The 72,089-nt window shown below is 33.5% G+C and overlaps 3 protein-coding genes across 4 annotated transcripts; 2 read left to right on the forward strand and 1 right to left on the reverse strand.

Annotated features, from left to right (window-relative positions):
• Positions 1 to 5,931: 5,931 nt before the first annotated feature.
• On the forward strand, positions 5,932 to 7,338 carry LOC108473182 (probable carboxylesterase 17). Its single transcript, XM_017774720.2, has one exon. The coding sequence runs from the start codon at positions 6,204 to 6,206 to the stop codon at positions 7,227 to 7,229; it is 1,026 nt and encodes a 341-aa protein (XP_017630209.1). The 5' UTR covers positions 5,932 to 6,203; the 3' UTR covers positions 7,230 to 7,338.
• Positions 7,339 to 53,215: 45,877 nt separating this feature from the next.
• On the forward strand, positions 53,216 to 54,697 carry LOC108470983 (30S ribosomal protein 3, chloroplastic-like). Of its 2 annotated transcripts, XM_053022225.1 has the most exons (3): positions 53,216 to 53,493; positions 53,749 to 54,016; positions 54,446 to 54,697. In XM_053022225.1, exons 1-3 carry the CDS (start codon positions 53,266 to 53,268, stop codon positions 54,451 to 54,453), a joined length of 504 nt encoding a protein of 167 aa, XP_052878185.1. In that variant the 5' UTR covers positions 53,216 to 53,265; the 3' UTR covers positions 54,454 to 54,697. The 2 variants fall into 2 exon arrangements, with proteins under 2 accessions (XP_052878185.1, XP_017628021.2); XM_017772532.2 differs by lacking the exon at positions 54,446 to 54,697 and having other exon boundaries at positions 53,749 to 54,171.
• LOC108471729 (receptor kinase-like protein Xa21) lies at positions 54,188 to 59,330 on the reverse strand. Its single transcript, XM_017773304.2, has 5 exons — positions 58,789 to 59,330; positions 57,354 to 57,716; positions 56,970 to 57,113; positions 54,800 to 56,641; positions 54,188 to 54,715 (listed from the first exon to the last, which is right to left on the reverse strand). Exons 1-5 carry the CDS (start codon positions 59,249 to 59,251, stop codon positions 54,360 to 54,362), a joined length of 3,168 nt encoding a protein of 1,055 aa, XP_017628793.1. The 5' UTR covers positions 59,252 to 59,330; the 3' UTR covers positions 54,188 to 54,359.
• Between the last annotated feature and the right edge of the window lie 12,759 nt (positions 59,331 to 72,089).

The following is a 72,089-nucleotide window of genomic DNA, read 5'->3' on the forward strand; positions in this document are numbered from 1 at the left end:
AAAAATACAATTAATTATGAGTTTATTAAAATCTATATGTATAAGAATATCATAGCTTTGATAATGGATGTAAATTACATATAAGTACTAAATATATGTTTAATCATATTTTAAATAATACATAAAATATGTGGGATTTTTCCTTTAAATAATAAAAATATATAATAAAATATATGAATAGATCTAAAAGAAATTATACGTATCAAATAACATACTACTAATAATATACAGAATAAAATCAACTTCATCATAAATTATATATATATAATAACGCATAAAATATTATGCAAAATGTTAAAATGATATAATATAAAAGGAATTTTAAAAAATAATTTTGAAAAGAAAAAAACCTATCAAGACAATTCAAAATGTACTTATAAAAAAATAAGATTAAAAGATGAATGTTAAAGTGAATTTTAAAAAATTAGTAATGAAACATACAAATTGAAATAAAACTTAATTGAGATAAAATCAAATTGAAAGGGGGCAATTAATAAATAAAATAGATCATTAAAACACAAAAATAAGGGTCAAAATGCAATGCGTGTAAACGTACGATGATTGAAAATGTAAATAATCTGAATATCAAAATGCAATGCTTAAGCGCGGATCCAATTGAATTGGCGCACAAATTCTTGGGGCAAAATTAAAAAACAAAGAAATCTGAAGTAGGCTTGATCGCGCGCTAACGCGAAAGGAGGGGACCAATCGAGCAAATTGACCATCTACAACAAATAACCAAACATTTCCCCATTGAAATGGTGTTGTTTCTTCCCTTTTATAAAACCAAATATTTCCTCTAAAAAAACAAAGAAAACAATCAGCCCCTTTTAAAATAACCCTAGCCCCTTTTTATTTCCCCATAAATTTCTCCTCTCTTGACCGATTCTCATCCCCCCAAACCACAAGCTACACATTCAAGCCTGGGGAATGATTTTTCAGCCTTGAAATCCTCTCTTGGCTTTGATTCAAACAAAGCAAGAAAGAAAGCTATGGCATATTTGTCAGGTAAGACTTCGCTCTCTCCTTTTTTATTTTCGAAATCAATGATGAAAGACCAAAGGAAATGAATTGCAAGAAAATTAAAAGGTATGGAGAAACTCGTATTGGAAATCACCTTTTTAATTTTTTATTGCTTTCTTTTTCAATATGCGTGTGTATTGCTGGGAAAAAGGATCCCATTTACATCGTTTACATTCGGTTTTATAGCCGAAAAATAAGTAAATAAAAATAAATAAAAATACAAAAAATTCTTGCTGTAATCTGTTATTGTTTGCTGTCATTTGCTGTTTTGGTTTTCGTTTGTTGCAGGTGTGCATGGCGTGGAGGAGTTATTTGCAGAGCATGGCACGAGTGGAAGAATCGGCTAAAGGCTGTGGTGGCTGAAGTTTCTAGGGTTTTTGTCGAAAATTCCCTAGGTGTTTTGGGCTTGGGGTATTTTGGGTTATTTAGGCTATTTGGGTTAAGTTTAATAATTTGAGCCCGTTTATTTTGGTTGCTGGGCTATGTAAGAAATGGACATTGGATTATTATTGTTGTTTTATTTTATTTTTGGTTTTAGTTTTGGTGTAGGCCCGGGCACAAATTGGGTCTTACACAGTTTAAAGAACCCACACGTGATTGGAGAGGGTAATTGGAGAGGGAGTGGTAGAGGTGATGGTAAAAAGAAGAAGGGAAAAAAAAAACAGGGCTAGTTCAAGTTTGACGGTAGTGATAAAAAACCTAGATAAATACAAAGAATTTTAGTGGTTGTAATTGGCAATGAATGGTCGTGCAACACGAAAAAGAAAAAGAAGATAAAAATGTTAGAGGTGAGGGGCACAAACTATCAAATTACGAGTTTGAATTTTCTATCCCAAATGAGGTAGAATGTATGAGTGATGTAAGTGGGGTTTCTTTTGCCGTTATACATCTTCAAGGATGGATTTTGTTTACCCTTGAATCACTTCTTTGTGAGCTACTAAAAGAATATGATATAAGTCTTGGTCAATTGGAGGGCTTCGTATGGTAGATATTGGTCTCTTTCTTTCTTTATAAACTATTGTAAAAAAGGCTAACCCTTGATGTTGAATGCTTTTAGAAATTTCTACAAATTTACTATATCCAAAACTGAGTGTTTGTAAGGTATGGTGTATTTCAAACTTTCCTCAGGCAAGCAACAAATAATAAAGAACGTGATCAGAAATCGTCACCTAGATAAACATAAATATTGACTCATCAAGAAGAAGGATAATGAGTTGTTTGATTTTCCTAATTAGTGGTTTACCCCAAGTAGTGAACATTCTATGGAGATTCCCAACTTGGAGAGAAACTTGAAAAGTCCAATATATTCGCTATAGATAGGCCCACCCTTTAAAGATTGAAGAATTAGTGACTATAGAGAAAATTTGAAAGTATTGCTTAAAAGAAAAGAGTCCTAATGATTTCAAAGCAGATGACCATAGGTGATGAATAAATGTTGATGGATTATTATCATGCGAGGAGGCTTTGCTGTGAGATATGGAGGATAAACTAAGTTTGATAATGTTAGGAAAATATAAATGAGGATAAGGATTTTCTTTATAATTATTATAAGTGTTGAAAACATAACTAGCATTATTGAATTTTTGTTAGCAAAGATGCTTTGGCAAGTTGTGATGGTCCTAATAAATGTTTTGACATTGGTGTTGTTCTAATGTAAGCTTTATTAAAGCTCGCAACAATGTGGTCGAAATTGTTGAAGGTGAGGTTTCTTTTTTTCTTTTCTTTTTTTTTAAACTATAACAAGCCATTAGAACATTCTTGTGATAGACTTAACTTACTCAAATAGTTATGCTTTGTTCATAATTCTTTTGAATACTCATTTTAATAAAATTAGGATATATCATGTTGTTTACATAGATAGTCTAGTGTGTGTCATAATTTAATAGCTTGTAGCTTTTGTCTTATACTAAGCTTATATATATTTTTTTGTAACTTACATGAAGTTCTTTAGTAAGAGATCCTCTCCGAAAGATTTAATGGATATATAATGAGTGTTAAATCCAACTATAACACCCTTAACTCGTATCTGTCGCTGGATTAGGGTTATGAAGTATTACTAAACAATCAGAACCATTTAAACATATTATCATTCAATACCATAATCACATCATAAAATATTCATACACATGCATATTGTCACTAAATCGAGCTTTCAAGGCCCTAAAAATAACTTAGAAACAATTTGGGACCAATTTGAAACCATTTTGAAAGTTTAGGAAAAAGATGAAAAATTTGCAAAATAGGGGTCACACTGCCGTGTGCCTCACACAACTGAGACACACGCCTGTGTCTCAGGCCGTGTAACAATTGAACTACGGACACACTGCCATGTTCGAACCTGTGTCCTTACCTGTGTAACTCTCTGAGTAGGGTCACACGCCCATATGCTAGGTCTTGCAACTCATTAACTTGCACCCCAAAGAACTCATCAGGTGACACAAGGCTGAGTCACATGCCCCTGTTTCAGGCCGTGTGGACCCAAAATGAATCTTAAAAACAAGTTTACCATTTCAAGCTTACTTGGACTCTAAGAAATCCATTTAGTAGCCAAAAGACATATTCAAAGTGACATTAAACAAGTAAAAAAAAAAACAGCCAAATCAACATCCTAAGTGTCTAACCAATGTATCCTCATTGATACAACAAGTATATACAATTATACATAAAAATGAATCATTCATCACAACTAACCAATTTACAAAATTTAACATCTAACCAATATACCTATCCTAGGCACCTCAAACACAACATTGCATTAACACATATCATTCATATTTGCATTAAAACTTCTTAAACTCATTCTCATATATACCAAAACAATAGTAATGTATAATCCGAATTGAACGTTCCAAAAACTATCGGAATTTATGGATAGTGTGACTTGAGTGCCGATCCGACCGTCCAACCTTCCAAGTATTTACAGAAACAATAAATAACAAAAATAAGCTCAATGAAACTTAGTAAGTTCGACGTATTAAAACGATAAATCTTACCGAAGTAAGTACAACAAATCAAATAATAATACAACCATAATTTAAAAAAAAAATTGAGTCCTAGGACACTAATTAAAGTTTACATAAAAAAATTTAAAAATTTACTTTAAAAAATAAATAAATTGGTTAAAGTTTAAAATATAATATAATTTTAAAAAATAGAATTTAATTAAAAAAGAATAATTGAAGAAATAAATTAATTAAAGTTTAAAATAGAAATAAAGATATAATTAAAATAGAAATAAATTTTTTAATCAGATATAGGGGTGTCGGCCATCGGTGTGCCAGCACTCTAAATTTTTTTTAAATACTAGTATAAATGTATACCAATATGATACAGTTTGAAAAACAAATATAAGGATATCGGCCATCTAGTGTTCAAAACCTCAAAAATTAACTTTTTAAGATGATTGTGTCAGAAAAAAAAAGTAGTGCTAGCTATCTACTTCCCGTAATCTAATAATTTTATTGATCATTTCAGGTAATTTAGGTGATTAATTTTGAATCAAAATCATTTACATAAATAATTAATTTTTTTAGATCATTTGAGTTAAATAGCCAACTATATAAGGTTATAAAAATCATATAAATATAAATAATATAAATATACTATAACCCAATAAAATACACAAACAAAACTTAAATACTGAAATTACCATATCTAGAAAGGACAAATTAGACACATACGGATTGATTGACGTAAATTGTAAATGATTGTGGAAAAAACCTTTTTGTACCATTTGGCTTAGTTGACAAGGTTTGAATGATAATAATAATTTTGAGAATCAGTTCTTGAACTTTCTTCTCATGTTTATCTACTCACCACACCTTACAGGACATCAATTGTCTCGTACGTATATGAGTATTTCTCTATTATAAGTAACTTTGGATTAGGATTCATATCTGCATATAAATTTTGAACAAAAATACGGATGTTTGATTAAAATTGAATTAATTGATCGAATCGATTTAATTCAGTTAATTGGTTGGTGGTTGAATTTAGTTTGATCGGAGATATATTAATGTTTTCTTAAAATTTCAGTTATCGGTTAATTTGATTCGAAGTCAAATAATTAACCGAATTATCCGAAATAAATAATATATATTATATATAATATATATTTTTATATTAACAATGTATTTTTGAACTATTATTTTATATTAATTGAAATAAATAATATATCTTTTAAACTATTAAAAATAATTAACATTAGTAATGTATTTTTATATGTTTTATACTTATTTTAACTAAAAGACAAAAATATATAAATTTCGGTTAATTGAAATATTTCAGTTCCATTAATGTATGTAAAAAAATTTATATTCGGTTAACCATTAAAGAGTTTTACATTTTGGATAATTCGACTAATAGTAATTTAGTTTGGTTCGACTGTTTTGAACACCCCTAAACACAAATACGAACATACATGATTTATTGGATAAAAAAATATATATATTCAATATGTTTAGAAAATTATTTTAAGTTATATATCAATGCCTACAATACATCTTAATTTGTTTAGATACGGGTACAACACGGACATTTGCAGAAGGAAAAGAAAATACGAAGAATAAAGCCACATCGATGGGTCAAAAAGCTAAGGATTGGGTAAATATTTGAAGAATAAAGTTGATGAGGCCATTTGCGCATGAACCTTACGTTATATAATGTGTGACATTAAGTTAAAGAAATAAGAACTTCTTGGGAAAAAAAGATTGAGAATCTCTTTGTGATGGTATACTATTAGTTCAATCCCCACTTGTCTTACTCTCATCGAAATGGGAAGGAAGCTTCCTTTACAACTTGAAAAGTTGGCTGTTTCTCGGAATTAGTGTAAGTGTGAAATATGAGGATGTATTTGATATAATTATATTTTAATTTTTAAATATTTTTAAATATTTAGAGAATTTTTTTAAAATTATATTTTGATATTCAATATTGTCTTGTTTAAAATCTTCAAGTTTTTCTATATACTTAGAAAAATATTTGAAAGATTATATTCTCGTGTCTGTGTCTAAGAACGTGTTAAAAATAAATGTATTGAAGATGAATATTTGAAGAAAAATGAAAATCTGGAAATTCTATCCTTTGCATTCTCTATATAAGGGTCCATCAATGTATTCACAAATCCAACCATTACCTCATAAGTCAAATTCTACTTTTTATCTTGCGTGAGAACAAAAAGAATGGAAGCTATTTCCTTTAATCCAAGGATCAATGTTCAGGTAAACCAGAAGAGCCATGGTGTTCTAGTTGAAGAGATTGAAGGGCTCATCCGAGTTCACAAAAACGGATACGTCGAGAGACCCCCAATCATCCCTATTGTCCCCTGCACAGCCACCGGTGGTGTTACAGCTAAGGACATCGTCATCGATAAATTCACCGGCTTATGGACTCGTATCTATGTCCCAAACTACTCTAACAAGATGCCTTTGCTTATTTACTTCCATGGTGGCGGATTCTGTGTTGGATCAGCTGCTTGGAGCTGCTACCATGAGTTCTTATCCGGTCTTGCTTCAAAAGCAGGGTGCATTATCTTCTCTGTAAACTACCGGTTAGCTCCTGAAAACAGGCTTCCAGCAGCTTACGACGACGGTATCGAAACCCTTATGTGGGTTAAGCAACAAGCTCTAAGTGGATCTAATGAACACAAATGGTGGTTAAGTCAATGTGATTTGTCTAGTTTGTTCCTAGCAGGTGATAGTGCTGGTGCTAATATAGCTTACATTGTGACCACCAGATTAGGCTCCCCCGGCGGCACATCACCCAGCTCCGGAATGAAGCCATTGGTTGTCAAGGGCTCGATCTTGATTCAACCCTTTTTCGGAGGTGAGTCAAGGACCGCAACCGAACTGCACGCCACTCCACAAGTTAACTCGGCACTCACTTTACCCGCATCAGATGCATATTGGAGACTATCATTGCCTTTCGGTTCGAACCGTGACCATCCCTGGTGCAACCCTTTAGCCAATAGTACACCCAAGTTAAGGGAACTGAGACTTGCACCCACGATGGTGTGTACATCGGAGATGGATATATTGAAAGATAGGAACATGGGGTTCTGCAATGCATTGAGCAGTGCCGGTAAAAGGGTTGAAACAAAGATTTACAAAGGAGTTGGGCATGCATTTCAAATTCTTCATAGTTCTCCATCTTCCCACATTCGAACTCAAGAAATGATTTCAGATATTAAGACGTTCATCAACCAGTAACTGATTATTATGATATATGTATATGTATCATGTAAATTTTAGATGTCAAAGCCTATTTAATTGGAACATATTTTAATTGATAAATTGAATTAATTCATATAGTTTTAAATCTCTTTTGCTCGGCAGTTTTAGATGCATATATGATTATGATGCTTAGGTAGGAAAAACAGAATACACTCAATCAATGATACCATATTAAACATCTAAACTAAAACCAATTTCCCTTTGGATTCTAACCCACCCCCAGTTATGAGTTTTTTGTTTTCATTTCCCTCCAAACTCACTACTGGCAGAATTCCAGTGAGCTACGTTTATTTCAATCAACACTCGTTTTCAACTGATGCTTAAGTGGTGCAGTGAATATTCATGGGACCTCTCCTTCACTTTTTTAAACAATTTATATTTTTAATAAAAAAAACCGAAATCAATATCACTGTCTTATAATTTGTTTTTAGCATAAATATATTTTTAGTCTTTTTACTATTATTTTATTATTTAATACAAATACGTTTTATCTTTCATTTTATATACACTCATCTTAATTTAATTTCTCTCATTTTCTACTTTTATTTCATTGTTATCCCATCACTATAATAACATGTTTTCAATGAGATTGTAAGTGGTAATCTTTAGGCAGGAAAATGAAGCTTATCTACAGACTTTTCCAAAGAAAATTTGGAGGAGAAATACCACCATATTGACTCTTTAAAAGGGAAGGGAACATACTCCAGTACTACTACATTTTAAAGGAAGATTTTGGGTACTTGAATGTGCTTCTTGATAAATGTCAAAACATCACTTTTCGCTAATTATAATAATTAAAATACACAAATTGATGCATATTAATTTTTTTGGTTTTGACTAAAATTATGACTTTTCACTAATCTGAATTCCAATTCACATGGTCCATGAATTATAGAGGGATCTTAGACCAACCCAAAGTTCTCCCCAAAAATAAAAGAGTCTTTGTTCCAACAGTAGTTGACAAAACGTTCACGGCTTTCTCCAAGTAAATATGCTCTTTTTCTGGTAGTCTTTACGAGACAACTATAAACCACTAAATCTAGAATATTACAGGCACCAACTAGACATGGATGATTTAGTAAGTTGGGATATTTGTATGATTTGATGCATGTAAATTAGGATAGTGCAAATTTTGGTTATGTTTTAATCAATGCTATTGGATTGAGATAGTTGGTTTTGATTAAAATGGTATATTTTAATAAAATAAGTCGGTTGATTATCGGTAGGTGAAATTCCAATGAATATATTATATTTTTAATATTATCAAATATTTATTTTATATTATATTTTAATTTAAGACGCGATTTAACGGGTAAATTACCAATAAAAGTTCTTTTTTTTTAAAATTTACCGAAATGGGCCAGGTCAGAAATTATTTACCGGAATGGGCCAGTTTTTACAAAACGCGTCCACGTCAGCGCGTTGTCAGGGGAAAAAGCAGGAAAACGCTTCCTCAAGGAAGCGCCTTGCCTACATGGACAGAAAACACTTCCTTGAGGGCACGCTTTCTGTCCACGTAGGCAAAGTGCTTCCTTGAGGAAGCGTTTTCCCCATGTTTTTATTAGGGTTTTCTGTAATTAGAGTTAGGGTTTTGAGAATTTTGGATTTTTAAATTTTAGGGTTTTAAGGAAAAAATTAAGGTTTAGTGTTTGTTAATTAAATTAATTACTAATTTTAAAAATTAGATTATGGTTTAGTGTTTATGGTTTTTAAGGAAAAAATCAAATAAATTAGGGTTTAAGGTTACGTGAGTAAATTAATTATAAATTTTAAAAAAATTAGATTAGGATTTTAGGGTTTAGGGTTTTAGGGTATTTAAAAAAAATCAAATAAATTAGGGTTTAAGGTTTAGGGTAACTCAATTAAATTATTTGTTAATCTAAAAAAGCTTCTACGTGGACGCTCTTTTGCTACAATAGTCTCTGAAAAAATAAATTTGAGAAGACGTGTCTGTGCAAATAGTGTTAAAAACGCTTCAAGCATGATGCATTGTCAGCAAAAGTACTGAAAGAAGCTCCCACGTGGATGCTCTTTTGCTACAGTAGTATCTGAAAAAATAATTTTGAGAAGACGTGTCTGTGCAAATAGTGTAAAAAACGCTTCAAGCAGGATGCATTGTCAGCAAAAGTACTGAAAGAAGCTTCCAAGTGGACCCTCTTTTGCTACAGTAGTCTTTGAAAAAATAATTTTGAGAAGACGAGTCTGTACAAATAGTGGTAAAAACACTTCAAGCAGGATGCATTTTCAGCAAAATTACTGGAAGAGGCTCCCACGTGGATGCTCTTTTGCTACAGTGGTCTCTGAAAAAATAATTTTGAGAAGACGTGTTTGCATAAATAGTGTCAAAAACACTTCAAGCAGGATGCATTTTCAGCAAAAGTACTGAAAGAAGCTCCCACATGGACGCTATTTTGCTACAATGGTTTCTGAACTAACTTGGGCTATAAATGAGCCAAATTTTGTTCTCAGGTTGCATAACTTACAGCAAAAAAAAAAAAAATAGAGAGGCTAAGAAGGATAAAAATTAAAGATGAGTGAACGCATTAGTACTGTTATTTACTATGATGGTGAGGTTTGTCACACTGAGAACGGTGTTGTTTTTTTTCGGAAAATACAATACGACTGGTTTTTAACCAGAATATAGATTTGACAGAACTTCGTAAAAGGATTAGGCGTAAAATATTCGGAACGACGCCAATGAAAGTGTTGTCTATTAGGTATCGATTTTGCGCTTCTATTGATCCAGTAACATATGACTCGTTTGATATCAAAGGTGCTCGTAGCTTGGAGGCAATGGTGCAGACTCATCTTGCTAGTGGAGCACCATATATTGAGTTATATGTACAATTTGCATCGCCAATACATTTGCAGCTGCTGTTCGAGAGGAATACACGACCCCTGCCCGACACTCCGTTACATAACACGGAATCGCCGGTTTTTGGTAGCGGTATGGAATACATAACCTCTGCACGACACGCTGTTAGCGGATGGGACATGCACCTAGGTGGGTCGATGTTTGATGCTGGAAATATGTACTGGGGAACGACATCAACTTATAGTGCTTGGCAATCTACATCCAATTGGGGACGAAATGAAATGCCCAGAAGAAGGGATGATGTACTCCCCATGACGTCCACCGGTGAGGGGACCTCATACGTCGCAGATGATGGTGGGTTAGATGATGAGTCCGATGTGGATCCACCTCGAGAGCCCGGCCGCGATGGTACATAAGTTGGATTATTTTCTGAACCGGATCCTATTCCAACTGAACCTGAAGATGTTGAAGGGGATTCAGATGAAGAAGAAGATCCACGATTCAGGGTATACATGCTTCCAGCCCACATGCATAATGTTGATCTATCTGCAGATGATGCATTAGAGTTTCCAGATCTACCACACAGAACGCGTAATCATACAAGTTCGTTATTGGATTCGAGTGAATTTGAAGTTGGTATGGAATTTTCTAATAAGGATAGTTTTCTTGGTGCATTGAAACAACATAGCATCAATAACGGTGTTAACTACCACGTGGTTAAATCTAAATCCGATAAGTTTGAGGCGAAGTGTGCAGTGTAAGATGGAAGTTGTTCATGGAAAATCTACGCCTTGTTGAGGAAAAGGACAGGGTTGTGGGAGATAAAAAAGTATAAAGGTCCACATACATGTGCTGCAGGTACAATATTTAAGGTTTTTGAATAATACTGTTATTATGTAATGTTACATTATTTAACGTACTTCGTTGACAGGTATTTCACAAGATCATCCCAAGATGGATTTAGCTATGTTAGCTAGCTTAATACTACCTACGGTGAAGGCAGATCTTAGGACTTGAGTGCTAGTCTTAACTGCCAATATTCGTAACCAAATGGGGTACACGCCCTCTTATCGTAAGGCTTGAATAGCTAAGCAGAAGGCTTTGGAGAAGATGCATAGTGGGTGGGACACTTCATATAATAAAATATGGCAGTGGTGTCAAATGCTAGAGAGATACGTCCCAGGTTGCATAACAGACCTTCAAATAGAACCTGCATACTACAACGACTGATTGCTCCGTGGATGCCAAGTATTTAAGCGTCTCTTCTGGAGCTTTAAGCAATGCTGAGACGCATTTGCATATTGTAAGCCATTGGTACAAATTGACGGTACCTTTATGTACGGTAGATATACACATTGGCTATTGCTAGCAGTCGCACAGGATGGTAGTGGAAGAATCCTTCCAATTGCGTTTGCAATAACACCGGGGGAGTCAATTGATGACTGGGATTTCTTTCTTTCTAGGTTAAGGATGCATGTTTGCCCCCAACCTGATATATGCGTTATATTGGATCGAGGCACCGGGATACTAGCTGCAAAGTAAGCCTATGGCATCGTATACACCATCGGTATTGCCTAAGGCACATTGCTTCCAACTACTACAGGTAATATCCATCTAAAAGTGAACGACGGCAAGTGGCCAACATGGGTATTTAACTTTATCTCTATTAATATAATTTCGTTTGGAATATTGAATTTATTTTAAATGGAAAAGTGGTATGTAATTTTCGCTATCAACTTATATTGGCAAGGTATGAGATAAGTAATGACCGTTTTCATGAGATGTTGGCAGTTTTTCATTCAGTTAACGAAGAGGGCCATGACTACCTATGTAATATACCTTTCGAACAATGGACACAAGCATACGACGGCGGCTTACGATATGGTCACATGACCTCAAACCTGGCCGAATGTATAAATTCTATTCTGAAAGGAACACGTCATTTACTGATAACATCAGTTGTGCGAGAGACATATTTTCGTTTAACGGCACTATTTCTGAAATGAGCAGCGAGTTATGCAGGCCAAATGCAGGGAGGCCATGTATGGTACGCAAAGGTATTGCAAGAAATTAACAAGGCGAAGGCACGGGCGAACACTATGCATACAGTGTGTCACGATCGAGACAACTTATGGTTTCGTGTGACAGAGTTTAACAAACCGCACCAAGGTATTACTGGCGGGCAATATCGTGTGCACTTAAGAAATAGGACTTGCGATTGTGGGAGGTTTGACGCACTTCGTTATCCATGCGCTCATGTAATTGCAGCTTGTCAAAATCTTCATCTGGATCCCATGAGCTATGTCGACGACTGTACAAATTGGAATACATGTACAACGTGTGGAGACACATATTCCCACCGATCCCAAATGAGCGTAAGTGGCCCTCTGTATCGCTTGCTCTGTTTAAGCTGTTACCGGATAGAGAGTTGCGGTGTAAACCAAAGGGTCGACCTTGCTCGACTAGAATACGCAACAATATAGATATCCGAGAAACAACCAATCAACAGAAGTTATGTGGATGGTGTAGGAACCCAGGCCATACAAGTAGATAGTTGATAGTTGATAGTTGTTGTAATTGTCAATATGTTGTATTATTTATATTTTATTACATGAAATAATATAAAATATTCAAAATATTGCTTTATTTAAAATAATTTTCATTTTATTAAAAATATAAAAGTAAATTATAATTACTTTATTTAAAACAACCTTTTATATTATCACATGAAATAATATAAATATATTCAAAATGTTGCCTTATTTAAAATAATTTTCATTTTATTAAAAATATAAAAGTAAATTACAATTACTTTATTTAAAATAACCTTTTATCTAATTACATGAAATAATATAGAAATATTCAAAATGTTGCCTTTTTAAAATAATTTCCATTTTATTAAAAATATAAAAGTAAATTACAATTACTTTATTTAAAACAACCTTTTATCTAATTACATGAAATAATATAAAAAGATTCAAAATGTTTGTACAAATATATTAAAATAAAAATCAATGTCCGTGCCGGTTGGATTCAGTGCCACATGGAGGTCGTCGATGGTTACGCGTTGGATTCCTCCTTTGTCTAGCTTCCGGCGAGGGTTGTGCTTGCTCCGGCGAGGATTCTGGTTGTGGGTGTTGGGAGGATGACCCGCCTTGATAGAATAGTGACTGTGGAGGTGTTTGCATCATTAATAGCGGAGGTGTTTGAAACCCAAAAGGTGATGGGGATTGGTAAAAAGAAGAGCTCCCCGACGGCCCCTCCTGCGATCCCTCGTGCGACGGCTGCCTATAGATCAGTGGTCCACTTAGAGTAATCAAAAATGAAGATGAACCGAGCCATGCATTCCAACCTGCCATAGGACTAGAAAAAGGAAACATATAAGGGCTAGGATACATAAAAGGGTTAAGATACGTACTTGGCATCATCTGAAGAGGCTGTGCTGTGGGTGTCGACGGTTGAACTATTGGGCCCGGTGACTGTGTAGGTCCTGTTGCTGGGCCGGGTGATTGTGTGGGCCTTGTTGATGGGCCTGCGTCGTCGTCCCTTCTTCTAGGATTTAAAGGGCCACGTTGTTCCCTTTGGAAACGCAATTGCCGCTGTCTCTCCTTTTCTGACAGTAAATATGGCTTGCCATGGATCCTAAACCATGGCATGTATTCCGGCACGCACGCCAACTCTAGAACGATGATCGGTTCTCGAGTAGGTATATAATCATACCGATCTTCCTACATTTGGATATAGTGTGACCAGAATCTCGGCCAATCAGTATGCAATTGCCGTAAGTCAATTTTGTGATGATCATCCAACACCTCAGGTGCCATAGGAATCGGTTGTCGGAATCCAAATTTCCGTAATACTTTGTCTGATTGGTGCATCTCCACAATAGCAAAGTTGACCAATAGGACCTTCACGTGCCAAGCGTTCAGATTTTACAAGTATTCATCCTAATTCTCGCCCAATTGCGGATCCTCGTATGGTGTCCATTGAAACTATATAAAACTGATGGAAATATTAGTTAAATAAAAAATACTAAATACAAATCCACTATTTTATTATGTATGTATATATATATTTTTAATACTTACTTGTGCTTTCGACCGTTGCTCTAATAGAAGCCGTATATCTTCAAGACAGGTAGGTAATCGAGCATAACTTGCCGAATGGTTCCACCTAATTAAATAAATTTTTAGCATACGATTATATTTTAAATCTATGTAATAATTGTAAAATCTAATATAAAATTTACCTCGTTATGAGTGGGAATGTATATGGGTGGTCCACTCGAGGACGTAAAAATAGAAAGCGAAACCGTGCCCATAATTGCAGTAGTGATAGGCAACCTCCGATTTTCACTTTATTCGGTCGCGTAGCCCCGCACATCTCCCGGTACAGTGTTGCCAACACGGCATACCCCTAACCAAATTCACCAGCTGCTCTAAAATCAACTAGTTTCAACAGCCATCTCAGATGTACAAGGTTTCGTGACAAGTCCGGCATCAGATAACCTCTAATTATCTAAAGAATGTATGCTCGAGCATATCAAATTTTTTCTAGTTCGGTAGAATCATCATCCGGCTCTGGAAATGTGTCTCGTAACCAACCCATCTCGATCCGACCTCCGTTAATATTATCCGGATTAGCACCCAAAAGCTCGTAGCATCTCGCTCCCCAATCGCCAGAATGAAACGGACCCGATGTTGCGTCCCGCCCACGGCAATCCTAATTGCAAATGCACGTCTTCCAAAGTGATAGTGCACTCTCCACATGGAAGATGAAATGTGTGCGTCTCGAGTCTCCACCTTTCTGTCAACGCATTAATAAGTTTCGGGTCCAACTTGCACCCTCGGCCTATAATCGCCACATGCCAAAAACCCGCTTCCTGTAGGTAATCCTCTATCAACGGTGATGGAGAACCAGTCATGTTACGGATATAGCATTGCAATATCCGATCTATAGACTTTTATAAGAAATAATAAAATAAAATAATTTAGATTTGCATAAATGACAGAAATCTTAAATAATATTTAAATATTAAATTTAACACTTACCATTTGCATTTGTTCGATGAATATGTGTTTATCATCGAAGTGAATTAATTCTCCGGCCATCGCTAACACGATCAAATTTTTTTATTTTAAAAAATAAATTTAGAAAAAATAAAATTAGAGCTTTTTTAAAAAAATTAACAAGAGTTTTGAAAGGAATTTGAGAGAAATTTGAGAAATTTGAGAGAAATTTGAGAGAATATTGAAAGATTGAAGATTGAAAGGATTTAAGTGTGAAAAAAATGAAAGGGGTGGGGGGTTTTATAGTTTTTTTTGGACCGTTGGGGGGTTACCAACGGTCAAAAAAGTAGCCGTTGCTACTGTTCAAACACGGGGAAAACACTTCCTCAAGGAAGCGCTTTGCCTACATGGACAGAAAGCGTGCCCTCAAGGAAGCGTTTTCTGTCCACGTAGGCAAAGCGCTTCCTTGAGGAAGAGTTTTCCTGCTTTTTCCCCTGACAACGCGCTGAGGTGGACGCGTTTTGTAAAAACTGGCCCATTCCGATAAATAATTTCTGACCTGGCCCATTTCGGTAAATTTAAAAAAAAAGGGCTTTTATTGGTAATTTGCCCCGATTCAACTCTACTATTTTTTTAAGTAGAATATTTTATAAAATGTTTGTGATTAAAAAGAACTTTTTCACCTAAAAGAAACTGAGAGATGAAAAACTATGAACTCAAAAGAAGAAAACCCTAGGGATACCTCGACCCTATCCCTGGAATAAGAAGCTAAACTGAAACAGAGCAAGAAAAATGTGAAACACGGTTTGAACCAGGAAGATTGTGTCGTATAAGGACATGCTTGTTGGTGGAGATTTTGGTAACTATGAACAGTGGCTGAATGAAGAGGAAACAGCTTCTAAAGAAATGGATCCTGAAGGGATGGAAACAGAATCGTGGGGAGAACATCAACTCAAACGGGGATATCTCAGTCTTCCTTACTCAAAAGGAACGTATGAAAATCCATAGGAGATGGGAAACGTCACTAATTTTTCCAAGTGCTTGGGAGGACGATTGGCTTCCAACTTTGGAAACCATCTGGGTCAATAGAAATTTTGGACCTAGGCCTCGAATATTTCCTTGTGAAATTTCTATGCAATGAAGACTATGATACTGCTATGAAAGGAGGTCCCTGGTTTATCAATGGGAATTTCCTCAACATGAGAAAATGGCAAGCGAACTTCAGGGCTTTATAACTAAATTTTAACTCTGTAGCAGTTTGGATTAGGCTTCCTGAACTACAAATTGAATAGTATGAACCAGTTAATCTAGCAAGAACTGATACAAGTCTAGAAAGGTTGTTACTAATTGATAATGCCACGAGCAGTGAAAGAAGAGGAAAGTTTGCGAGACTGTGTTCAAATCAATATCGAGGAACCCCTTAAACAGTTTATCTCGGTTGAAGGGAAAAGACAACAAATCCTTTATGAAGGAATAAAGAAACTTTGCTTTCAATGTGGGAGAATGGGACATCAAATGGATGTTTGCCCTGAGGTAATCATAAGTAACATTTATGAGATCGTTTCCAAATAATTCAAGAATAGAGAAACAAAGAAGCAGAGAAAAGACAAGAAAATTTCACTGAATATTCAATAACAAAAAGCATGCCTTCTTTCTTCCCTCTATTATGTTATAACGAAGAAGTAGGATTGCCACGTGGACCTTAAAACAAAAACGATTACCAATGAAACAAAACACAGCATTTAAGATGAATCAAAATGATTCGTTTCACTAAAACTCTTTTTCTCAAAATGCTGTGTTTAAACATGAAAACATAAAAACAGAATAACATAATTTTAAATCTTTATTGGCACTCTTAACAATACTCCCCCCATAAAAAATCCTTGTCCTCAAGGATCAAAAGAAGGATAGAGCTGCTAGAAGCCAGAGAAGGCCTCCCATGTTTCATCCTTCGAGAAAGAATTAGCCCAAAACCTCCCATGTTTCATCCTCTGAGAAAGAATTAGCCCACTCCACGCGAACCTCAGTGACTGCATTATGACATCTCTTGTAAATATGTTTATCTAAAACCTCCCATGTTTCATCCTCTGGGAAAGAATTAGCCCACTCCACGTAAACTTCAGTCACTGCATGATGACCTCTCTTTAAATACGCTTATCTAAAATTCGAGCTGGATCTTTCAATAACATCTCTTTAGGACCAGTAAGTGGCAAAGTGGAAGCACTAGGTTGACTACCTACATGGTATTTGAGTTGGGAAACATGAAAAGTAAGGTGGATCTTGGAGCCCTCAGGTAGTTGTAAGGTGTATGCAATGGTTTCTGTTTTGGCTATGATAAAAAATGGGCTAAAAAACCGAGGAGAAAGCTTCTGATTTTTTCTTTCTCAATGAGTGTTTCTAGTAGGACTGAAGTTTTAAATATGCCCAGTCACCCACTGAAAAACTTCTGTCACTTCATTTCTTATTTGCATAGTGCTTCATGCGATCTTGGGTACCCTTAAGATGGTACTTGAGTAGTTGTCGCACTACTTCACGATGTTGCAAACTCTTATCCATACTGTCAACTTTCGAAGAACCAACAAAGTAGAGAAGGTGTTGAGGAGGTGGTTGATCATACAAGGCTTCATAAGGAGTAGCTTGAACGGGAAAGTGAAAGGTCAAATTATACCACTATTCTGCTAACGAGAGCCAAAGAACTCAATCTCATGTTTTTTCTCTATTCATACAACATAGGTATCCTTCTAGACAATGATTAAGCACTTCTGATTGACCGTCACTCTCAGGATGGTAAGTAGTTGGCAACTTGATTTTGGTTCCCAGCCTTAGAAACATTCTTGCCAGAAAGAGCTAGTAAAAACTTGATCTCTGTCAGATATGATGGCATCAAGTAAACCATGCAGCTTATAAACATTGTCCAAAAATGTTGTAGCCACTAAAGCAGTTGTATGAGGGTGAGCTAGTGCGAGAAAATGGATGATCGACATCCACCGGAATAGTATATTTTCCCTTCGAAGAAGGAAGACCTTCTAAAAAATTCATGGTGATTTTAAACCAAGCCCTCGAGAGAAGAGGCGATGGTTGAAGAAGCTTAAGATGAGCTGCAGTATCATATTTACATCATTGACATACCATGCATTCCCACATCCATTGTTTAATATCCACCATCATACCCTTCTAATATAGTACACTAGCCATGCAATGCTTAGTGGCATTAGTGCCCGAGTGACCACCAGCAACCCCTTCATGAAAATAAGTAAATAACTCCCTTCTTAATGCTAAATCAGAACCAACAACGAGTTTCCCTTTTCATTTGAAGAACTAACCATCCCATGTATATTTAAGGTGAGAAGAAGCTTGAAATTGCAGGGATTCACAAAGCTTTTTTTAGCTTCAAATCCTGTTGCCAAGATGTTGTACTCGACTCAAAAAATTAAAAATAATAGAGGTACTTCCCAACTGCCAACATTGTCCCTCATCAACAAGTTGTTGTCTTGACAAACCATCAACCACCTATTGGTGCTGCCCCTCCTATAAAGTACCTAAAAATCATAGTCCATCGAGTCGGTCTTTTTCCCTCTACTCCAGTCGATTTGAAGAAGAGCTGGCTTCTGACTGTAAGCTATCAACATATCTGGGAATAACCTTTATCGAGTCGCATCGAGAAAGAGTTAAAAGATCTCTCGTCGTTACGCCCTTTGATTCTCTTGTTTGGTGTGGGATCTTTACAATCTAGCCATTGAAAGCAGTCTAGTTAAGCCTTTGAAACCAAGGAAAGCATTCCAATCACATCTGATGAAACAATAGGCAGATTAAAAAAAAAGAAAAAGATCAAGGCTAAGAGCAAGTGCCACAGATGAGAGTTCATGCGTGAAGTTTCTTTGTTGAATGAAGGTGAGTTCAAGGGCTTCTTTGATTGGGAAATGCACGCACTTCTTTGGTTGTCGTTAAGGTCCCTTCCCCCTAAGTTCAAGATGTCCCTTTCCGCTTCTCTTTCAGCTACTTCCCTCATTGGGATTGGTCAAGCTCCTTCACTTATTGCTCGATTCGGAACCATCTCGGTTTAAGAATTCACCCAATTGGGACATCCATTCAAAACTTGAAACCATTGCCAACAAAAAAAGAAGGTGTTAGAAAGGGACTTCGAAAGAACTCTTACACCATTGCTGGAAATGAATGATGGCTTTCTGATCTGAAAGGAATTTCAGACTCTAGTGGTCCATTCGGATGCAAAAGTGGTGTCCCACCAAGTACGGGTGCCATTTTTTTACAACTAATAAGGCAGCTGGCATTTCTTTTTCATATATCGAAAGGAACTAATGTTTGATGCCCAATACCTTACTAAAATAAGTTGTAAAATGGCCCCTAACACTAGTACTACTAGAATTTGTGTCGATGCAAAAGACCTCATCGAAATCTGGCAAGGCAAGGATAGGTGCTGAAGTAAGGGCAGTTTTTAATGCTAAAAAAGCCTAGTCAGCTTAAGAAGACCAATGTCAATTCCCCTTTTTTAATAGCTCAGTCAAAGGTTGAGCTATTAAACCATACCCTTTGATAAATCACTTATTGTATCCAGATAAACCCAAAAATCCTCACAATTCCTTCAAGGAGTGAGGGACCTTCCAAATCAAAATATTGTCAATCTTAGATTTATCCATACTGGCTTTCCCATGTGAAATGACATGGCCCAAATAATCAATTTGTGTAGCCCCGAAATGACATTTTCTTTTTTTATCATACAATTGTTGGAGCTTGCAAAAATGGTGAACACCTTTTTCAAATGATCAAGATGGTCTTGCCAAGACATCGAATAAACAGGGATGTCATAAAAAAAACTAACACAAAATTCCTTAACAAGGGCCTAAAATGGAGTTCATAAGTGCTTGAAAAGTGGAATGAAAATTAGTGAGCTTGAAAGGTATTACTAAGAATCCATAGTGCACTTTATGTGTCCAAAAAGGTGTCTTATGAATATCAAGTTCCCATATCCTGACATGTGGTAACTTGACTATAGATCCAATTTAGAAAACACCACAAATTTTCCCAATTCTTCGAGCAACTCCTCAATGATTGGAATCAAGAATCTATCCTTGATAGTCATATGGTTCAAATGTCTATAATCTACACAAAACCTCCATGTACCATCTTTCTTCTTCACCATAACTATGGGAGAAGAAAAATAGCTATTAATGTCCCGAATGACCCCAACTTGCAACATTTCATCCACCATTCATTCCATCTTTGTCTTTTGAATGGTAGGATATTAGTATGATCTCAATTTTAGCACAACAGCTTCATCTTTTAAAGGAATTTTATTATATTGTAATCTATGTTGAGACCATTTTTAAATCGGGTTTTGGAAAATGGGAATCGACTTTAAAAAAATGAAAACGGGAGTCGCCACCAATCTTTTTAGGTGTGATAGGATCACCTTATAAAATGTCTTGTTTTAAAACATTAATTTTGGTCTACGAAAATCAAGAAAACGGATTCGGGAGTCGGTTACATACGAGGAAGTGTTAGCACCCTCGTAACGCCCAAAATTGATACCTAATTGATTATCAAATGTCTTTAATGTCAGAAATTTAAAAATTTTAAGATGCAATCCTCTTTTAATATTTTTGATTTTGAAAATTAGGGTTCACTTGTATCAAATAAATCAAAATATTACATCCAATAAGTTAGTACATAATATTTTTAAGATATCTGACACTAAGTTAGCCTTGTTGGAAATCCCTATCTTGAAACAACGAAATGCCATATCCAGTAAGTTAGGACACAACGTCTTGAAGTTCCGAGACAGTTGCTTGCACTTAGAAAACCTTAAAAACGTAGAAGGGTGCTTGACTATTCAAACTCAACGAGAAAAGTTGCAACCTAATAAGTTAGGGCACTACTTTTCTCGAAATTTCCAAACACCAAGTATTGCCTTTATTTTTGAAAACATTAAAGTCTCGTTTTTTAGATTGATGCATGAAGGAGCATATTAACATAACATACGGGATAACATGTTATAGTAATAGGTAAATAAAAGCACGATAGCATAAATATCATACATTAACTAACATGTACATATAAGAAACATGGCAAATTTTAAATAAGTAAAATATACATAAAACACGATATATATTTAAGAAGGATAGGTAAAAACACATAAACATGTAATTCATCGTATATTTAAATATATTGATAATAAAATGATGCATGATATACAATTTGACACATATATATATAAAAAACAATAAAAATAATAATATGTCAAGCACTCAACATTTAATAAAATTATGAAACCAACATCTAATGTATTGACATAATATAAAGAAAGGTTCAATATATATATATATATTAAAATATAAAATAAAATGAGCAATTATTAATAAAAATACCTAAAATATAAATTAAATTTTTTTAAAATAAGTTATATATAATAATATAATATGAATAAAATATAAGGAAATATAATATAAAATAATAAAAATATAATAAGTAATTTGCATATAAAATAAAGTAAAATAAATAGTATAAAAAACAAATTAAATAATATATAAAAATATAAGAAAGATAGATATTATAAGGAATATTAAATAATAAAATATAGTATGTAATAAAAAATCATAAATAATTATAATGAAATATAATATGGTATACGTATATTATAAAATAAATAGGATATAAGTAATTTTCATAAGAATTTTATAAAATAAATAATATACATATATAAAATATATAAATAAAGAAAATGTGTAATATATATAAATGGAATATGAATACTATTATAAATAAGGATAATATATACTATTATTTATTGATAATTTTTTTAAAATTTATTTGGTATTTACAAATTTAGTAAATAGTAATACAATTTTATAAAAATATATAAAGAAATATATAAACTAAAATATATAATATAATATAATTTATAGATAAAATATATGATAAAATAATGTATTGGATAATAACAATAATATATAACTAATATTTATAAAAATATATAAAGTATTTAAAGTAAATTAAAATATAAAAAGGATTAAATTTGAATTTAATTAGATAATCTAAGGTTAATCTGCAAAATAGTAAAAATTTTGGGCCTGGTTCCAAATGCGCATTAAATTCAGAGGACTCACTGGGCAATTAGCCCTAATCCAAAAAACGACGTCGTTTCCCAGAATAAATTCTACTGGCCATTGGGACTAAATTGAATTAAATGTAAGAAGTTAGGGCCAAATTGAATAAACATAAAATGAAATTGTAAATATTAAAAAGGAGGAAGGATCAATTGGGCAATTTACCCAATTCACAAAAACACGCGGATCCTCCCCTAGTAATCAAGTCAACACGCGAATCCTCTCTGTTGAAACGATGCTGTTTTAGTGCTTATCAAGCTAAGCCAAAACGACACCGTTTTCATAGAACTATAAATGTTAAAACCTTAACCCAAAATTCATTTTAGTACCCCACTTTTAAAAAAAAAAACTTGAAAATTCTTTGAAAAGGAGAGAAGGGGTAGTCCGGCCTTCGGTCTTCGACTACGATCTGATTTTCACACAGCGCCTCGTGCCGTCAGCGTCGTCTGTGATGGTCTGAGGGTTTAAAAACCTTCGTCCTTCCACAGGTAACTCCTTTTCTTTTGAATGTTACTATTTAAAAAAAAAAACAGTTTGTATATTCGTCTAAGAAAAGAGAAAAGAAACGAAATATGAGATAAAAAAATCACCTTCGTTTCTTATGAAATATCTCTGATATATTATTGCAAAATATTTGATATACAATATCTTTGTGGTATTTTTCTCTCTGTATGTGTGTATCGTAAGTACCTTTTTACAAATTTGAAGAAAGGCTTTATAGTCTTAGACTATTATGGTTTAGGAAAGAAATCAAAGATTTCTTTCCATGTTTTCCTTGGTTTTCTGTCGTTGTTTCCTCTTTTGTTCGTAGGTAATCCACGAGAATCTCACTTGATCACTGATGTCTGCGCGCTGATGGAGCCAACGTCGGATTCTGGCGTGACTTGCGCGTCGATGGTGGCACAACATCTGATCACGACGCGCTTGGTGGCGACGATTGGGCCATTGAATTTGCGCGAGATAAAAGGTCGCGTCGCTTAGAGTGCCCGAAGCTTCCAGAATTTCATTGCGGCGTTGAGTTCTCAAGAAACCCTAGAGTTTCCTTGCCTGTTCTTTTGCAGCTTTGAGCCTTTTGGGCCCCGTGTAAACCTGGTTCCAGGTGTTGGGTTATTTTTAAGGTATAAATGGGTCTAGTAAACTTAAGTGGTTTGGATTTAGGCTTTAGCACTGTAAACGAATTGTTTATAAAATAACTGACTTTGTTATTTTTTATTTTTTATTTTAGTTTAAGGCCCCGACGAATTTGGGCTATTACAACTGCCCCTCTTTGCTCATTGCTGTGTAACAGGAATCGAGCAAAGACTCATAGAAAGGCCAAATTTGCCTGGCCTTATCGGTTCATGGTCCTCAAGACTGTCATGTTGATATCTTCAATCTGCTCTTCGTCAAACAAAAATGCCAAATCAGCTTCTTCGATTTGTTTTCTGACAATACAGAAATGCCAAATCATCTTAGGTCTGCTTCAGCCAAATCAGCTATGTCTTCGATTTGTTCCTTGTAAGCACAATGATGCCAAACCATCTTGGATCTTGCTTCAGTATAAACATATGAAGGCCAGATCTGCTATGTGTCTGCTCTCCGTCGAATATGGAGACACCAAACTTTGATTTGTTCTCTGAGAATACAGAGATGCCAAATCATCTTAGATTTGCTTCATCGTAAGCACGTGAAAGCCAAATTAGCTATGTCTTTGATTTGTTCTTTGTAAGTACGAAGATGCCAAATCATCTTGGATCTTGCTTCAGTATAAACATCTGAAGGCCAGATCTGCTATGTGTCTGCTCTCCGTTGAATATGGAGACGCCAAACTTCGATTTGTTCTCTGACAATACACAGATGCCAAATCATCTTAGATTTGCTTCATCGTAAGCACGTGAAAGCCAAATCAGCTATGATTTCGATTTGTTCCTTGTAAACACAAGGATGCCAAATCATCTTGGATCTGCTTCAGTCTAATCATCTGAAGGCCAGATCTGCTATGTGTCTGCTCTCTGTCGAATATGGAGAGGCCAAACTTTGATTTGTTCTCTGACAATACAGAGATGCCAAATCATCTTAGATTTACTTCATCGTAAGCACGTGAAAGCCAAATTAGCTATATCTTCATTTTGTTCCTTGTAAGCACAAGGATGCCAAACCATCTTGGATCTTGCCTCAGCCAGATCTGCTATACTGCGGCCTATTACCCTACTGCTTAAGGGATTAAGGCGCGTCGTTTTTGATAACCTGTAGAATGATTATGCCTGAGTATTAGGATGCCATGATCGAAGTGAGTCAAATGTTCCTAATTAAACATGTTATGATGCAAAATGTTGTGAACATGACCCCTATCTTAGACGTCACCACTCATTCCTTCATTTATCTTTTGTTTTCTCAAAATATTATTCTTGCTCAGCCTGTAGGCCTGTACCCTTCCTCCAATGCTACGACCCACTGAGGATGTCTATAAGATAATCTTTCCTTAGAATTGAATCGTTGGTTTTGTCCATTTTCCTTTTGGACTGGAAGAAAGAAATTCCTTGAGTTCCTTCATCCCTTACTTATGTGAATTTCTCGAACAATTGTCCTGTTTTAGTTTCTTGTATTATCTAGAAATTCCAGAGTAATGCGCAAAACTTTGTTTGTGAACATATTTAGTTCATCTATCATTATTTCAATGCAACATACTTAAAGAATAATGGAAGATAAATCTCTAAGAATAATTGGATTTGAATGAATTATCAAAAAAAGATACAAAAGAAATTAATCTGAAAGCCTATCTTTGAGAAGAAGAAAAAATCTAAAGATAGCAAACAGGCCAAAAATTAGATGCCCTAGATATCGCCGCTTGAGCGCTTATACATCAACTTCATGAAGGCATGTGTTTAGAAGATTCAAAGTACTTTGTCGATGCCCCAGTATGCAACGTTCTTCGTTCTTTGTTGAGCAAGATTACCGGATGCTTCAAAATTTGAGTCGCCCTTTCAGGTTTTCAACTCAAAACCCTTTTGGTCACAAGGCGCCCTTTGCAGGTTTTCACCTTGGCCTCTCCATTTTTCTCTTTTTTCCTCTTCTCTTTTTTTTTTTTTGATTTTTGAAACCTCAAAGCGCCCTTCGTGGGTTTTCACCTTGGATTCTCTTCTCATTTAGACAAAGTATTTTTTAACTAAGTCTGAGTTCACTGGGTTGGGTAAACTTTTCCCATCCATTTCCGTTAAGATCAATGCACCACCAGAGAAAGCTTTCTTCATGACATACGGCCCCTCCCAATCCGGCATCCATTTCCCCCTAAAGTCTTTTTGAATAGGAAGGATCATTTTCAGTACAAGGTCTCCCTCGTGGAATTCTCTTGGTCAAATTTTCTTATCGTAAGCTCGCATCATTCGCTTCTGATACATCTGACCATGTTGAATGGCTCTTAGCCTCTTTTCCTCAATCAAGTTCAACTGGTCATATCGGGATTGAACCCATTCAGCTTCATCTAACCTTATCTCCGTCAAAATTCGAAAAGAAGGTATTTCTACTTCAATAGGTAACACTGCTTCCATCCCATAAACTAACGAGAATGGGGTTGCCCCAGTAGAAGTTCTGACAGATGTTCGATAGGCCAGGAGTGCAAACGGTAACTTCTCATGCCAATCTCTATAGGTCTCAGTCATCTTCCCCACTATTTTCTTAATGTTCTTGTTGGCGACCTCCACTGCCCTATTCATTTTTGGACGATAGGGACAAGAATTGTGATGCTTGATCTTGAACTGGTCGCAAACCTCTACTATCGTTTTGTTGTTTAAGTGCAATGCACTGTCAGATATAATCTTCTCAGGCATTCCATACCGATAAATGATCTCCTTCTTCAAGAATCGACTCACAGCTGACTTAGTAACATTCGCATAAGAAGCGGCCTCTACCCATTTTGTAAAGTAGTCAATTACCATGAAGATAAATCGAGGTCCATTCGAAGCTTTCGGTGATATTGGTCCAATGACATCCATGCCCCACATGGAGAAAGGCCATGGAGAAGTCATAACATGCAAAGGTGAATGTGGTATATGAATTTTGTCCCCATAAATCTGACACTTATGACATTTCTTGGTATAGTTGATACAGTCCCCTTCCATAGTGGCCCAATAATAGCCAAATCTCATGATTTACCTTGCCATCGTAAACCCATTTGCATGCGTTCCACATACACCTTCATGAACTTCCTCTAAAATTAGCTTAGCTTCCACAGCATTGACACACCTCAAAAGTACTTGGTCTTTCCTTCTCTTGTACAGGATATCCCCGTCCAAAATATAGTCGCAAGCTAACCTTCTCAAAGTTCATTTGTCATTTTTATTGGCCTGTTCAGGGTATTTACGATCCCTCACATATCGTAATATATTCTGATACCAAGGGTTATCATCATTTTCTTCCTTCTCAATGTTACAACAATGAGCTGGAGCCTCGTAGACACTCATTTGAATTGGTCTCATCTCTTCCTCTTTATTCACCTTAATCATTGAGGCCAAGGTTGCTAAAGCATCTGCCATCTGATTTTCGTCTCGTGGGAGATAATTGAAGGTGATGTCATTGAACTCCTTAAGTAACCCTAAAACTATCTTTTGATAATTGATCAATTTAGGGTCCCTTGTCTCTCATTCACCTCTAAGCTGATAAATTACCAACGCAGAATCTCCATATACTTCTAGGGTTTTTATACCTCGCTCTATAGCTGCTTGAAGTCCCATGATGCATGATTCATACTTAGCCATATTATTCATGCAATCAAAGTCCAACTTGCATGTAAACGGGTAATGATCACCATTCGGGGATACCAAGACTGCCCCAATGCCATTTTCGACTGCATTAGAAGCCTCATCAAAATTTAGCTTCCAAGAAAAATCTTTGGTCGTTGCTATACACATTAACTCCTCATTTGGAAAATCAAAGTTCAAAGGCTCATAATCCTTTAGAGACTTACTGGCCAAGAAGTTTGCTACCGCACTTCCTTTTATAGCCTTCTGACTTATATAGACTATATCAAACTCTGAAAGTAAAATTTACCATCTCGCCATTCTTCCATTTAGAGCCGTTGACTCCATCATGTATTTCAATGGATCAAGCTTTGAGATGGCCAAGTGGTACGGTATAGCATGTACTGTCTTAATCTCTGAGTTGTCCAAATCAGCGCACAGTACAACTTTTCAATTGGTGCATTTCACAGTCAGTGAATTTCTTACTGAGATAATAAATTGCCTTCTCCTTTTTCCCTGACTCGTTATGCTGACCAAGCACACATCCCATAGAATTACTGAACACTGAAAAGTATAGTATTAACGGTTTATCTGGGCTAGGTGGAGATAATACCGGAGCATTCAACAAATACTGCTTAACCTTTTCAAAAGCATTCTGGCACTCCTTATCCCAAGTGCCTTGATTGTGCTTTCTGAGGAGGTGAAAGATAGGATCACATTTCTCAGTTAGTTGTGAAATGAACCAAGCGATGTAATTCAACCTTCCTAGGAATCCTCGAACTTCTTTTTGAGTTTATGGTAGAGGTAATTCTCGTATTGCTCTGACTTTGTCTGAATCAACTTCTATTCCCTTTTCACTAACTACGAAACCCAATAGCTTTCCTGATCTAGTTCTAAATGTGCACTTTGCCAGATTGAGCCTCAACTGAAACTTCCTCAACCTCAAGAATAGTCTTCTCAAAACTTCAATATGCTCTTTATCTGTTCGGGACTTAGCAATCATGTCATCAACATATACTTCAATATCCCTATGCATCATGTCGTGAAACAAGTTCACCATGGCCCGCTGGGAGGTTGCCCCTGCGTTCTTTAATCCAAACGGCATTACTTTGTAGCAAAAAGTGCCCCACAAGGTTATGAAGGTGGTTTTATCCATGTCCTCTGGATGCATTTTTATCTGATTGTACCCCGAGAAACCATCTATAAAGGAAAACAATGAATGTCCCGCCGTGTTGTCTACCAAAGTGTCGATGTGCGGCAAAGGAAAGTTGTCTTTTGGGCTAGCTTTATTCAGATCTCTATAATCAACACACATTCGTACCTTCCCGTCCTTCTTAGGAACCGGAACAATATTAGCTACCCATCCGGAGTACTTGACCTCTTGTAAGAATCCTGCATCGAACTGCTTCTTAACCTTATTTTTTATTTTTAGAACAATGTCTGGCCGCATTCTCCGCAACTTCTGTTGGACTGGTTTGCAATCCTGTCTTATCAGAAGACAATGTACTACAATGTCGGTACTCAATCCAGGCATATCTTGATATAACCATGTGAAGATATCCTTGAACTCCCGAAGTAATTCAATCAGACTATGTCTTATGTCCTCGGTAATCAGTGTTCCAATATTCAACTCCTTCCCTTCCTCTAGGGCTACATTTTCTATTGCCTCTTTCTCATGCGGCATAATTCGTTTTTCCTCCTGTTTTACCATTTTTAACAGATCAGGAGACACATCATAATCTTGAACATCTTCAAAATCTTGAGATTCCTCTAAACACATATCTTGCTCGCAAGAGAAATCAGGAGTTGCAGTATCAGTGCTCATATCATTGATATCTAAGGACTTGTGGGGGTATGAAAGAATATACAAAGAATGAATGAATCTAAGAATGATTGTTTATGTGCTATGAAAGAATGAGAATTGTAAAAGTTTAACGAAATATTGATTGATAAAAAGAAACCATATTCGTCCAAATTGATAATATAGTTATGTTTTATTAAAATAATAATAGATGATCATAAGCCTTTTTCACAAACTTAATCTTACTACTCCTGGGCCCTAGAGTAACAGACATGTTTCGAGAATTACTCTGAAAAATTCCTAAAGACTACCGGAAGGTCCTCCGCAGTCTAATTGTTCAGAGAACTCTCCGATTCGTAAGGGCGAATGCCCTCGAGGCTTCCTTGCTCTAATCCCTCATTGTGTACAGCATTAATCAGATGACTTTCTTCTACCAGTAACCCTCCTGACTTGAAGGATTTGGATATAGGTGGGAATGTCATCGGTTCCCACTCCACTTCTCCTCCGTTCAAACGCCCCTTTCTTCTCGCTTGGCGCTTCTCAATCTCTTGCCTCCGGTGCTTATGGTCTGGCTTGAAGCCCCAACCAAAGCAGTTTTGGGATTTGAACCCCTCCTTGCAACTGTATTCCTAGTCTTTTTCCTGGCAATGCTCCCTTCCCTATCATCATTTGCAGGGCCATCCTTGTGGCTCTAGACATTTTGGGTACCGACACCTCACTTTCTTCCAAAATGAAGATTGCATTGATGATTTCTAGAGAGCAGAAAGAACACTCAATAGCCTCTTCATTCGCCTCGATATAAAGGGCCTTGCTAGTGACTGCTGCTATAATGTCTTCCTCCGCATTAATGGTTATTAACCGTCTATCTGTCACTAACTTCAATTTTTGGTGCAATAAGGAGGGCATCGCTCCTGCCAAGTGTATTCATGGTCTCCCTAATAAACAATTATAGGAGGGTTTGATATCCATCACCAAGAAATCAACTTCATATGTATTTGGCCCAATTTCTAAAGAGATGACAATTTGTCCCATCACTTTCCTTTGGATTCCATCGAAGGCTCTTACCACATTGTGACATGTTTTCATATGTGAACTGTCAATGGGTAATCTGTTCAATGTAGATAATGGAAGGACGTTCAAAGCCAACCCGTTATCAACGAGTACACTTGGAAGCATGTATCCCTTGCACCGAGTAGTGATGTGCAAGGCCTTGGTTGACCCTATGCCCCCAGGTGGAATTTCATCATCATTGAAGTAGATGAAATTGTCAGCACTGATGTTATTTACCAACCGGTCCAACTTGTTAACGGATATGTCGTGGGTGACATATGTTTCGTTAAGTACCTTCAACAATTCATCCTGATGCACCTCAGAACTCAAAAGTAGGGCTAATACTGATATACGCGCTGGTTGCCTACGCAACTGCTCGACCACACTATACTCGCTATGCTTAAGGAACTTTAGAAACTCCTTAGCCTCTTCCTCCTTTACCGGTTCATTGATAGGCACTTCAACCTCTTTTCTCTTCTCAACGTCAACATCCTTTGTTTTCGTGGGCTCCACTCTGATGCCCCCTCATCATAACGCTTCCCACTTCGTGTATGGGAACCTTCGTTTTGCACACCCCTAGACGCACTAGCTATACTCTCCCCCTCAAGTACTGTTACACTGCAGTCATAGCTCCATGGTACCCTTTTGTCATCTTTGTAAGGGAAAGGAGTGGGTTTATGGATGACGACCTTGGGCCCGATTTGAGCCCCCACTTCATTATTCCCCGTCAAGGAAATAATAATTCTTGGTCGGCTGATTCCTTTTCGTTCATTTTCCAGCACACATATTTGTCTTTTGCAAGAACTACCCTCAAGAATTTGTAGCTCTTTGTTAACCATAAAGACTTACACCATGGCCTTGAACTCTTCAAAATTTTAGATCATATGACCCACCTCTCTATAGAATTCACAATAGTCCCCTATTCTTTCTCTACCTTTTCTAGAGATCAACATACTTTTCTTCACCATCTCCTCCCATATTACTTTCATAGGTGTCTTTACCTTAGCAATATCTTCCTTGATTCTTCCTTCCCTAGTTTCATCAATGGCATTCACTCATTGATTGCCATGATCTGGTAACAGATTTTCAGCGTTAGGGGTACTGTCGAATTTCACAACCCCCATTTTGATAAGCCTCTCCACGGCTTTCTTGAATCCAGTACAGTTTTCAATCGAATGCCCCGGTATTCTCGCATGATATTCGCATTTAGCATTTGCATCATACCATTTGGAGTACGGTGGCTGTAGCGGTTTCAAGTGAAATGGAGCAATGGCATGTGCATCGTATAAGCTTTGATAAAGCTCACGATATGTCACAGGGATAGGCGTGAATTGCATCCTTTCCGAATTCTGTCTTGTGCCTGATTCCTGTCTTTGAGTACTTTGTTACTCAACTGCGGCTGTTTTGGGTTGACCAACTGTAATTGCCCTTGAGTTGAAACTATTCATGCTATTTGCCTCGTTGTCCTTTCTCTTTGTGGCCGATCTTTTAGCCGTTTCCACTCAATTTTACCACCCCTTATGGCGTTCTCAATCATCTCTCCTGCCATAACTATGTCTGTGAAACTCTTTGTGGTGCTTCCAATCATGTGAGTGATGAACGGCTCCTTCAAAGTGTTGATAAACAACATGGTGGTCTCCTTTTCTAACAGTGGTGGTTGTACTTGCATTGCCACCTCCCTCCATCGTTGTGCATATTGCCTAAAACTTTCATTAGGTTTTTTCTCCATGTTTTGAAACGTGATCCTGTCCGGCGTCATATCAATCACATGGTTGTACTGTTGCATGAAAGCTTGTGCAAGATCCCTCTATGAATCGATTCTCACATGGCTCAACTGATTGTACCACCTAGCTGCTGCTCCTACTAAACTGTCTTGAAAATAATGGATCAATAGTTGATCATTGTTCACATACCCAGTCATTCTCCTACAAAACATTGTTATGTGTGCCTCTAGGCAAGTAGTCCCGTTGTACTTTTCAAACTCTGGCACCTTGAATTTGTGAGGAAATACCAAGTCTAGGACCAAACTTAAGTCTTTGGCATCAATATGATGATTGCCAGCGACTTCCAAAACCCTAAACTTCTCCTCTAACCACTTGCAACGATCCTCCAACTATTTTAAGGATTCGGTCGCCATTCTTTCCCTCTTCATCATATCCATATCAGGAGTGATAGGGTTGATAGGGCTATCGCCTAAATTATTTCCCGACCCAAATGGGAAATTCACGGGGATTCCAACATCAACCGACCTATGTTGAGGCCTTACAGTGACAGATAGCCTTCTAGGAGGTGCTTCGATTTGCAGTGGTACATGAGGCGGAGTAAAACTAGGAGGATGATCCTCACATTCCTCACCAGTGATAGCTACGGGGGCTTTCCCTTTATCAGTGGCCCTTAGCAGCTGAGCCATTTCAGCCATCATATTCCTCTGAGCCTCTAGCATTTGCTCCCTTTACCATTGTTCGAACCTTTGATCCATACTCTTAGTTTTAGTGCGAGTGCCGTAAGGATTTGTGATTTCTAGATTTTCTTTTCTACCTCTCTTTCTGGAAGTAAACTTTAACTAATTAGGGTCTTTCTATAACTTTGAATGCATATGATGTGATGTAATGCAAATGCATGAATGCAAAAAGGCATCGATCTCAATTCAATCTCATTTAGAAAACTTTATTTAGAAAAAGAATATCTTTATAGACAAATGGATTACATATACGCCTTTGCCCTAATTCCCAAAGTTCTAACTTTATCTAATAAAAGGGCTAACTCTCGACCTTTATCAGACACTAACTCATACATTATACTCAACACATCAGCTCGTACAGCTAAGTCTCAAACATATTCAGCAATCTCTCGGATTTGGGCTATAGCCGCCCCAATAACGTAATCCCTGTCTCTGACTTGACTTTTAACTTGATGGAGCTCTCTTTTTATACAATCTTCTTGCGCCTCGAGCTGCTCAATCCGAAGTTCACCATCATGTAATGCCACTTCCAAATCTTCAACCTTTCTTTTTAGCTCCTTTAACTCAACCGTAAGATTATGGTTTCGATGCCAACGAAGGGATATTCCAAGCTTAGTTACCTTGGTCTTCAACCCTTTATTCTCTTCCTCTAATGCCAAATTCTACGACCACATCTCTTGGAACCTCCTCTCCCAATACTCGGCTCTAGCTTTTTCCACTTGAACTTCTTTCTGCCACTGTTCCGAAGACCTTCCTAACCCCACTCGCTTTAAAGATACTTGTGCCTTCTTATACTCCTCTTTTAAATCATCTCGGTCTTCCTCAACCTTCATTTTTCCTTCCTAACTTTTTCAACCTCCTTCTTTTGTAGGTCAACATCTAGACTCAGGTACATCTTCTCCTCCTCAAGCTTTTCTATCTTCTTTTCAAGTTCCAAATTCTTTCTCTTAAATTCTTGCTTCATGATATCAAGCTCCGAGGGTATCACTTGTAGATATTCCTCCATTAGTCGAACTTCCTCCATTTTTGTCATAGGGACATTATCGTTAATCCTTCTACTCCTCTATTTGACATATTTCGGTGTCGTAGCAGGATTAATGGCCACTCCCTTCAATCGACAAGTCCTATTCCAAGCACTAGAAACCTCGCTAACCTTCCTCTTGTAATTGACTCCTCTGTATACAAACTCACTTTGAGCCAACCCATGAGTTGCTGGTACGAACTGTCTCAAACCATGCTGCCTTAGCACGAGCAAATGAGCATAACTAATGGCACCCTAAATTCCCAACAGGGGAACCCAATCAAAGCTGTCGTATCGATAAAATATCTCTCCAAGAACCATCCATGGAGCTCTCCACTCAACATCCTCCGACTGTAGATTCTGAAGTAATGCCATCCAATTCTCTTCTGGCACATCCACTTTCCTAGATGAGGCTACTATATCTTTCAACAGAGAATAGTTCTCAAAGAAAACTCGACAAACAATCTCATCAATCAATCGGAAGTGACTGTAGAACTAAGCCAAAAGTAACTAAGCACACCCTATAAACCTGCCTGCACCAGCCCTCCTACATGCACCTAAGGACCTGAATCTCTCCGCCAAAATCGTAGGGATGGAAGTGACCCTTTTACTGAGTCGATGAAAAAAATCCGTGGTTGCCTCGTCCACATATCTCAAAGCCCTAGGGAAAACCATCAGTCCATACAAACTTAAGGCAAAAACGTTTACCTTCTTCACCTCATCGGGGTGTGTCAAAATCAATTCTTTCAGAGCGTCCAACGAAATACACTTGCACTCACTCTTTTCTTTAATTCTGGCTGTGATCCACTACTCACTCATCCCCATAATGGTCATTAATTTTTTCCAAAAGGTAAGGACGCAAGCAGCTCGAGAATAGATCCTATCACTCTGAAACCTGGGGCAACGAAGTAAAGCAGTGTACTCCTCCACAGTAGGTACCAAATCTACTTCCCCAAAAGTGAAACAACTGTACGCCGGGTTCCAAAACTGAGCAAGGGCTCGGAACAAGTGCTCATCTACCTGAATATCGAGCTAGTAAGGTAAATCTCAGTAATTATCGTTGAATAACTGCTTGGTCTCATTGCCCCACTGATCCCAAATTTCCTTAAGCTCTTGGAGATTATTCTGTGTTACACTAATATGAGTATAATCCGATAGCTCTGACACATATCCCCTAGTTATACTATCTCTCTTTTCTAGTTGAGTTTGCTCTGACCATCTATGAACATCGGCATTGCCCTCCACTCTATCAAGAAGTCCGTTCTCCATAATAAAACTTCTTAACTTAGAAACTGACTGTAAATCGATACCTTTGTAAATGCAAAATGACATGCAAACAAAAGAAAAGAAATAGTCAGTATCACATGATATCAATAGATCTCAACGATAATTTATAAGGGTAATATCTAAAGTATAGCTCTAACTAAGTTGGGCTCTTACGGTTTTTCTATATGAGGTTATTTCTAAAGTTTGAGGTACCTGAACCAGCAGATTCCTCTATTCTCACCCATTATAGGCTCATTTGAAACGAGTTCAGTTCAGGGGAATACATTTCCTTATGGCTACACGGAGATGAAAATCTCACGAAACCATAGGTACAGATGTATCCCGAAAGTGATCCACTATCCTACACGAAGGCGAAAACCTCACGAAGGTGTAGTTTCTCACTCCCACTTAAGGGTATGACCACAACGGTCATGCAAATGCAATGCGTATCAGAATATAGCAACACATGCAATAATAAAAACACATATAATGCAAAGAGGATTAAATTTTAAAATTTTTGATTTCCGATATTAAGACAAGAGATAATCAATTACACGGCTTGACTCTCTTATTAGTCCCCAGTGGAGTCGCCAAGCTGTCGAAACCATTTTTAAATCAGGTTTTGGAAAATGGGAATCAACTTTAAAAAAATGAAAACGGGAGTCGCCACCAATCTTTTTAGGTGTGATTGGATCACCTTATAAAATGTCTTGTTTTAAAACATTAATTTTGGTCTACGAAAATCGAGAAAACGGATTCGAGAGTCGGTTACGTACGAGGAAGTGTTAGCACCCTCGTAACGCCCAAAATTGGTACCTAATTGATTATCAAGTGTCTTTAATGTCGGAAATTTAAAAATTTTAAGATGCAATCATTTTTTAATATTTTTTATTTTGAAAATTAGGGTTCACTTGTATCAAATAAATCAAAATATTACATCCAATAAGTTAGGACATAATATTTTTAAGATATCTGACACTAAGTTAGCCTTGTTGGAAATCCCTATCTTGAAACAACGAAACGCCATATTCAGTAAGTTAGGTCACAACGCCTTGAAGTTCCGAGACAGTTGCTTGCACTTAGAAAACCTTAAAAACTTAGAAGGGTGCTTGACTATTCAAACTCAACGAGAAAAGTTGCAACCCAATAAGTTAGGGCATTACTTTTCTCGAAATTTCCAAACACCAAGTATTTCCTTTATTTTTGAAAACTTTAAAGTCTCGATTTTTAGATTGATGCATGAAAGAGCATATTAACATAACATACGGGATAACATGTTATAGTAATAGGTAAATAAAAGCACAATAGCATAAATATCATACATTAACTAACATGTACATATAAGAAACATGGCAAATTTTAAATAAGTAAAATATACATAAAACACGATATATATTTAAGAAGAATAGGTAAAACACATAAACATGTAATTCATCGTATATTTAAATATATTGATAATAAAATGATGCATGATATACAATTTGACACATATATATATAAAAAACAATAAAAATAATAATATATCAAGCACTCAACATTTAATAAAATTATCGACTAACATCTAATGTATTGACATAATATAAAGAAAGGTTCAATATATATATTAAAATATAAATTAAAGTGAGCAATTATTGATAAAAATACCTAAAATATAAATTAAAAATGTTTAAAATAAGTTATATATAATAATATAATATGAATAAAATGTAAGGAAATATAATATAAAATAATAAAAATATAATAAGTAATTTGCATATAAAATATAGTAAAATAAATAGTATAAAAAACAAATTAAATAATATATAAAAATATAAGAAAGATAGATATTATAAGGAATATTAAATAATAAAATATAGTATGTAATAAAAAATCATAAATAATTATAATGAAATATAATATGGTATACGTATATTATAAAATAAATAGGATATAAGTAATTTTCATAAGAATTTTATAAAATAAATAATATACATATATAAAATATATAAATAAAGAAAAGTGTAATATATATAAATGGAATATGAATACTATTATAAATAAGAATAATATATACTATTATTTATTGATAATTTTTTAAAATTTATTTGGTATTTACAAATTTAGTAAATAGTAATACAATTTTATAAAAATATATAAAGAAATATATAAACTAAAATATATAATATAATATAATTTATAGATAAAATATATGATAAAATAATGTATTGGATAATAACAATAATATATAACTAATATTTATAAAAATATATAAAGTATTTAAAGTAAATTAAAATATAAAAGGATTAAATTTGAATTTAATTAGATAATCTAAGGTTAATCGCAAAATAGTAAAAATTTTGGGCACGGTTCCAAATCGCATTAAATTCAGAGGACTCCTTTGGGCAATTAGCTCTAATCCAAAAAGCAGCGTCGTTTCCCGAATAAATTCTAACGGCCATTGGGACTAAATTGAATTAAATGTAAGAAGTTAGGGCCAAATTGAATAAACATAAAATGAAATTGTAAATATTAAAAAGGAGGAAGGATCAATTGGGCAATTTACCCAATTCACAAAAACACACTGATCCTTCCCGGGTAATCAGGTCAACACGCGGATCCTCTCTGTTGAAACGATGCCATTTTAGTGCTTATCAAGCTAAGCCAAAACGACACCGTTTTCGTAGGACTATAAATGTTAAAACCTTAACCCAAAATTCATTTTAGTACCTCACTTTTAAAAAAAAACTTGAAAATTCTTTGAAAAGGAGAGAAGGGGTAGTCCGGCCTTCGGTCTTCGACTACAGGTCTGATTGCTGCACACACGCGCCTCATGTGGCCGTCGTCTGATGGTCGAGGGTTTAAAAACCTTCGTCCTTCCACAGGTAACTCCTTTTCTTTTGAATGTTACTATTTTTTTTTTAAAAAAAAGTTTGTATATTCGTCTAAGAAAAGAGAAAAGAAACGAAATATGAGATAAAAAAGTCACCTTCGTTTCTTGTGAAATATCTCTGATATATTATTGCAAAATATTTGATGTACAATATCTTTGTGGTATTTTTCTCTTTGTATGTGTGTATCGTAAGTACCTTTTCTACAGATTTGAAGAAAGTCTTTATAGCCTTATCTTGTTATGGTTTAGGAAAGAAATCAAAGATTTCTTTCCATGTTTGCCCTGGTTTTCTGTCATTGTTTCCTCTTTTGTTCGCAGGTAATCCACGAGAATCTCGCTCGATCTCTGATGTCTGCGCGCTGATGGAGCCAACGCCGGATTCTGGCGTGACTTGCGCGTCGATGGTGGCGCAACATCTGATCACGACGCACTTGGTGGCGATGATTGGGCCATTGAATTTGCGTGAGATGAAAGGTCGCGTCGCTTAGAGTGCCCGAAGCTTCCAGAATTTCATTGCGGCGCTGAGTTCTCAGGAAACCTTAGAGTTTCCTTGCCTGTTCTTTTGCAGCTTTGGGCATTTTGGGCCCTGTGTAAACCTGGGTCCAGGTGTTAGGTTATTTTTGGGGTATAAATGGGTCCAGTAAACTTAAGTGGTTTGGATTTAGGCTTTAGCACTGTAAACGGACTGTTTATAAAATAACTGAACTTTGTTATTTTTTATTTTTTATTTTAGTATAAGGCCCTGGCAAATTTGGGCTATTACAATCTAGATGGAGGTAATAATTTTGGTTCTTTAAAAATGTCAAAGAACTCTTCCAATAACGATTGCAACTTCTCTGGAGTGGAAACTGACATAACTTGCAAGGTAGTTTGTATAGGAATAGACACCATGATAGCATAAGGACCCAGAAGGCTACTTGCCAAGGAAAAACATTTAGAACTTTGAGCTTAACAGTACTAGGTTGAATACCCTTCAATTCGCAAACTCGACCCTCATACATAAACTTCATGGTTAGAGAACTAAACCGCTAACAAATGGTTTCCAAGGATAACAATCATTGCACTCCCAAAACCAAGTCACATTCCTTAAAGGGTAACACATAGAAATCAGTATGAAATTGAGTTGATTCTACCTTCCATTGAACTGCTCACAAAATGCCACCAGCTACTAATATAGCTCCATTGGCTACAGTAACCTTTATCTTATTCATGGGACTCACAGGTAATACTAATTGTTTAACTAATTTGGCACTTAATAAATTATGAGTACTACTAGAGTCGATTAGGAGAACAACTTTAGTTTGACCAATGTTGGTTGCTACTCGCATTGTGTGAATGTCTTAAGATCATTGGATAGCATGAAATGATAAAACTGTACTAGGACTAGACTCCTCTCCCAACTTAAGATCTTCTAATTGCTAACTACATTCTTGAAACTCTTTATTATCACCCTTTGACTCAGTTCCAGCAAAAGTTGGTATCACTTGGACTTTATGAACTTGTGACCAACCCCGTATTTGGTTCCGCACAAATAGTAGAGTCTTTTTTTTTTATTCTGTCATCAATCTTTGTAGACGATAAAGTCTTAGGAATTCCCTGAGGCTACCCCTCACCATTGTTTGAACTCCATAGTGCAAACCCCACATTCGATGATTGAAGGTACCCAAGACTCTTTTGACTCGTGGAACTCAAATTCAATAAAAGTGTAGGTTTGAAATGAGCACCTCCATTAGTCAATAACCCTCATTTGGATAAGCCATTGAGAATAGCCTCCATTTTTCTAGTAGTTAGAAAACCTTCTATCAAGGTGGTAAGTTTTAAAAGCTTCACATGTTAGCCTACACCAGCCTTCAAATTATTAATAAATATGTTAAGAGCAAACTGTTCAGATAGCTGCAACTGCTTCAACAGACTATAAAAGCATCATAATATTGATCCATCGTACCTACATGCTTGAGGGAAACTAATTCTTTCATATGATTGATAAAAGTTTGAGATCCAAACCTATCCCTGATATTCTATGCATAGGATTCCTAATTCAGTATGTGGAACCCTCCTTGTCTCTGAGCATAAAAATGATGTCAATTGAGAGCTCTTCCTTCCAAATGCAACATCACCATCCTTACCCTTGCATTCATAGGAATCTCCTTAGCCAGAAAATACTACTCCTTTTTGCCCACCACCCCCTAAAATCTGTACTATCAAATTCAAGACAATTCAGTTTAGGAGACTTATGACTGACCTCGATAGCATCGAATTTTTGAAACGGAAGCAAGGGGTCCTTAGGGGGGAAGCCTGGTGGAGGCCCATTCAACACTTCTTTCCCTTTGTCCATCGTAAGAAGCTTTCCCAGGTATTGTTCAAATATGCCATGAAGCTAACCTTAAAGGTTGATCTTCAACTCGCCTCAAATATCTTCCTTAAGCTCCTTGAACCTATTCCGAAAACGATTATCCAATTTGTCCCCAATGTGACTACCTAACTGAAAGAGTTCAAATTGGAGCTTAGTGACTTCTTGCTGCAGATGAGCAACCTTATTTTGCAGACGAGTGGAAATTTTATCCTCGGCCATGAGAATTGACCAGCTCTAATACTTTTGTTATGATATCGTTTTTAGAAAATCCAAGATCAAAAAAAAAAAAGAGAAAAAGTAGAGAAAATAGAAGAAAATTTCACTAAATATTCAGTAGCAAAAAACATGTCTTCCTGCTTCCCTCTATTATGTTATAACGAAGAAGAAGTATTGCCACGTGGACATTAAAATAAAGATTGTTATAACTGAAACAAAGCATAACGTTTAAGACAAATCAAAATAATTCATTTCATTAAAACTCTTTCCCTCAAAACGCTACTTTGAAATATGAAAACATAAAAACAAAATAACAAAATTTTAAATATATATTAGCACTCTTAACAGTAACATAAAAGACAAACTGAAGGTTGGCATGAATAATAGCAAGAGTTTCTTAGAAAAAAGAGAAAGTCATCTGGTTGAAGAAGACAATGTATAGTCGAGCTCGACTTAGAATAGAGAGTTGACCCTGAGTCAAGGGGATTAATGTGAGATGGGGAACTCAACACTACAAGAAAAAAAATCATTTATTGATAGACAATGACAAGGGATTCGGCCTTGGATGATAGTACCAAAAGAAAGGCTATCAAAAGGAGTGAAAAGATTTCTCAGACTAATATTCAGAAAAACTCTTCTAGGAACAGGGAAGAACCAATTGGAGGCTTATAGGGCCAAAGACAAAGGGAAGTAAATAGTGGACTCTACATCTAACATGATAGACTCCACTTTAGATAAGGAAAAAGAGCAAATAATGAATCACGTGACCAATAGAAATACCTTAGACAAGGCCTCAAAGATTAGACACTCAGACAAGCTTTCTCTAAAAGTTATTTTTTCATTTAATATTGAGTGCATGGTTTCTCCCATACAAAATGATCCCATCAAAATCAATGCTAAAAAAAAATCACTCAAATAGAAAGCCCTTGAGAAGAAAAAACTATTGGTACGACCTGTTTCTAGTAGTTCTATCTCAACCCCTTCCACTAGTTGGATTAGTAAACCAACTCCAAAAAACAATTGCTCTTCAAATGTTCCAAATTCTACTCTCAACCATGGCTTTAAGGAAGCATGCTCGAAACTAGGACCGTTCAAAATTAAAAGGGTTGAATGCGAGTCAAAGAATAAGATTATGCATGGAGAAAAAAGAAAGCCCTCATAAGAGCAAGAAGCCCTCTATTGAAGTTGCCAATGTCAGTGAATAGCCCCTTAAGGATCTCTCACTACAACAACTCCTTGGTCTAAACCCGCACAGTTGTGATGCATTCCACAAAGACCATCACCAATCCATCTCTCTAAGAAGTGGAAGGCATAGGTTCATTATGAATAGGGATGCGACTCCCTCAGATTTCTTGGACAGTTTACCCAACCCTCATTATTCCCGTTCTAATATCTCCATTATTCCTTTCTCCCAATGCTCTATTAAGAGGTCTAGATAGAAAAGAGTCTGGGAACATATAGGGGCTGTATTGAGTAAGAATCCCGATCTCCTTTTTTAGAAATAGTTAGACCGAAATCCACATGAGGAACGACATTCAAACAGTGATAATTTTTAAGGTAAAAGCAACAATTGAGAAATTCAATGCTTGTCTAAGCACCTTGATCATTCAAGGGCAGGAAACACTTCTTCACAAAATAGAGATGCTCCCATAAAAGCTACTAGAATCCGATAAGAATCTTTTGAGGTTCGAGAGGTAAACGACTCTACCACTCTAAAACAAACCAATGACAATATTAACATGTAATTGTAGGGGTCCAAAATACCCAAACTTCATTCTCACCGTTCAGGAAATGGTGAGGATTCACAACCACTATTGGATAGAGAGACGACATTTGGCTTTACTCTCGGTAATCATTACAATTGAAAATCACAATAAAATAGAGCAAAAGATTCATGCGATGGTGAAAGTACACTCTAACTCTTCTTAATAGATCTTGTATGCTATTTATATGAGTCATAGGATAGAGGAATGTAAAATTCTGTGGAACAACTTGTATGCTGTAGTTATGAACCATAATGTTCCATGGCTTGCTACAGGTGACTTCAATGAAGTCATCTCCACTCATGCAAAAGGAGCGGGTCATCTTATACAAAATAGTCATCTTCCTTAACAGTCACCCCTACTGGTTTTGCTTGACCTCACATCTCAAGTGACCAAGCTAATGACTTGTTTACCCCGATACTGAATGTTGAAATAGCAAAAGCTACTTGGTTCTTCAAACCTAAAATACTACTTTTCTTTCAACGCCATTGGCCTAAAAATAAAATTAAGGTTTGCAATATGGTAAGGGAGGCTTTTTGTCAGGAATAGTGGAAAAAGCGTCAATAATATCGAGGCTTTTCATAAGAAATAGTGGAAAAAGCATCAATAATATCTCTGATTGCCTATAAACATGTTATCATTTATAGTAAAAATATTACACTGAAAATATAAGAAATTAAATCAGCAATATCCGCAAGTATATGAGTCAAATTTTAATATAGTAATTCTGTTACAATGGAACATAAGGAAGTATTCCGATGATTGTACGCAATGGATGATAGATTAAATCTATTGAAAATCTATTTACAATAATAAGTCTAAATAGTATTAATTAAATCCTATATTACGATAAACCATAAAAGAGATTAATAATTAAAATTAAATAATTAAAGTAAATAAGCAAGAAAATAAATAAACTAACTCGATAAAACCAGTCAAGAAGATTAACTCGTTCCAGGGGTTGTAATCATCTTCATATTAGGGATCTAAGGTGGATTAGCGATTAACTAACTGATTATTACCTCCCGGCCTCTAACCGATTAATTACTTGATCGATCCTTACTTATCTCTCGACCCCACTTTCTCAACCATGATAAATTATGATTTAATCGACAAACTTATTTCCCGATCTTATCTAACTTATAATTACTTCCTAGGATTTTCAAGGCTAGGGTTTAATAACGCATAATTTATACCAACTAACCTAATAAAAAAATCCTAAATCCTCCATTAATCACGACCCGCATCCACTTGTTAATCTCTCCTGAGGGATTTAGCCACTCATGTTATTCATAATATAAAACTCAATTGATTTCAACATGTAAATAACATGATTGAATCAAAAGAGAAAAAATATTAGAATAATCCTGATTTGATGTTGATGGAAAAACGAAGTAGTGAATCTCTCGATTAGAATCATGAATATCTTCTGTTGTGAAGGCAAATAAACTGAAATACTTTGATTAAATAAAAGAACTATTGGATTAAAACTGATTTCAAGAGAGAGACAAAAATATTTTATTAAAAGTAATTAGAGAACTAATATAGTCCTACTCCTAAATTACTAGGGTTTTTGGATATGTCTAAGACGACTTAGTTACATCAAACCCCTAAGGTCTTATTTATAGGAGGGTTGATAGCTCAAATTAGGTTTTCAGCACATCCTAGACCTTCGTATAAAGTTAATTGTGTGGACGAAAATAGCCTTGAAGTACTTGGGCACCATGTCAGGGCTATGTCACGCCATGCATGGTTTATGGTGTGACACAACAACAATTTTATGCTTTCCTAGTTCTATGTTGTGCTTTCTTGGTTTGGAAAGTTTGTGTGTTACTGATCCCTTGCTTCTACGTCAATTGGGCCTATAAATCATCCTACACATTCAATTCAGCACATTTGAACTATTTAAGGCCCGCGTCGGCTTAATAGGTCATAACACTCACAAAATGTGTTAAAAACACTTCTTTTACTACTTTTTAATCTTAACTACTAAATACCGAAAACACAATAATAAATACTAAAATGGCCAGAAAACGAGCTCCTTAAGTGCAGAAATAAATCGAAATTACTCCTACATTTGATTTAGGTCAATACGCTTATCACTCTTATCCTTAAATGTCAAGATACCTTTTACATCTCCCAATTTTGTCCTATCAACTTGTGAAACACAGTTTACAAGATCATTACCAAAATAATGGTAACCAGGATTATACCAATTTACCAAACTATTATTTCGCTTGTCCAAATTAGTTTTCTCCTAGGGAAGAAAAAAATAGATAACATCATTATTGTCCAAGAAATATTCCTCTCTAAAAAAAATGAAAAGCAAAGTTGGAGCTCTCAAAATAAATGAAAAGCAATGTTAGAGCGATGATTGTAAAATTTGATGTAACAGTCCGTTTTTGGGTCAAATCGAAATAGTGGTTTTGGGACCACAAATTCGAAATAGAAATATTTTTTTTACTATTTCTTTGAGGTCTATAGCATGATAGAATAATTATGTGAAAATTTCACTAAGAAATTTTATCGATTGAGTACTCAATTTGACTAGAAGGACTAAATTGCAATAGGTGCAAAATTTGATTTCTATAGGGTAAAGGTAGTAAATTGTTATAAAATTCTAAATTATAGGTCCTTAAATGGTAATTAGAGCATTATATTTTGGTATGGACAAAAATGGACATGACTAGGTAAAATGTTAAAGTTATGCATTAAGGGCATTTTAGTAATTTGTCAAATAAAAACAAAATTAACTAAATAAAAGTGTCCATCTTCTCAAATTAGTCCCCCCATAGCCAGAATTCTCAAGGAGTCCATAGCTAGGGTTTTTTCCACTTATAGGCTCGATTGTAACTCCGTTCTTGCCCCGTTTTTAATGATTTCTATGTTTTTGAAGTTGTCTTAACTTAATCTAGCCTTTTCAAGGACTAATTTGAAGAAGAATTAAAGTCTAAAATTTGAACCATGATTAATATGTGTGTATTTTGATGTTTGATGGTAGAAAATACATGTTTTTTGTTTGTTAAACGACTTTTGTAAAGTGATTTTTCGGCAAAAAGTCAAATAGGGACTTATTTGTAAAACTCTATAAAATGTGTAGAAAAGTGTAAATAAATGAAAATTTTGGGATTTTATGAGTACAAATAACAATCGGCTAGGCTTGGGTTATGATGAAATTGAATAAAATTCATTTTACGAACCTAAGGACTAAATCGTAAAATGTTGAAAAGTTAGGGGCAAAAATGTAAATTTTTCCATAATGTGTTTTTGGGCTGAATTGAATAATGTGATGATTAACAAGTTAAATATGGTATTATAGATCAAAAAAAGCGAAGTTCAAGTGTAGATCGGGGGAAAAATAAAATATTTGATGAATAGGTCTTTTTGGCAGTTTTTGTAACCGAGGTAAGTTCGTATATTAAATAAGCTTTACTTTAAATGTATTTTAAATTCTTTAATTTATGCATGAATTGTGTAATTGATCTTACGGACACAATTGACGATGTTTTCAGAAGCGAGAAATCCCAATTGGACCTTAGGAATAGATTAGGATACAAGTGAAATGTCACTAGGGTTTTATGTTATGTGATTCGGGTGTTGGTCCTGTACGTTCTACCAGCGGCTGATTATACCGGCATATGTTTCGGTTACTTGACAGCTGGTGTGAGCAGCACCGGGTAGCTACGTCTTGACTGATAGCTTATATGAGCAGTCTGTTGTTGGCTTGAGAACGAGTATGTATGTGATATGAGATAGAGGTAGCAATCGCTACACATGTGGCACCTTGTGTGCAAGGTTTCCCGAGTATTCGAATTTATTATTTTAAGTAGTTCATTGGGTATTACAAAGCTGAGAATGAGTATGAAACCATTATGGGTGGAATAGGTATGTGCACAAAACTTATGATTATTAAATTTGCGAAATGATGAACTCAAGGTAATATATGATGGAATGAATTATGATTATGAGAATATGGTAAATTGCAATATCTTAAGTTATATTATTGTATGTTAATGTATGGTAAGGTTTGCTTATTTCTTTCATAGGAGCTTACTGAGCTATATAGCTTACTCCGTTTTAATTTCTATGTTTTATAGTGTTACGAAGCTAGCTTGAATCGGGGATCATCGAAGTTCACATCACACTATCAACTGTCATTTTGGGTATCGATGATCTTATGTATAAGGACTTGGTCATTTTGTTATATGTGTTATTTTGATTTGTCCAAATGTATTAGCTTGTAATTGTTAAAGGCTTGATGTGGTATTTAGATATGTAACTTGGCTCATTTTGGTTGAATTGGTTGTAAGCTTTTATATATTTATATATGCATGCATGCGCAATTATCTCTTGTGTGATGTGGTTTATAAATGCTTGGAGAATGATTGAATGTGATTTAATGGTTTTGTTATTGAGTAGATGAGATCGGCTCATTGGTATGCTATGAAATTTATGAAGAATCATGCATAATAAAAGTATTTGTGTTGGTACTTGTGGATGTGAGCTTGGTTTGATTTGGTTTCGTAGAATATGATGTTAAGAGTATGTTATGTGTGATAATAAAATGGAATGTTCTAATCTTGATTATGGATGTTTTGGTTGCCTAAGTATACCATGATTTGTGTCATTGAACTTGTGTGTGTAGGGGTAAATGAGGGTGACAAATGGCTTGGTAAATAACCTTTATTTTGTCCACACGGGTAAGCACACGGGCATGTGTCTAGGCCATGTGTGACACACGGTCTGCCCCATGGGCATGTGTTTTGGCCGTGTGTCCCCTGCATCTTAATTTTGAGAAACAGAATACTTAGAATTGAGCACACGGGCAGAGACACGGGCATGTGTCTCAGTCGTGTGAGGGACACGGCCTCAGGTACGGGCATGTGTCTTGACCGTGTGAAGTCTACACCTATTTTATGAAAATTAAATTAACCACACGGCCTAGTACACGGGCATGTAACTTGGCCGTGTAATCTCAATTTGTTCATGTATTGTAAAACAGAGAGTTACACGGGTTAGGGACATAGGCATGTGTGACCATACAGCCTACCCACATAGGCGTATCCCAAACCACACGGGCGTGTGACCCCTGTTCATAGCAAAAAAAAAAAATTTAAGTTTTATAAAATTTTTCTAAGTGGTCGGTTTAGCCCCGAACCACTTTCAAAGTATGTTTTGGGCTTCGTAGTCTCGTATTAGGGACTTATTGAGTTGGTACAAATGGTTTTAATTTGGATGCAAAATTTATGACTCGATTTGTATGTTTGCTTGTGATGTAAGTTCGATAATGTCTCATATCCTATTCTGGCGTTGAATATGGGTAAGGAGTGTTACATTTAACCTTGAAAAAACTTACGATAAGTTGGAATGATCTGTCATTAAGAAGGTTCTCTTTTTTAATTTCTCACCCTCTTGGGTTAAACTTATTATGTATTGCATTTCCTCCACTACGACTACAATCTTTGTCAATGGTTCAAAGTTGGAAAGTTTTGCACCCTATTGGGGTATTAGACAAAGAGACCATCTCTCTCCATACTTGTTTATTTTGTGCATAGAGTACCTTAAATCTCAAAATAAGTGGATGATGGAAATTGGAAACCTATAAGAGGCTCGAGAAATGGCCCCCAAATCTCACATTTGTTTTTCACGGATGATGTTATTTTGTTTGCAAAGTTGATTCGAGAACAAGGACTATCAAACGTGTTTTTGCAAAATTTATGAAAGAATCCAGTCAAAATATTAACTTTCAAAAGTTGAGAGTCTCGGCAAAATTTGGGCTTTCCTATCCATTCCAAGAGAGTAACTGTAATAGCCCAAATTTCAACGATGTCAAAAATAGTGGTTCGAGACTACCAAATCCGAAAAATGAACTCGTAGATTATATTATTTAATATTTATGAGCCAAATGTAGCTTTTAAAAGATTTTTGAAATAGTAAATTGTGCTTTATAAAGATTTATTTGGTCAAGAAATTGAGAAAAAAAAGGTATCGAGATCTCGGTGTTATAAACCAAGTCATAAATATTTTTATAAATATTTAAGGAGTGTCAATAAGGTAGTATTAAAATTTCGTTAGAAAATTTTGACGCTTGGGTGATTAATTAAATAAAAAAGACTATATTAAAAAATGTGTAAAATTGCTAGAAGGATTAAATAGCTCAATTGTCAAATGAGGAAGGACCTAAAAGTGCAAATAAGCCCAAAGGAGATATTTTGGGTGGCAATAGCTGAGAAAAATCAGGAAATTGGTGAAATAAGGGCAAAATTGGAAAATTACCAAAATTAACTAAATAAAAACGGGACCAAATTGGAATATCTAGAACTCTTTTCATTTTTTCTTCATTTTCATCAGCTGAAAAATAGCCATGGAAGAGGGTTCAAGCTGGTTTTCATACTCTAGCTTCATGTAAGTTTAATTCTTGCTTTCTCCTTGAAATTTCTAAGATTTTGGCCTTTTACAATTGGGTCCAACTTATTATGTCATTAGTTTTTGATTCCATGGCTAATTTTTAAAGTTGCTATGGATGAGTGTTGGAAGCATATGATGAATAAATATAGAATTGAAGCTTTAATTTTGATATATGATGATTTTATCAAGTAAAATTGATGGAAATTGATTTTAGGACCTAATTATGAAAGAGTTTGGAATTAAGGTCTAGTGCTAAAGTTATGATTTTCAGGGGTTATAAAGTAGTTTAAAATGATAGACTAAAGTATTAATTGAGAAAAATGAGCTCAATTTAGGGGTTAATTATGCAAGAACTGAATTGTATGAACTGTGAAATTTGGGGTAAAATGGAAATCAACATTTTGCATTGCAACTGTTTTAGACAGCAGCAGTAGTCTAACTTTGAAAAATCACCAAAAATTTTAGAAATCGAATGAGAGGATGAATAAGATATGAAATTAAATCTTATTGAGTCTAGTTTCTTATAAAAGAAACGATGTAAGCAATGTAATTGTAAATCATGAGATATAATAAATTTTGTGAGACAAGGTCAGAATGATTTTGGGTTCCCCTGTTCTGACTTTGGGAAATCATCAAAAATTGAAAAAAAAATTAGGGGCTTAAATTTATATATTTAGAATCCTGAATGAGTCTATTTTCAAGAGAAACAAACGGGGACATTATTTGAATCCCGCACGAGGAGATAATTAATTTTTAGTGAAGAAGGGCCGGAACTGTCATACAACAGAAAATGGGTGACTTTAAAGAATAGAATGTACTTATTGGTGAAACCAAAAATTCTAAAAATTTTATGGTAAGAAGATATGTAAGTCTAGTTTCAGGTAAAATTAGCGGATCTTAATTTGGAGCTCCATAGCTCAAGTTAAAAATAATTTAGTGACTATGACATAGATGGACAGCTTTGGAGTGTAAATGTAAGTAAATAGTGAAATTATAGATAATGTTATTTATAAGCGTGTTATATACATTAAGTATGTGGAATGGAGAGGAGGAGGAGGAAAATATGTGAGTGACTTATGCATAAATTGATCACATGCTCGATTATATTTGGTAAATGTTAAACTTTGTTAAAATGAAAAATGTTATAAATTCATGTTTGAATTAAATGTTATATATGTTAAAGAATAATTTGAATATTTGATATTGCCTAATAAATGAATTTCTGATATTGCTTAGTAAATGTCAAGCCAAATATAAAAAAAAATGTTATAAGTGAACATGTGTGAAAGAATGTGGTAAGTATTTTCATGGTTATTATTGAGCTCATTCACATGAATCTGTCATTTGAAATTGTGATAGACAGGAAGAAATAGTGAATGGCATGCTTATGTATGGTTATATGTATTTATCTGAAACACAAGAAAGTGATGGTTTATATTTGACATATGGAGACATGAGACTATGATATATGAACATGGAATATATTTTATAAATGTGTTCGTTGATAATTATAGAATTGTGCAACTTTAGTGTATTATTTGTATAAAGATAGTATTTCAAATGATTTGATAAGTAAAGACTCCAATGTGAGATAGTCTGAAATGAAGACAAATTGTTATGAAAGCGTATTTAAAATACATAGATATGATTGTTATAAGTTATATGAATGAATGATGTGTAAAAGCATATACATATGAGAAATTTAATGAAAGTTGAACCCATATATGTTTCTTGATATTTATATGAATTACATGACTAACAATGTGATAAGAATATGTATTAGGGCTCATGATCAATTCGAATAATTATGCTTTGCATAATTATGTTGAATATAGAGAAGTGGTAAGCTAATTACCATGTTATACGAATTTATCAAATACTACATGTTTACTTTGTTTTACTTTTTCCCCTAATTAATAATGATTCGATAAGTTCCGGTAATGCCTCGTACCCTGTTCCGATGACGGATACTGGTGGGGGGTGTTACAGTAACGAAGTTCAAATATAAGTTCATCGTTGACAAAGTGTGATCAAAATTGTGTTCTTGGAAAGCAAACATACTCTTTCAAGTGGGGCGACTTGTTCTCATTCAGTCAACTATGGCCTCTATTTCGACTCATATCATGCAATGCCATTACCTTCCCTCAAATACCCTAGAAGAGCTTGGTAGAATTTAAAATCATTTGAAAATAAGAAATTTAAAACCCAAAAAGAGAGCAAAAACTTAGAAAAGGAATACAAAAAAATTGAAAACTCCAAAAATCCTATAGATCCAATGAACAATAGGGGCAATTCGATTATGATTAAATTAATTGCAGCAAGAGTTGACTTCTGTTCATCTAAATAAAACTGCATTAGATAGTAAGCTAAAAGCTACTTCTCATGGAATATGATTGAGGACATGTGATGAAGTAAGAGCTGGTTCTGTTTAAGATATAGACATAAGTCGATTTTTAAGAGCAAATAAGAAGTCTAAGAGCACAACTAGCCCCTTCGAGTATTCACCGTCAGAAGATGGCGAGTCAATATTCAAAGCTGATTACGACAACCAGAACCAACAAAACAATCAAGAGGATTATATAAAGTTCACTGTACAAAACTTAAACAAGAACTCACAAAACATAATTTCGACACAGAACTGAAAACTTAAAAATTATTTTTGTGTTTTTAATTTAATGGAATCGTGATGAAGAAAAGAGGAATGGGAGATGAAGAAGACAGTGTGGCAGCCAGGGAAAAAGAAAAAGAAAAAGGGAAGAAAAGAAAAAAGAAAGAAAATGAGGGAAAAAGAAAAATAAAAAGAGGTACAAAGAGGATGACATGTGCGCTGCATGAGTGGCAAGTGCTATTATGTCAACAAAAAAAACACGACGGTAGGCTCGAGTATCAATATAGTTGACGGAAAAAAGTTTAGGTACCAATTTGAGACAAAAAAAACCATAAGTACCAACCTAAAAGAAGTGGACAAGTTCGGGGACCAATATTGTATTTAACCCTATTTTTTAAATATTTTACTATATTCCTATAGCACACTTGTCAGCCGCTTCACCCTACTTGTAGAATCTAAAAACTTCATCGACAATATACCAAATAATTTTTATATATCTTAATTCATAACATATTTTTGCATATTTACCATAGTGATTAATTTAGAAAAAAAATATTTATGTTATGTCCTCGTTCAATTTTTTTTTTATAATAAAATAAGGCATTCAGATGCCTTAAATCAACTTATCCTTATGTGAAGATTGCCTAATTTGTCTTATAATAGCAATCTCTTTAACATAAAAAATAGGAAAATCAATAATGACAAGCTCAACATCAATACAAGGACAAGATCAAGCAAACCAATCAACCACCATATTTACTTCTCTTGACATATGCTGGAATTTGACTACATGGAGATGCCTACTTACTTCTTTTATCTTCTGAACGAGAGTCATCGAAGGAATATTCTCCAAATCCTCTTTAATCATTTCATTAACATACATACAATCACTTTCTATAATCTCATTAGGATTTAGGGTGATTGGTTAGCTTGATCTTGTCATAGTATTAATGTTGAGTTTCTCATTATTGATTTTCCTATTTACCAACAATTGTTGAATATAATAATAACATACATTGCATTCTAAAAGAAAGAACACGAAATCAAAAGAATTAATCTTCATTAACCATAAAACGAACATAAAAAAGATTATGATTATACTAAAATGTAATTTGATATTTAAATTATGAATGCATTTATTTAATAATTGAATCATTATATCTTTTATACAGATCATGTTTAAAAATTTAACCCAATTTTGTGAAGCGTAGTAAGTATGCATTTTCTAGCAGATCCTTATCTCTCCTTTTTAAAAATTAAATATAAAATATAGCAATATGAAGTAACAAAACATAAATAATAAGTCATAGTCACATTATAATTTTTGACACATCACATTCTCTATTTGAAGCACTTATTTATAATTTGAGTAAATTATTTTTTACTTCTTAGCTTTTAATTTTTAAAGTTATTTCATGCTTTTGTTTAATTTTTTTATAATTTTATATGTTAAATATAAAGTTGATTTTAAATAAATTATATCTTTATTTTAATATTTTTTTACTAAATTGAATTAACTTTTAATATTACAATATTAAAATTAATAAGCTTAAAACGCAATTTAAAAAGACATATTAATAAAATTTATTAAATTAGCTTTATATTTTTAAATATAATAAGAGTTAATTGCATTCATTGATTAAAGTGAAACAAAGATAGATATAAAATTATAAAAGAATCGAATACTTACAATTTTAACATAAAACAAATTAATTTTGTAATAAGTTATTAATAATATTATTTAAATTATAATATATTAATATCAATATTAAAACAAAGAAGATTTTTTTATTTTAATATTAATTATTTTAAAATTAAATGAAATTAATATAATTTATTCTAAATTAATTAAATATTTTTAAAAATATTTTGTAATTACATTGAAGAAATTCATTCAAAATTTTAAACAAAAACTAGTATTATAAAAATATTATAAACTTGATAAAATCGACATGGGCGTTGTACGGAAATGCAAATTAATTTGCAACTATTTCAAATATATATCACATTCTATATATATATATATATATATATATATATATATTCTAAAATTCCCTTATTTTATTAATTAAATTTGAAATAAATAAAGATTAAAAACGAAAAAATGTCTCTTCAAATATAAATGGGTCTTATACTAAATCCTAAGCCCGGCTGTTCGGACCAGAGCATTGGAATATTTGGGCTGGCTCAACTTATTAGTCTAAATTACTATATAATAATTAAAATTTTTTATTTTATTTTAATAATAAAATATATAAATATTAGTATTGAAAGAATTCATTTAATTTTTAATATTAAATTATCCATCAAATAAATCGGGAAAATTAAGTTTAAACAAAAATTTTAAAAGGTTGCAACTCGGTCCGAGTTATGGACATTATTACCATTTCAAAGGAATTCCCAGACCGGGTTTTATATCAGCACCCGGAAACCCGGCCCATTCCGTACACATTACATACTGTACCTGAAAACATAGAAACAAATGCAAATTTGAGAATTCATTCCTGTCTAAAGTCATCCCAAAAAAAAAAAAAAAATGGTGGTAACATGTCTCCACCCTACTCTAAACCCTTGCTTTAAACCCAAAATTTCATTCCCTTCTCAAAACCCTGACTCTTTCCCTTTTAAATCTCTCATTGCTTCCCCTAAAACCTTCAGTTTTGCTAAACCGATAATCTCTTTACAAGTCAAAGCAAAATCTCCTGCTCTTTCAGATGAACTGCCACTGGATGATTCCCCCTCTGAATCTTCTTCTGGTAAAGAGGTAGGCTCTGGATCTTTTTCCAACAAAAAAATGGGTTTAATTTGATTTATTTTCTGCTATAGAAAAAGCCAGCCGAATTTAGAACTTTGTTTTTCTTTTTTTGGTTCATTGTGTTATGAAACCCAGAAAACAGGCCTTAATTTCGAATCTAGTTTCTTGGAGTTTTTTTGTTTTCTTGTGAAGCCTAGAAAAAGGGCTTGATTTTGAACTTAGATTCATGGGTTTCCTGTGTTTTTTCTTTTTTTGATTATGTAGAAGCTTGGAGTGGTGGTGAAGCCATTAGAGAAGCCAAGGGTAGTATTGAAGTTCATATGGATGGAAAAAGATATAGGGATGGCTCTTGATCAAGTGATACCAGGCCATGGTTCAATCCCTTTGAGTCCATATTACTTTTGGCCAAGAAAAGATGCTTGGGAAGAGCTCAAGGTTTTGCTTGAAAGCAAGCCATGGATATCTCATATGCAAAGGATTCACCTTCTCAACCAAGCCACTGATATCATCAATTTATGGCAGACAAGTGGTGGTAATTTAACCTAAAGTGTTTCAACTTACAAAGTTTTGTTGCAATCTCTCCATGTTTCTAATAGCAATTGCATGTTCCTGTGGTAGCTTTTTTGTGTGAATTAGTGTTCGATTAAAGACTTCTTTGAATGAAATGTTATCTATACTTATACAACACATTGCAGTCTTCAAGTTTTTATTTAATAGTATATCAATTTCAAACCATAATCACACAAGACAAGAAAACTCATCAAACTTGCACACATAGTTGTAGCCTTGAATCTACAGAAAAGAAATGTAAATCTCCTATGAAGGCTTAATAAACTATGTATTGATAACAATAAGCAACTTCATTACATATCATCTTAGGCTTGCTGAACTTCTTTTAGATACTTCATTCTGATTCTCTTAAGCTTGTAAACAACATCCTTCATATCTTTTCTTTCTTCAGGTGACTGAGCTGAACATTCCAAAGCTAAGTTCAAGATTGATGATATACAATTTGCTTTAGCCGTAGAATTTTCACCCTCATTTAGTAGCAAACTGGAATCGGCAATATCAATTGTTCCTTTAGGTAGTGACTCTTTAACCCAATGTTTCAAATTCGTTTCTCCGATGAACATTTCATTTGTGGGTTTCTTTCTTGTGAAAGTTTCCATTAATAAGATACCATAACTATAGACATCACTTTTTATGGAAATAATTCCTGCTAATCCATATTCTGCATCAAAAATATAAACACTGAATCATTAAAAATCATAAATAAGGTGCATGCTAGGGCAAAATAAGAGAATGAACTCATCACCTGGTGCCATATACCCAATAGTAGCAAGTGTCATGGTTTGTTTCATGGAGTTTTCTTCTTCCAACAGTTTGGCAATGCCAAAATCTCCCACATGTGCGACCATATCGTCATCTAGTAGGATGTTACTTGGCTTTAGGTCACAATGGATTATAGTACTCGGATGTCCCGAATGGAGATACTCTAATGCTGATGCAACATCTATCATTATGTTGATTCTCTGTAGGATATCCAAGGAATAATGGTCCGAATACAACCATTTCTCAAGGTTCCCGTTAGGCATGAATTCAAGCACCAAGGCTTTGAAATCACTACAAGAGCAATAACTGATGATCTTGACAAGATTGCGGTGAAGTATATTTTTCATCACTTCAAACTCGGCATCGAAACTCCTAAATGCTCTTTCTACCTGCAAATTGAAAACTTTTATTGCAACATTCGTACCATCCGAAAGTTTTCCTTTGTACACAGAGCCGAAACTTCCCGAACCAAGCAAATTGGCATCGCTGAATCTGTCCGTAGCTTGTACAAGTCTATTGTGCTGATTGGTTCCCAATATTTCCGACAAATTTTCTCTGGTTGAAAGACTAGTGGTCCTTTTCAGACACAAGATGATCAAAGCAATTATCCATGTAATAGGAGCAATAATCGGTAAACCATATGTCAAAACATGTATAAGGCGTGCCTTGAATGGCCGATGGGGTGGATGGGTGCAATTTTTGCAAGGAGGGACTTGGAATTTAGGTGAACCACATAGTGCATAATTCTTCACGAATGATTTACTCGTAAGGTTTCTGAAACACCCTTCAGTGGGGATCTCTCCTCCCAATCTATTGAAAGACACATCAAAGTGATTGAGATAGGAAAGTCTTTCCAAAGACTTGGGAATGATCCCGGAGAGATTGTTGTTCGATAAATCCAAGGTTACCAAACTTGTCAAGCCACCAAATGATTCGGGAATGGGACCTTGCAATCTATTCCTAGATAGAGACAAGGTTTGTAAGTCATCTAGATCCCCGATTCTTGTTGGAATGTTGCTCGAAAACTGATTTCTCGACAAATTCAAATACGTTAGTACTTTCAAGTTTCCGATATCCGGTGGAAGTGTTCCACTCAGATAATTTGAGGAGAAATCTACTTGCAAGATATAATCAAGGCTCCAAAAGGTGGAGGGTATTGTGGAATGCAATTTGTTGGAAGACAGGTTTAGGGATCTCAAAGAAGTTAGAGAGCCCAAACAAGTGGGGAGTGAACCTTGAAGCATGTTACCACTCAATGACAAAGTACTTAGTTTCTCCAAACGACAAACATCATATGGAATGGATCCATTCAACATATTGCCACTCAGAAACAAACCTTGGACTTTTTGTAGCCGTCCTATTGTTGTCGGAATAGATCCACTCAATTCATTCTGGGATAGGTCCAAGCGTATAATGTTGCTTAAACCATCTATCTCCATTGGAATCGTGCCTTTGAAATTGCAATCATGGGCGCGTAGAGTTTCGAGTGACGTTGAGAGATTAAAGATAGAAGCGGGAAGAAGGGCATTCAGTGGATTTGAGGCTATGTCTAGGACTCTGAGCTTCTTACAGTTTGACAGGGAAGAAAGAAAGGTCGGACTTTGAGATTCCATGGTCAAGTGGTTGGAAGAAAAGCACAAAACTTGAAGCAAATTTAGATTGGCAAGGGAATGTGGGATAAGGCCAGAGAAAGAGTTCCCATTCAAGCTTAAAACTCTAAGCCTAGAAGCATTTGAAATTGAGCTTGGAATATTCCCACTTAGATTATTGTTCATTAGGTATATTTCCTCTAGATTTGGAACAAACCCCATCTGCGGTAATTTACCTGGAAAAAAAAAAACAGGAATGTTCCAATTATTTCACAAGAAAAAAACGTGCATTTTTTTCTCTTTTTGTTTTGGTGGTAAAAGTGAATTTCTAAATAAATATAAATGTATGGGTGTAATTTTTAAAACAACTTCAATACAGTTATGTAAGTAAAATCCCAAATTAAAACTATGAATACTTCTAAATCTTTTATTTTTCATTAAAATACTTTTGAATTTCGAATATAAAATTGAATATTCAAATAAACATTTATACTTGGTAATATATACTCTAAATTAAACAATATATATATATATATATATATATATAAATTATGAGGGAAATACCTGATAGAAAATTGTCATGGAGATTAATTTGTTTCAAAGAAGAAATATTGAAGATAGGTGGTGGAATCCGCCCGCTTAGGCTCATGCCTTTTGCAACAAAAATCTCCATTTTCCTAAGATTCCCCATCTCCCATGGGATTTCACCTGCCAAGCAATACGTTTTTTTTTTCCAAAAATAAAAAAAATAAATGTAGGTTTATTGGTTATTTTTGGAAAAAAAAAATAGGTTTATTCATTTTAATACTCTGTTTGAGTTGATTTTAAGTCTGTTCAACAAAAATTCATTTTTTTATATAATTTTAAATAAGAAAATCATTAATTTTCAGTTCAATCAATTCAATATTTTTTAACAAGCAAAAAAAATGTTAAAGCACTGTAGCTTACCATGTAAAGAGTTTCCATCCAAATATAAAACCTTGAGGTTGGTTAAATTCCCAATACTTGAAGGAATAAATCCATTGAGTTGATTAAGAGACAATGATAGACTTCGAAGATTTTTGCATTCACCGATGTTTGAGGGAATGTGGCCAAAAAATTTGTTGATTGATATCTCAAACACTTGAAGGTGGTGAAGATGGTCACACATATAACTTGGAATGTAACCAGATATACTATTATTGTAAACCCTGATCTCCTTCAAAGATGAAATGTTGAAAATAGAAGATGGGAGTTGGCCAACCAAGCTCATATTTTGCACTCCAAATTTCTCCAAAGCAGCAAGCTTACCAATTTCCCACGGGATTTCACCTATACATTAATTTTGAAGAGATTTTAATGATTTATATGAATCAGTTATTGTCAATCTTGCTTGTAACATCAATAAAAATTCTATATCAGTTACAAATTATTTGATCGATTCAATTTTTTAAAATGGAAATAGGAATCACGATGTTTCTAAATCGTAAATTAATGCCTGAATTCATTTATAAGTTGAAGGTAATGGTACGACACATTGTATTCTTAAGAGAAAACTCAAGTTTGAACATTGAAGATAATATTGTTAGAAACGACAATCATGAATTTCAAAAGAATTAATTTCCATGGACCATAAATCGATATGAATGATATCTTAATTTAAAAAAGTATTTAATAAATTTGCTTGAAAGTAAAATATTGAATTTAATTAAACATATATAAAAATAAAACAACAAATTAATTATGAAATTAAACATAATATAAGAAATTAAAATAATAAAGATAATATATACACAACATTTAAAATGATACACATGATTTTATATACTTAATTTTATAGAAAGTATCGCATGTATTTACCATTGGTCAATCTAATTTAAATGATTATAAATTTAAAATTAAAACCAAAAATTTATTCTAAATAACATTTATAATGACATGAAATTAATTTATTAATATACCATATTGTTATATGTAAATATAGGTGTTCATGGGCGGATTACTTTACTCGGCCCGTCCTGAAGGTCTGCCCAAAATGTGAGAGGGTTTAGACAAAAATATAGGCTTGGCCCAGGCTCAATAAATAAACGTGATTTTTTAGTTGAGCCCGGCCTGAACCCGGCCCATGAACACCTCTATAAATTATAATCAGTAAAATATAAATTATAATAATATACAACATTTACTTGACTTTTAATATAAGTACTAATATTTGTTTAGAATAGCTATTAGAATTTTGTACTTGGCACTTAAATGACATAAAATTATGTGAAATAATTGAGTGATTATTATTTAATAATTCAACAATATTGTGGCCGTACGTAGGGATTAAATCAATGAAAATGATAGCAAATAACAAAAGGTAGAAGAAAAGAAAATAAAGTGAAGAATGAATGATAGTAACCTTGGAAACGATTTCCACCCAGATATAATTGTTGAAGTGCTGTTAAATTCCCAAACCATGCCGGAATCTCTCCGCTCAAAGCATTGTTACTCAAATCAACAAGTTTCAAGCGACGCAAACTGGCCAGCTCTCGCGGCAACTCGCCATGGAAATTGTTGCCGCTCAAGTTCAGCGAGATCAGGAAGGAAAGATTTCCCAACTGTGGACCAATAGTTCCTTTGATGCCCATGTTCGAAAGATTCAACGCAGTGATTCTTCGATGATGGTGACCGCAAGAGACACCGGTCCAGTTGCAGACAGACATCCAAGTACTGGTCCAATCGTTACCCAAAGCATTGCGAGGATCCACGATTTGTGCTTTGAATTGAAGAAGCGCCGACTGATCGGTCGCAGTGGTTGAAAAGCCAATTATGAAACATTGTATTAACAACAGTGATAGGAAAGGGAAGTGGATATTGGCCATTAACCAAAGCACAGAGAGAGTAGCAGAAGAAGTTAAAACAAAATTAAATGGTATGATCGAGTTTAATCAATGTGTATGTAATATATATAGAGAGAGAAAGATGTGTACATATAAAGAAAGAAAGGAACAAAGTGATTTAAGTTCTACTCGTCTAATTTTATATCTTTGTCCTATTCACGGCCTTACACATGAAATATATAATTATATTAATAAATTTATTGATTAAATCTTTAAAATATTAATCATGCAAAATATATCAAAGTGTATAAAATTATTTTAATTCTATACTGGTGTAAATGGGTTCCTTTCATATATATATATATATATATATTAGATGTATCATTATAATTGTAATTGTTGAGATGTCAAAATTTGCACTTTAAGATATTCTTATATAAATTGATATTTTAGTTATGGTTATTTAAATCAATCGGATAAAAATTAATCAAAGTACTAATTTTGAGAAAAGTTAAATTAATTGATTTCATATGACAATTGCGTAAATTATTTTGAGATTTGTCTAATAAATCTATTTTATTAGAATATAATATACTTTTATCATATCAATGGTAATTATTACTTGTTACGTGTATGTATATTTAAGAATAAAATGTTTTCAATTTATTTAAAAATGATGTATATAAATTATATGAATAGAATTAAGTCACACATAAAAAGCAAAGTGTGTACAGCATAGAGGGAGCAATAAAGAGAAGATGGCCCAACAAAAGAATAAAGAATGGAAAAGGCGGAGACGTGGACATAGTCAGGTCATCAAACTTTATTTAAAGTCTTGACTTGGACTTAAAAACAAGTCAAGATTCGAAGACTGGGTCGTATTACATGCAAATTCTGGGGTTTTTTAGTTAAGAAATAATTAATATTTTAAAAATATAATTTTTATATATGTACCAATGTGAACCTCGTACAAAAGTTAAATTATCATAACAATGTCACGCAATCAAATATATGGGGTTTAAAATCGTTATCTAATGTTTTTAATTTTATAAACATTAAAAATTAAAATATAAGAATTTAAATCTTGTGAAATAGACCATTCAGATAGCAAATTAAGATAAAATTATTCTTTGTTTTTAAAAGAAAATTGATTAAACTATTCGAGAAAAAAAAAGAAAAATAAATATTAATTGTTGGTGATGAAAGATAAGTTACGCCGATACCATAAATGTTTCAGCTTTAATTGTCATAACTCAAATAAAAATTATTATTTATTTTAAATGTAATCCAAGTGGCAAGAGAAATGGTCCTTGTTTTCTTGATAAATAGGCCTGAAAACAAGAAAACATGACATAAAAATGGGCCTGCAAAACTGTCTAAAGTCCAAACAGAAATCTAAAAGCTTCAGATAACTTTCTTTTATCAAATATTTTATGACTGCCTTTGTAACTTTTTCTTTTTCTTTTTTCCAAAGCTTGTAAAATGGGATTTTAATGCCGGGAAACTTTATCATATAAAAGTAAGATTTATATTGTAAATGAATTTCATGAAATAATTTATTATAAAAAGTAAAAAAATTAAAATTTTGTAAGTATTACCATGTACAATTTCCATTTTATTCCATATATTTTGTATTGATTTAAAATTATCTTTTACTTAAAAATATAAAAATAATAACGTTGTTGGATATAAAAGAAAAACCAAATATTTTGGAATTCTAATCTTTCATCCGTACTCATGTCTCCAACATTTACCCTTTTTTTATTTAAATTTTCATTAATAAAATATCATAATTATAGAAATCATTTCTTGAAAAAAACAAAAATTCTCATGGATAGAGCAGGATGGGCTTCCATATAGTTTTAGCATACTTCATGTGTTTTCAAATTTAGATATTAATTTTGTTCAATTTCATTCATATTGTTTTACCCTTGTTTATGTTATTTTATTTTAAAAAATTTATGCTATTTTTAATTTAATATCTAATAATCTAGTGCAAAATGGTAAAGAGAACCCTTACTAGAAAATCAAGAAAACAATTTAGTCCTTAAAAAACATTCACAATCAATTGAACCATCAGTGATCAAAATTAATCTATTGAGTTCCTCTATCAACAAAAACCATTTTTGACTGATAATGGATGACACTATGGCAAATGGAAACGCTGACATGTTGATATGTGATTTGTCACATAAATTAATATGATGACATGACATATCACATTAAGAAATATGAAAAATTATAAAAATCGTAAAACTATATATATATATATATATAGGACTGCTGGGTTTGCAGAAGAATGTGGCAGCTGGAAATCATGTGAGAAGTGAGAAGGAATAAGATATTGTTGATCAAAGATATATGATGACTGAACAGGTTATCATTGGATTACAAATTCCTTCCTGATATCAGCAATGGCTGAACCTCTGTTATCTCTATAAGTTCATAAAGATCCAACATTGGAACAAAATGAGCTCATTCCTTGTTTTATTATTTATTTATTTATTTGTTTTACTTGATATGGAGATGGGAAAGTAAAGAGTCAAAAAGTTAGGGGGCAATATAGAAAAAACTAAAATTTAAGGGAGGCGCATGTAAAGCAAAAAGTTATGCGAGACTAGTATATCTTCAAATTGGGTGCAAGGTTAAGTCCCATTCTAAGTAAACGGTATGAAAAATAATTAGATAATAACTTATTTATCACTTTTATTTTAAAAAGGGTGGCCAGAGTGAAAACCGACAAAGGGTGCTCTAAATTCGCAAAAAAAAAAAAAAAAGGAGAGGCCAAGGTGAAAACCCGCAAAGGGCACTTTGGAACCAAAAGAGCCTTTGAGTTGAAAACCCGAAAATGGGCAGCTCAAATTTTGAATATGGGGCATATGACAGTCTTGTCCTCCCAAAATCAGCAAGACAGAAGAATGTTACACCTTGGAGCATCAACAAAAGACACATGATCTCCTGAACACACATTTGGTTCGAAGGAGCCTTTGAGAAATTAGAATAGTAAAACTCGTGCTGCGATATCTGGGGCACCTTTTCCTCATTTTATTTTGAGCCTTACCAGATTTGCTGTCCTGTTTAATGTATTCACTTCAAGTTTTGCTCAATAAAATTCCATCTTATCCATTATGATAATCTCTTTCGAGCATTTTTTTCAAATCACGATTTTTAGACTTATAACATTCACATAAAAGAGGTTACGCATACTACTCTGGAAAGTTTCTAAATAGTACAAAGACCTGAAGCAGGGCCACTAGGCAGAACTAACCAAACTCAAAAGCGGGAAACATTGGAGAAAGAATAGTCCAAGTTGTGACTATTTCTTTGAATCTTCTATCAAAGATAACAACTAAGCAGGAAGACACGATAGTGCATCAATGATAGAACCCGGATGAACTATGAGCAAAGATACCTTAAACATTTAAAAAGAAACCACTCTCATGATGTTTATACATTCGTAATCATTCATTTAGTTAGGATCATTTGGCTCATTTCGATCATGGCATCCTAATTATTTGACATAAACATAGATACAGGAAACCCACTCTACAAATCATGTCTTTAGAAGACGATGTAGCGATATTGATCAATTCTACAGATCTTGTTTCCCTGAGATTGCAGTGGAGCAAATCGAAGATGGCGAATCTAGGCTTCCTGATGTTGCAGTGAAGCAGATTTAAGCCACCATCCTAGCTCCCTAAAGTTGTAGTGGAGTAGGCTGAAGATGGTAGATCTTGTTTCCTTGAGATTGCAGTGGAGCAGATCAAATATAGCAAATCTTATTTCCCTGAAGTTGCAGTGGAACAGATTGAAGCTAAATTACAGATCTTATATCTCTGAAGTTGCAGTAGAGCAGATCAAAACAGATCTTGTCTCCCTGAAGTTGCAGTGGAATAGATCGAAGACGATAAATCTTGCCTTCCTGAAGTTGCAGTGAAACAGATTCAAGCCACCAAGCCTTAATCCCCTAAGCAGTAGGGTAATAGGCTGAAAATTACAAATCTTGCCTTCCTGAAGTTGCAGTGAAGCAGATTCAAGCCACTAAGGCTTAACCTCCTAAGTAATAGGGTAATAGGCTGAAAATCACTAGTCTTATCTCCCTGAAATTACAGTGGAGCAGACTAAAGACAACGGATCTTATCTCCTTGAAGTTACAATGGAGCAGATCAAGCTACAATTGTAGAAGAACATATTAAAACCACAAACCTCATCTCCCTAAAGTTGCAGTGGAATAGGTTAAAGCCACAAGTAGTTGCAGTGGAATGAATCAGAGCAATAGTTCTTATACCTTTGAGGATGCAGTGAGGCTACTTGAAGAAAAGAAGCGTCAAGAGAAGTCGAGGCTTGGTAGGTCCCGGCAAATTTGGCCCTTCTTTAAGTCTTTGCTCTATTCTCGTTACACGACAACGAGCAAAGAGGGGCAGCTGTAAGGCCCAAATTTTGCCCGGGGCCTAATAAAACCAAACCTAATTTCAACCTTAGCCCGAGCCCAAATAAAAAAAAATCCAAAAAAATAATAAAACAGTCCAATTAATAATACATGGCCCAAATAAAAACCCCTATCAGCCCACAACCTAAACTAACCCTACCAGCCCACAATCTCAAAAATTTTCAGAAGACTACAAACTCAACCCCCACGTCAGCACTCCAGGCACGATCCCCATATATCCCGCTCCATGTTTTCGCCCATGTTTCACGCCCCTCGTTCTCCACAACTTCAACACCTGCAATTGGAGCAAAGAAATAGGTAGAAAATGTCTGGTTTTTGGATATAAAGCCTTCAATTTTTTATTGTAAAGGGGGGAGAAGAGATTGTACTAAAGAGGTTTTTTTTGAGAAAAAGAACAGTGGTACTACATGCAATAAAGAGCTTTCTTTTTCGAATATAATAGAGAATATACAAAGTCAAGAGTAAATCGAGAATCGGGACTGAGGTACTAAAGTTTATATACAAATCTCACGCAAGAATCAGTAAAAAACCCACCAAGGAATAATTTCAAAGGTGATTTTATTGTTTTTCTTCTTTTTTTTTTTTTCAAATCGGATCCACAATATAAGTTAAAAAATAGGAAAGAAGAAGAAAGACTTACCGCGCCTCATGTTTGCGCCATCAAGAGGGCCTTGCTTCGCCGGTCGCCGGTGACTTTTGGGTGGTTGAAGGCCTGGGCATAAGCCTTTCGGCGAATAGCAGAGGGGGGAAGTGTGAAGATTTCAAACTTTTCCTTAGAAAAGTCAAAGCTTAAATTTTTAAAGAAAAAAATGAATTGAAATGGGTTTTAACTTTGTATAATAAAACAAAACAGCATGCCAGTACATGTTTTGACTGGGTCCACATGCATTTTACCCTTAATGGGTAATTTCGTGGCCAGTCCCTCCTATTTGCTCCATCCTTGATTTGACCCTATTTGGTTTCTTTAATTTGGCCCTAAAATTGGTCGCGATTTTCAATTTAATCCTAGCTGATGCTATGCGTTTTAGAAAAGGGGTTATTGTACTTTAGGCCCTTCGTTGTTTCATGCGTGTTTAAATAAGCCCTTTTCCTTTTTTTATTTTTAATTTGCCCCAAAACTTCGTTTTTTAATTCGAATTTAGCCTTTTTTTTTTAATTTAAGTTGATTTTATATTATCTTTGCTATTTTAATTTATAATATTAGTTCCAATAATATTATATATATATTTTAAATACACTCTTTTATTTTCTATTATTATAAATATTAATATTTTCCTTACGTTATTATTATATCGTATCGTCCTTTTTAATTATCATATCATTATGTACACATTATTTATATTATTTTTACTACTATTATTATATCTATTATTAGTATTAGTATTATAATTACTATTATTACACTTATATATATATATTTTATATGTAAAGTTATCAATGGTTATTTTTATCATCATCTTAATATTAATATGTATTTATTTTTAACATATATATGTATATATTTATGAGGTATTATTAATAATTGTTTTGTAACATTATTATTATTATTTCTAATGTGTATGTATTATATATATTTTTAAAACTATATTATGTATATATTATATATATATATATTATATATATTTATTATATTTTTATGTATATATTTTAATATCATATTATTCATATATTTTTATATTATGTAAATATTTTCAATACTACATTATGTATATATTTTTGTCTATATTGTATACATACTTTTAATACTCAATACTATTATCATAAATATGTTCTTGATATATGTATGTATATATATGTTTTTTTTCTTTATTCATATATTATTATCATCATTTTCCACTTTTTATTATACTATTTTTATTTTTGTACATACTTCTAATATCATTATTATATATATATATATATATATATATATATGTGTGTGTGTATATTTCATGTAATATTTGTGTTTCATTATTATTTCTAGTATGTATATATTATGTATATATTTTTAATACTACGTATACATTTTATTTCTATTATTACGTATATATTTTAATACATATATGTATATATTTATATACCGTTATCATTAGTTATTTCTTATTATTATTGTTTTCAATAAATATTGTATATATATTTTAATCTAGTATTATATGTTGTACATATATATGTTCCCTACTATTTCATATTTACATTATTATTACCATGTTTAATACCATGTGTTATTATCGTTTCATACTATTATTATTTATATTATTATTATCGTTTTCATTATCATTGTCATTTATATTTTGCCGTGTTTTATTTATTTTTACGCATTTGATCATTTCATTTTCCTCATGTATTTGTTTATATTGCATATTATTAGCCTTGCTATTATTTCACCTTTTATAATTACTCATATTATTATTTTTGACATTGTCGCACCTATTATTATGTTATTACATATTAGCACCATAATTTGCTCTCATGTTTTACCATAAATAACATTATGTTTTCCACTTGATGCCTTAAAATGATTCTTTCATAAAAGTAATATTCTGTATTTGGTAATTCGAGACAATCGTGCCCTAACTTACTGGGTTTCGATTTTTCTCATTTAACCTAAATAACGGGATACTCTTTTAAAACAAAATACGAGTTTTGAAGAATACTTATTCTCGGAGGTACGAGGTGTTGTGCCCTAACTTACCGGGTATGGCATTTTGTTACCTCGAAATAGGATTTTTGCAAGTAAAGGCAATATTCGGTGTTCGAGAATTCGGGGAAACGTGCCCTAACTTACTGGGTTTCGATTTTCCTCATTCACCTTAACTAACCGAATATCCTTTTGAAATACACGAATTTTTATATAAAAGGCAAGCTCGCTCTCGAAAATTCAAAATGTCATGTCCTAACTTATTGGATGTGACATTTTTTATTTTAGGACGAGAAGTTCTTTAACATTTGAGCATTTTCTTTACAAAGGGGGATCGTATTTTAAATTCTTTCAAGTTTTCAAATTTTCGAAATTAAGACACTAATTAATCAACTAGGTACCAATTTTGGGCGTATCGAGGGTGTCAATCCTTCCTCGTGCGTAACCGACTCCCGAACTCGTTTTCTGATTTTCATAGACCAAAAATTATCGTTTTAGTAAATCTTAACTTTTATTAAAATGCTTTAATTTAAGGTGATCCGATCACACCTAAACAAGAAAAGATTGGTGGCGACTCCATTTTCGCTTTCCGAAAAGTCGATCCATCATTTTTAAATTGAAAAAAATGGTTTCGACAGTTATGTTGCTTGATTATTAACAAATAGTCATAATTATTCAAGTAGATATTTATTGAATAATTATGTTTATTGCTAAAGATATAACTATCCATTTGGATAGCTACGTCTCTCTAAAGAGACACGAGAAGTCATATAAATATAAGTCAAAATTCATTTGTTTGGTACACCAAAAAAAAATATAGAAACTTTTGTTTTTATTCTCCTCCATCTTCTATTATTTTTGGATTGTTCTATAAACAATATTTGCAATAATTATTCTTGCTCTGCTCTGCTCAGTGTTCAGTGAACTATTTTCGTTAATGCAAAATGTAGATAACCATTAGATTTTCATTAGTGCTCAGTAATTTTTTTGCACACCAAAATATAAAGAAGTTTAAAGAAAATAATATTAATACATACCTTAAAATCTTCATTAAATTTTCATAAATTTATTTTATCCTCACACACCAAACTTACCTTTTGAAGCATAAAGCAGTTGGTGATAATAAAGTATTCAATTCTTCCAAAAGACAAATATTGTACGAAATATTGCCTAGTAATTTATTATCATGGAGAAACTAACCTTGAACTTTGAGTGGTCTTCTTATTATGGCCGGAATTGGTCCACTCATTTCATTTTGAGAGAGACTTAAAAGACATTTACTTAAGCTATCATTTTTCATAGAAATGCTACCTTTTATGAGGGGTTGTTGTCCATCGCTATCTCGAGTGGACTTTGATTAGTAGCCTCGTTGCATTGAAGTTTGTAAGAAGATTGTGCCACATCAAGTAATTTAGGTTGATGTTTTTGTGTGGCACTTAAAATTATCTTCCAATAACTCATCCATTCTTTTGATCTATCTATTAGTTTATAGATGCATTAAAATAGAAGAATTAATTTAATGAAAAATTCCATTCAAAATGTTCTCATGAACCTTCTGTTTCGATTACTTAATATAATTTTGACAACACAAGATAAAAGTTTTGGTGGTTAAATGGTTGGACCATGGCCATTAAAAGAGTTTTGATTCAAATGTAGCACCCATTTTTTCCAAAAAAAAAAAAAATAATAATAAAGTGAAAAAATCAGCAAGATTAGACATGAATATTTTAGTGATTAAAATTAGATGTCCCTGAAATTGGCACTCGAGAAATGTAGTGAACTCTATGATTTCACTTTAGTCAACGGCGGTTGGAAGATTGGGAAATCTCCGAGTAGTTGATTATCCAACAAAGTTAGTGGCAGCATTATATTTCCTTGAAATAAAATCTTGGAAATCTTCAACTATGAAATCATATATACGTATAATAATTGTACTTTCAATGTGGGTTACATAATGTCTAATCTACTCAACAGGACTTACAAGCTCAAATTCTCATCACTCGTCATCTAGTTTTAAAAGTCAATTTTGACAATGACGACGATGTTGGGATTAAATGTATGGAAGGTTGAATTTTTAATTATTCTTGTCTTTACTCATTAGTAATAACAATATGTTATTATGTTAATTATAAATTCGAAATTACTCTTTAATATACTTTTTCATATTTCTGCACTTCATCCTTAATAATCTATTTTGGATTCTAATTTACTACTAACACACTTTATAATTAAACCCGTTAATTATCATTATAGATAATGAATATATTTACTATATATAATTGTAATTTTTAAGTAAATTAATATCATATACAACACATATCTACTTTTAAATGTCAATGTAAAATTCTTAATATTAATTAAGAAAATTAAAGTAAAAATTACAGAAAAAAACTACAATTAACAAATAATTTATATAAAATTAGTATTCAAAATCCACACTTTCATTTTATGTATGTATGAAGGCCTATAAATAAGATTCTTGCATAGATGAAACATAACATATAAATTAAATCACTGACGATTTAAAATTTTTAACCTTATTTTCCCATTTTAAAATTTTTCCTATTTTCAATTTCTACCTTCTAATTCTATTTTACATCATTTATTCTCTAATATTTTACATTAAGATAATAGAAGGGAATCATGAAGTAAGAATTTGAAAAATGAATTTGAGGAGACATTGATTGAACAACTACAAAACAAGACTAAGATGTACATGACACAATGCAACCACCAACTTAAAATTATTGAAAAAATGTTAAAAGAGCTTCAAATGAACAATAACATTAGGAAGAATTATCAAGAAGAACCAATTGATGGATTGAATAATATATAATACTTTACACAATATTTTGGTTATATTATATTATTTTATTTGTGAAAATGTACCTAAAAATACAATAAATTGAATGTATTATATTATTCTTTTAAATTAATACTTTATATTTCCTACATACAACTAACTCGTGTATCGTGGGATAAGAAACTAGTAAAATATATAAAAGAAATTCAAGACAAAAGTGATAAATTGAAGGTGTAAATTATGCTATTAGTTCTTGTATTTTATAATAATTGTGGATTTAATTTATGTACTTTAATTTGGTCATTTTCTGTCCTTACTTAATGAGTTTTATAATAATTTAAGTTTTGATATTTTCAAAATTGATATGCCAAACATATTATTACAATTGTTATTTGAGTCAAAGACTGAAATTTCAAAATTAAAAAATTATAAGGACTTAAAATGATCAAATTGGAGAATATTAACAAAATCTTCAATTGTATGCATACGATATATGCATAGTAATTGAATTTAACAAAACAAGATTAACAGCTATTGTTTTGGGTCAAGACTAAAATTTCAAAATTCAAAAATTAAAAGATTAAAATTAATCAAATTAAAGTATAAACACTAAATTCATAGATTCCATAAAAGTACTGGGAGTAATAATAAAATTTAACTAAAATAGAAGCATATAACATAAATAAATAATATAAAAATCAAAATCAAAATTTAAACAAAATAAAAGAAAAAAAGAGTAACAGATAAATTAAAAAAAATTAAACGAATGTGGCTTAGTTTGAATGGGCCGAAAGCCCAAAGAAAAATGGGTTCAGATAAAAAGGCATTGGATCCCAATTTAAAAGGTCTTAAAACCCAAAAAAGAGGTAAGGGTTTGGATAAATTTAAAAGAATAATATGAAGTGTTTTTCAAAATAAAAAACAAAAACCCTAGTACATAAGAAGTAAGAAAAAACACCGGAGATGATACGTGTTTCACGTGAGAAGAATGGTTCAACTAAAGGAAAAACACGTAATCTGTTGGGACCCACCCATAATAGAAAATTTGTTAATATTTTTTTTACAATCTGTAACTTAAATTTGACCCGTAACCATTTTTGCCAATACAGCAAGTCTCATTACCAAACAACACCATTTTTTGGTTCTCATTAAAAACTATAAACAGTTATAAATGCAATAAATTAATTAAAATATCTAGATGAATTATTAACCTTAATTTTTTAACTTAATTCAAAACTATCCCAAATATTATTTTAATAACATTAAACTATGATAAATAATCTTTAAAAAATAATATCTATATTTTTCATTAATTTATCAAAAACTTTCTAATATAAATCCATAACCTAATTTTATAAAAAAAAAAAAGATGATAAGCAATAACTTATATAATCATGTTAATATATTATGTCTTATATATTTTACATTTTAGTTACTGTCGCTTCATTAATGACACTATACTAGGATAAAACTTAAAAGAAAGTATATTTTGATTGAAAAATAAATTAAAATTAAAGAAAATAGAGAATTTCTATTTCTAATATATTGTTATGCATTAAAATTAAAAAGTTATAAATATCTCTATTATATTTTACTATTTCAACTTTAGTTTTTCAATAAAAAATATCTCATTAAAAACTACTCTTCAAAATTTAAAAAAAATGTACACTTATACGTATATATACCAATAAAGATTTTAGTACATAATTATTCACTAATACAATTACCAAGGGTATTGTTCAATGTAGTCCTTAGTTGTATTAGTCAGTGCATATCGTTCCAGTAATTAATTGGAACGATCTATTCTATTTTTCACACAGGTATAAATTCTAGTATTGATCGGTTGCATCAACTTGTTTTTTTCAATTCCGGTAGCACCACCAAACATTATACATTGACCGGTATATGAATAATGCTAAAATATAGATAAATTTATTATTTTTACCAACTTTGAAATTTTAATTAACTAAATTTAAACATTAAACTTTAACTGGGATAAATGAGCAACTTTAAAATTTAAGGTGCAAAATTAATAAATAAAAATAAAGAATTTATATAACAAACAAATTAAAAATAAAATTTCTAGAAGCTTCACGAACACAACTTTATGCATACATTTTATTAAAGTTTCATTTTATATATTTAGTATGAGATGATCTTATTGTAAATTTTTAACTAATATTGTGAATGATTTTTCTTGTTTAATGTGTGAGATGCTTTTTTCCTCATTTACTTTAGATTTGTTGAATGTTAAAATTTTATTTGTAAACTTTATTGATGAATCTTTTATATAATTAATTAATATTTTATATTTGAAATTATTTAATTTAATTTATTTGATATATTCAAATATTTTATATATTAAATATATTCAAAAGTATCAATACATTCGAAACAATATACCAAAACAAATTAGTAGCAGTACGTATTAATTTCAGTAAAAATGATGTATCCACTTGTGTGATACTGATTACCAAGTAGAACTATTACCGCCACTAAACCTACCAAATTGAGCAAGATGATGAATGGGTTAATTTCCCATAAAGTTAATTGCAAAACAGATCCTTAAATTATAACTCTTATTTTAAATTGTAACCTGAATTTTAAAGTATTTTAATTTACATCTTAAGCTATCGATATTATATCAATTAGGTGTTTCTATTATTCAAACAATTAATTTAACCATTAAATGGCACATGAAATCTTGTGACATAATATAAAATGACAACTACAAAGAAAAGTAAAATGTTGACGTGTAGCTTTTAAAATAAAAATAAAAAAACTAAAAATAAAGTAAAACCGAAAAAAGTGAGAGTGAACAATAGTTTTTGTAAAATATTTGAAAACCTCAAACTAAGATTTTTACCATATCCATTTTTCTTTAAAATTTTCATTTTAAATTATGTCACATAAGATCGACATTGCATTTAACAGTTAAATTAACAATTTTAATAACGGAAAGATATTATTGATATAACATTGATAGTTTGAGAATGTAATTAAAAAAATT

This window comes from Gossypium arboreum, chromosome 11 (assembly GCF_025698485.1).
Source record: "Gossypium arboreum isolate Shixiya-1 chromosome 11, ASM2569848v2, whole genome shotgun sequence".
Lineage (NCBI taxonomy): Eukaryota > Viridiplantae > Streptophyta > Magnoliopsida > Malvales > Malvaceae > Gossypium > Gossypium arboreum.

Excerpts from the sequence above, each read along its gene's own strand:
- LOC108473182 (XM_017774720.2), top strand. The coding sequence starts at position 6,204 with ATGGAAGCTATTTCCTTTAATCCAAGGATCAATGTTCAGGTAAACCAG.
- LOC108470983 (XM_017772532.2), top strand. The coding sequence starts at position 53,266 with ATGGTGGTAACATGTCTCCACCCTACTCTAAACCCTTGCTTTAAACCC. Across the intron at positions 53,494-53,748 it reads AATCTTCTTCTGGTAAAGAG|AAGCTTGGAGTGGTGGTGAA; the intron begins GTAGGCTCTGGA and ends TTGATTATGTAG.
- LOC108471729 (XM_017773304.2), bottom strand. The coding sequence starts at position 59,251 with ATGGCCAATATCCACTTCCCTTTCCTATCACTGTTGTTAATACAATGT. Across the intron at positions 57,114-57,353 it reads GGATGGAAACTCTTTACATG|GTGAAATCCCATGGGAGATG; the intron begins GTAAGCTACAGT and ends ATTGCTTGGCAG. Across the intron at positions 54,716-54,799 it reads TATTGGGTATATGGCACCAG|AATATGGATTAGCAGGAATT; the intron begins GTGATGAGTTCA and ends TTTTTGATGCAG.